General features: G+C 47.9%; 1 protein-coding gene and 1 long non-coding RNA gene across 4 annotated transcripts; both read right to left on the bottom strand.

Annotated features, from left to right (window-relative positions):
- Positions 1-8,422: 8,422 nt before the first annotated feature.
- Positions 8,423-14,077, bottom strand: LOC146402718 (uncharacterized). Its single transcript, XR_014807593.1, has 2 exons — positions 13,737-14,077; positions 8,423-12,069 (listed from the first exon to the last, which is right to left on the bottom strand). It is a non-coding gene; the product is annotated as an uncharacterized LOC146402718 (long non-coding RNA).
- Positions 14,078-21,746: 7,669 nt separating this feature from the next.
- Positions 21,747-50,417, bottom strand: RAB12 (RAB12, member RAS oncogene family). Of its 3 annotated transcripts, XR_014807566.1 has the most exons (7): positions 49,900-50,417; positions 34,769-34,829; positions 34,031-34,196; positions 27,368-27,506; positions 24,995-25,084; positions 24,166-24,270; positions 21,747-22,943 (listed from the first exon to the last, which is right to left on the bottom strand). XR_014807566.1 is itself a non-coding variant. In XM_021096067.2 (6 exons), exons 1-6 carry the CDS (start codon positions 50,390-50,392, stop codon positions 22,830-22,832), a joined length of 1,002 nt encoding a protein of 333 aa, XP_020951726.2. In that variant the 5' UTR covers positions 50,393-50,417; the 3' UTR covers positions 21,747-22,829. The 3 variants fall into 3 exon arrangements, 2 of the variants coding, with proteins under 2 accessions (XP_020951726.2, XP_084820264.1); XM_021096067.2 differs by lacking the exon at positions 34,031-34,196; XM_084964138.1 differs by lacking the exons at positions 21,747-22,943; positions 24,166-24,270; positions 34,031-34,196 and adding an exon at positions 24,314-24,470.
- Positions 50,418-58,183: the final 7,766 nt, after the last annotated feature.

The raw sequence follows: 58,183 nt of genomic DNA on the forward strand, positions 1-58,183 counted from the left end.
CTGAGAACACAAAGATGACTAATCACTGCCTGCAAAGACATTTGTTAAGGCGTGAAGGTATAAGCGGTGAAGGTATTACACCGTGGCCGGGAGTGGGTGCAGTGGGCACGAGCAAAGAGTGAACAGCTTCCCCCTGATGATGGCGAGAGGGGAGGGGGGCTGGTGAGGAAGGGTCTAAAAAGGAGGTGGGAGTTCCCGTCATGGCGCAGTGGTTAACGAATCCGACTAGGAACCATGAGGTTTCGGGTTCGATCCCTGCCCTTGCTCAGTGGGTTGACGATCCAGCGTTGCTGTGAGCTGTGGTGTAGGTTGCAGACATGGCTTGGATCCTGTGTTGCTGGGGCTGTGGTGTAGGCCAGAAGCAACAGCTCAGATTAGACCCCTAGCCTGGGAACCTCCATATGCTGCGGGAGTGGCCCAAGAAATGGCAAAAAGACAAAAAAAAAAAAAAAAAAAAAAAACCTTAAAAAAATAAAATAAAATAGAAAGTAGGTGACCACTTTTGCTTTTTGCAAATTTGCATTCCCTCCATTTTTTTTTTTTTTTTTTTTTTGTCTTTTGGTCTTTTATTGTTGTTGTTGTTGTTGTTGCTATTTCTTGGGCCGCTCCCGCGGCATATGGAGGTTCCCAGGCCAGGGATTGAATCGGAGCTGTAGCCACTGGCCTACGCCAGAGCCACAGCAACTCGGGATCCGAGCCGCGTCTGCAACCTACACCACAGCTCACGGCAACGCTGGATCGTTAACCCACTGAGCAAGGACAGGGACCGAACTCGCAACCTCATGGTTCCTAGTCGGATTCGTTAACCACTGCGCCACGACATGCATTCCCTCCATTATTAAGGCTCCGTCCCTACTCCTCGTTCTAAAGGAAGACACCAACTCTTGCCCTCTGTCCAGTGTGAGTCCTCCTGTGTGGGGACGTGACGTTATCCCCACGCTCAATGTGTCAGGGAAATCATGGGGCTAAGAACAAGACTGATTTGCTTGGGCCTTTTCAGGGCTCAGCAGGCCCAGACATTAACCTCTTCCCAGAGGGAACCATGCCAGCCAACAGCTTGGGGTTACTGTGGAGCAGGTGAAATGGCCACTGGCCCTGGTCCCCCTGATTCCCGACTAAGTGTAAACAGTAGGTAGGCTTCTTATTGGGCTCTGGTCCAGGCCCCTGTCAGCAGGAGATTGTTTTGACTGGAATGAGGCCCCTTGGAGGGGAGACTATGAAAGGGGGTGTGGGGACAGCTCTCTCCACCTGCCCACAACCCATGAATAAGCTTCAGGTCCTGGAGGTAGTGGTGGTTCTTAGGTTCCCTGTGAATTAGTATCACCTGCAGCTCCGTTCCAGGGTCCTTTTCACAGGTCTGCAGTGGAACTGGACAATTTCCAGCAAGATCCCAGGTGACCACCCGTTGCCTCCGGGCATGACTGATCACCGTGCCTAAGGCAATCTTTGCAGAGGATCCCAGTTACGGTCTCAGATGCCGTGCAATCTTTTTCTTTTTGAGGGGGGCTGCACCTGCTGCATGTGGGCGTTCCCAGGCCAAGGACTGAATCGGAGACTCAGCTGCAACCTATACCACAGGAGGCAACATCGGATCCTTAACCCACTGTGCCAGGCTGAGGATCCAACGCATGTCGCCACAGAGACATTGCCAGATCTTAGCCCACTGTGCCACAGCGGGAACTCTTACTCTTGCAGCAAAAGTAAAGGTCATGGGTAGAGCAGTACTGTTCTGTCTTGCCAGGACATTTTGTTGTTGTTGTTGTCTTTTTAGGGCCATACCAGCAGTATATGGAGGTTCCCAGACTAGGGGGTCTAACTGGAGCTACAGCTGCTGGCCTACACCACAGCCACAGCAACGCTGGATCCGAGCCGCATCTGTAACCTACACCACATCTCGTGGCAACGCCAGATCCTTAACCCACTAAGCGAGGCCAGGGATTGAACCCGCAACCTCATGGTTCCTAGTCAGATTCGTTGCTTCCACTGCGCCACGACAGGAACTCCGCCAGGACATTTTATAAGAAAAAGAAAAGGTTATTGGAGGATGGCTGTGAGATCAGATAGGATAAGAAAAGGATGTCTGATTAAGGATCACTTTAGTCTCACTTTCCTGGGTGGGTGGGTAACAGGTGTCCCAGAACCAGGTCTTTATCCCATTGAAGTTTATCCAATCAAGAACGCTAATTTCTCCCCAGAAGTCACTGCGGATTACATCAGACACAATTAGGTTCCTTCCCAGACTGGTTTTGGGGCATATACTCCTTTACACCAGGCAGACCGACCCAATAAATTAATGCAGGAGAAGGAGTTTTGACCCAAGACCCAAAGCTACCCTACCCCTTCAGGTGGCGAGGAGGTGGTGCCCAGCCCTTGCACCAGGAAATCAGAGGCCTTCCACACAGCAGTGGGTTGTCTCCGTGTTTCTCTGCCAGAGTCCCTGTGGCTGTTCCTCTTTCTAGCACCTTCTCTGCCTGTGGGTTTGGCCCCTTGGAGGGATGGCCTGAACCACTGAGCGCACCTGCCCCTGCAGCTCTGCTCCCTGCAGGTACCCGAGGCCCCTTCTCAGCACCTGGGGCCCACACTCCCTGGAGACAAAGTCTGGTGGTCTGGTGGACCCAGCCTGGGCCAGGTGCCTGCCCTGGTCCTGTGGGGGGCCGCTGCCAGCTCCTGGGGTGAAGGAGAGTCTGGACAGGAAGGCAGAGACAGTGTCATTCAGCTCTAACCGGCGTGGATGGCAGCCTACCTACTTCCGTGGGACTCCGCGGATAAAGCACGAAGGCAAGGCGCTCAGGAGAGATGCCTTTCTTCTCTTCCTCGTTTCCTCTGCGTGTTCCTCAGGCGCAGGGAACCAGAGGGAGGATCCTGGTTAACCTGGGCGGAGGTGGGCAGGTAGGCTGGCCCTGCCCCGCCCCTTAAAGCTGCACAGCAAGGGGCTCAGGACTTAAAGCCCCTGAAGTCTCAAGCAGGGGGCTCAGGGCTCAGGGGGTCCTTGGCCCTGGCTCCCTGGGGGCAGGTCAGAGGCTCAGGACACCAGGAAAGAGTCGCAGGTTTCTCCTCTTCACACTCCAGAGAAGTGTGACGATGTGTCAAAGATTTTTTTTTTTTGCAGAAAGGTGACAGAAAAATTATGAATGTGTAAGATTGTACCTTGATCTCAAGGGTCTACACCATATGGTTAACTGTAATCCAAATGCTTGACTGAAGGTGTGGACTTCATAGCAGGGGTGTGTGCTATTTGGGGTCAGTTTATTTAAAAAAAAAATTGTAAGCCCAACAAACAGAGACAATGGTTTATAAAAATCAGCATGAGGGCTTTGCAAAGACCTGGCATTTCCTTCCGTCCGTTTGAGCAGGTTCTCTGCAGGGGAGATTCCTTTCCTTCTCTCCCCCCTGCTCCCCACCCGCTTCTTCCTTCTTTGATTTCTTTTGGAATTTAAATTTTACCAATATTTCCAGGACTGTCTGTCAACGGAGGTTGTGTTACCACTTAGGGCCACTTCAGATGAGAATTTCAGGGGCAATGAAAAGTGGGTTTGGCATCCAGAATTGAAATGATTTTTGTAAATTTCCCCATTGCATCCTTTTTATAAAGGGAAAGTGGCAATTTTGCAAATGAAGGACTAAAAAATTCATCATGATATCTTTTCTTAACCAAAGGAATTTCAGTCAAGTACTGATTTAAGGAAACCCATCACATTTTATATCAACTGGAGAAACTGATAACACCCATAATTTTCATTTATAAGTGCCAAAATTCAGTCCTGTCTTTATCACTAACACCTGGATTAAAACGGCAACCACCCAAAGATGAGACAATTAATTAGCCAATGAAAACTTACAGCCCTACAAATTTCTTTGGCTCAGAGTTCCCCTGTGGTGCAGTGGGTTAAGGACCCAGTGTTGCCACAGCTGTGGTGTAGGTTGCAGCTGTGGCTCAGATTCAGTGGGGAGGAAATGTCCTTATGCCTCAGGTGTGCATGGGGGGAATTTGCATTGAACACATCAACGTCTCCCCTCATCCTCACCTTGCCCGCCCCTGCAGGGTTAAGGAGTCATTATTGTTTTAAACATATTTACCTTCCTACCTGGCTTTGGAAAGATAAATGTTCCTGAAACGTTCTAGTCTTATATAGTGGTTGTTTTTTCATTACGTGATTCATGTACCCTTTTGAGAATAAAACATGCAGACCTTCTCCTCCATAAAATGCAGTTATGCATAAATGCCCTTAAAGTTCTATCCGAGCTTGTGAAGCCCAGAAGCCCATGAGGTCAAGGACCCGAGTCAAGGACTCCGTCATTAGGCACTGACCTCAGCAGAGGAACTGCTCTCTGGAGAGCTGCCCTTTCTATTTCCTGCCTTTCATTCCCCCTTAACTCCATTGGAGAAAAGTCCCAACTTTCTACTCTGAAGAGTTACAGCTCAACTTGCAGGGACGAGGGTCAGTCCCGGGCACCAGCCTAAGCCGGAAGCTCTGAGAGCCCGTCTTCCCTAAGCTCCTCTGGCACAGTTGGCCTTGCCCACAGTGACAACTCATGCACCTGCCTGGTGGCCCAGTCCCCACACTCTGCCCACCGGCAGCTGGCTCAATTTCTCTGGCCCATCTCCACACTTGCAAGAGGAAATGTTATTCTCCAGTTTCCACATGGCCAGGAGAAAGATATCATCAGTCAGAAATCATGAGCCAGTGGGGAGGAGACCACTGGCTGCCATGGGGACCTGGCTGAGTTCCCGCCTCTGAGCCCAGCAAGGAGTAGAGGGGGCTGGGCAGGCTCACAGGGGTGGTGCAGATTAGGTTCTGATCCACAGGAAGCACAGTTTTAAAAATCCATGCTGCTTGTGTCAGCAGACAAATGTGCGTCATCTCATCTAATTGCAAAAGTGCAGGAGTTCCCTGGTGGCTCAGGAAGTTAAGGATCTGGTGGTGTCACTGCTGTGACTCTGGTTATAGCTGTGGCGAGAGTTTGATCCCTGGCCTGAGAATTCCTGCCTGCCTTGGGCAAGGCGAAAGAAAGAAAAATGCCCAAGTATATAATCTCCTGTCCCAGGGTCTCAGCTCACAAGGCCCTTCCTCCAAGGCATCCCTCAACTCCGCTGCATTTTGTCCTATTGCCACCTTGGCTTTCCCTTGTGCCTCTTTGCATGGCCTTAGCTTGCCTACTGCCCTGGGAAGCTCACTAGTGTGGACCCTGGGTGCCTTCTTTACAGAGCAAGAGCTGGTGCTCAAAAAACAGCGGTTAATGGAGTTCCCATCGTGGTTCATTGGTTAACGAATCCGACTAGGGATCATGAGGTTGTGGGTTCGATCCCTGGCCTCGCTCAGTGGGTTAAGGATCTGGCGTTGCCATGAGCTGTGGTGTAGGTTGCAGACGCAGCTTGGATCCCGCGTTGCTGTGGCTCTGGTGTAGGTCGGTGGCTACAGCTCTGATTAGACCCTCAGCCTGGGAACCTCCATATGCTGCAGGAGCGGCCCCAGAAAAGGCAAACAAACAAAATAAAACAAAAAAAAAACAGCGGTTAAAATCATTGATTCTATCATGGTTCTCCTGGGTTTAAGACACATATTCACCCTCTTGAGAGAAGGAAAAGGGGCTGTCCTGCAGGGGGCGCCATGCCCTGGAGCTGCCCTTGACCTTGCCGCGGGTCTTCTCAGGGCCAGGAGCAACAGGTGAGGAGGGGGCAGCAGTTCTGGGTCCAGGCCCTGCTGTCACCCCACTGGCAGGTGACAGGCCAACAGCGAGGATGGAGGAGCCACATGGAAGGAGCTCGGCCCTCCCCACTTGGCTCCCTCTTCCCCGCAGCAGGGTGTGGTGCAGGGGAGGAGTCTGGTCCTGCACTGAAATCAGCGTGCAAACGATGCCCAGCTCTGGGCTGCAGTAAGAATGAAGGCGTCTCACCAGCGAAGGGTCTAGAGCAGCACCTCGAGGTTGTTGCTGTTCTTCTCACATCAAGGACGGAGGGCGGGAGGAAGGCGCAGACACTGGGACAATGCCCTGGGCCCCCTCCCAGTTCCACTTTGCATACAGCTGGAGCGCGGCCTGAGGTCGAGGAGACCCCCCAACCCTGGCGACAAAGGGCCCAGAAAGGAGCCACTGCTGGCAAAGCCACGGACTAAAGACTCTGCCAGCAGCCGGTGTCCGCCTGGCCCCATTGTCCCCGCCCCGCAGTCTCTCAATTAACATAACTAAAGTGGGAGCCCGAAGTCTTTGTCCTCAGCTCGCCCAGCCTCAAGTTCATGGGAACCAGGGAAGAGGAAGGTGGTCAGAGTCAGAGGCCAGGGCCTTGCACAGTCAGAGTAGGGAGAACATTAGCGCTATTCCTTAATCATCTTCAGAACAAAACCACTTTGCTGCCTCCTTCTTAAGGGCTGGAACAGGCATGTTTAACAGCTTAAACAGGCTCCCGCAGAGGCCCGGCAGCCGTGCCCAGGTCACGTGGGTGGTGCTGGGCCTTGGTGCCCTCTCTGCTCACAGGCATCACCAGATTCGCTTTCTGTCCTCAGCAGGGTCAACTGGGACCTCACTGGAGCCAGGGTGCCTGAGAGCCAGCTTCCCAGGTGACAGGTGGTGCTCTTTCCTTGGCAGAGTCACAGAGAGGACAGGCACCTGAAACTAAAAACACAACTCAGCAGGAGCACTGGGCTGCCCCCCCCCCCCCAAACTGACCTCCTGCCATCGCCGAGAACTGTGGGCCTTGGTCCTTCTTCCAATCAATACCACCAACAGCAAGTGTGATTCATCGACATTTATTCTATTTGTATTCATAGGCAAAAAAAAAAAAAAAAAAAAAAGAGCTCCACAGTGCAATTTGTGTTTTCACAAGTGAGTTACATTTGCTCCTGTGCAGCAATTAATGCTCAGTTCTCAAGTTGCAATGTGACAAGGAAGCTTGTATGAGTGTAAAGACCTCTGCTCTTCAAGAAACAGAAAGAGCGTTTCCTCAAGAAACTGGCAGGGATGTGGCTTACAGGTAAGCATCTGTGCATCCGTCTGTCCACGCCCTACAGATACACCCCAGCTCCGTCCAAATTCACAGCCTGCTTTTCTTCCTTCCCTTCCACCCTCCCCCTCAGTAACCCCTCCAAATTCTTTCTTTCCTCCTGACCAGACACATTTATTGTCAGCATACATTCACTGAATGCTTGCTCATTCAGAGACTCACAAAGACCAAAACATCGTCCCCTGCTCTTGAGGACTTACCAATCTAGTTGGGGGGTGGGGACAGACTCAAAAAGTAATCATAACTCAAGCAGACTTCATGGGTCCGTGGAGTCAAGAAAGTCGCCTTTTAGGAACCATGAGGTTTCGGGTTTGATCCCTGGCCTCGTTCGTTGGGTTAAGGATCCGGCGTTGCCGTGAGCTGTGGTGTAGATCGCAGATGTGGCTTGGATCTGGCGTTGCTGTGGCTCTGGCATAGACCTGTGGCTACAGCGCCGATTGGACCCCTAGCCTGGGAACCTCTATATGCCATGGGTGTGGTCCTAAAAAGAACAAAAGACAAAAAAAAAAAAAGAAAGAAAGTCACCTTAATATTCACAATCAGTCCCTGCTCTTGCTCTCCACCCACGGAGTCTCCCTCCCTGTGGCTGATAGCTAAAACAGGATGGGCAAATCCAAGAACACACAAATAAATGCATGAAAACATAAATATGATCCAATCATATGATCCTAAAAACAGGTTCAATTCATTTTATTTACTTTTATTTATTAAACTTGTTGTGATTTTGGAGTTCCCATTGTGGCTCAATGGTCAACGAACCCAACTAGTACCCATGAGAACATGGGTTCAATCCCTGGCCTTGCTCAGTGGGTTAAGAATCCAGCATTGCCATGAGCTGTGGTGTAGGTGGCAGACATGGCTTGGATCTTGCGTTGCTGTGGCTGTGGTGTAGGCCAGCGGCTGCAGCTCCGATTCAGCCCCTAGCCTGGGAACCTCTATGTGCCATGGGTGCAGCCCTAAAAAGGCAAAAAAAAAAAACCACTCCAAAAAAACTGTTGTGTCTGTTTTTTCCTTTTTGGCTATCCTCAAGCATATGGAGTTCCCAGGCCAGGAATCAGATCCGAGCTGGGGTTGGGACCTAAGCCACAGCTGCAGCAATACCAGACCCTTTTAACCCACTGTACAGGGCCGGGGATTGAATCTGTGTCCTGATGCTGCAGTGATGCTGCCAATCCCTTTGCACCACAATGGGAACTCCCTGTTGTGTTGTTTTATTTTTATTTTTTTGGCCATGCTTGTAACATGTGGAAATTCCTGGGCCAGGGATTGAACCTGTGCCACAGCAGTGACAAAGCCAGATCCTTAACTGCTGGGCCACCAGGGAACTCTGGTTCAATTCATTTTAGATCACAATTTTTTTTTTCTTCAAATGCGGAGAGGGACCTGACAAGAGAATCAGTTGGCAAAGCAAGGAAGCTACCATCATTTGGTAATGACCCTGATGAACCGATTTATTTGGTCTGGATTTTCACATGTGGATTTTCCTCGAGCTCACGGGTCTAACACCCAAGAGAACACGCAGGAAGCCTGGTCAGAGGCTCCCCTGAGTGGCTTCATTCCCATTGGGCATTTGGTGAAAAGCTTTTTTCTTTTTCAAGGTTTATCTTTCCAGAAGCTGGTCCTGACTGGGCCTGCAGGGGGCCAGGCACCTCCAATTCCAGAGCTGACAGGAACACAGGCAGTATTTTGTAAAAGTCCACTAACAGCACATCTGCTGAGTCCACTCCTAAGAAGTTCCGAAGCTGCAGAGCTGGTCGGAGATCAGGGGAGGCCAAAGGAGGGAAGAGCCACCCACAGCAGAGCCTGACAAATGCCTTAGAGAAGTTCTAAGCTCCGAAACCAGCCCAGGATGGGAAGTATTGCCTGAGATGGAGGAATGAGGGTGACCACCGGAGCTGGGACGCAAGGAGCGGGGAGGGACTCAGGCCTCTGTCTCCACTTGGCCCTGGGCACGTCCACCAATGATCCTGGGTGTCCCCCTCTGATGTAGGTGGGGACACCCTGACTGTGGGCGATGGGGAGTGTAACAGAGGGGCCAGGAGGTGCTGAGAGTGTTCCCAGGGGGCCTGACATGTCACTTCCAGCTCCTATGAAGCATAGTCCTCAGCTGGCACCCCGGGCATCTTTAAAGAGCCTCTAAATGGCCAATCATAGAGCCTGGAAAGCTGAGGACCTGTCATGTCTCCTTGAGGAGAGGCCACAGCAGGCCGGGACAGGAGGGCTGGCGAGGGTGGCTGGCCGTCTGCAGGTGCCCGGCTCCAAGAGATGCACCCTTCCTTCCTTTTGGCCCTAACTGGGGGAAACAGAGTTTATCTCAAGACTTGCATCTATGCTCCCACCCTCCTCACAACCTCATTTTACAGAGGAGAGGAAACCCAGGCTTCAGCTGGGATTTTCCAAATTCACAGCTCCCGAGTGGCAGACCTACAACTACAACCGAGATTTGCTGGAGTCCGGGGCCTTTTTTCTGATTACAGTCAGTTGACGGGCTGAGCTGGCTTCACATCCCCAGGCAGGCGAGCTGCATCACCCCATCACCCTGTCTCCAGCGGCTCTGCTTCCATCTGCAGCCTGGGAGGAAATTGAGTTTCAGTTTGAGGCCGGTTATTAATCTCAGCATCATTAGCAGCAAAGTCTCAGGAGGCAAAGAGTAAGCCCTTTTTGCTTCCTGATCTGTAAGTGCTCAGCCAACCATCGATCAATAGGGATTTTATCTTAAGGTCAGACCGGCAGCTTCTGCCGCTGGAGCCACACAGGACAGCCTGTCGCCATCAAGGCCTCCAGTCCCTGAGCCCCCACCCCCTCCACCACTGGAGTGTCTTCTGGCAACCAGTGCCCAGGAGCTTTTGTTACAAAGTGGTGTATACACGATCGTAGCTCCATCCGTGTTGCGTTCAAGCTGGTTGACAAGAGCATTGGAGGAGCAGCTGCTGTGCGGAAGGAACTACTATGGTCAGAGGATGCCAGGTGCTTAAACACAGTAAAAACTGCCACTGCAAATGTCTGGGTCTCCCTCCTCCAATTTCTTAGAGTCCTTCTCGCTCCCCTGCCTCTGGGGATCAGGACCAAGTGGGGACCATTACGGCAGCGTTAAGATATTTTTTTTTTTGGCTGCCCCTTGGCATATGGAGTTCCTGGGCCTGGGTTCAGATCTGAGCCACCAAGTTGCAACCTTGGCCACGGCTGTGGCAATACTGGATCCTTCAACCCATTGTGCCTGGCTGGGGGTCGAACCTGTGTCCTGGTGCTGCAGACACCGAAGATCCCGTTACGCCACAGTGGTAACTCCAAGACACTCATTCTTGATTTCTGAGTAAATCTACTCCGAGGACAGAGTGATGACTGATTCCCTTTCGGAGAAAATCATCATTGCTTTCTGTGGACCCTCACCCACCCATGTGCTTCACCCCTGCAAGGAGCTGCCGAGACCCCTGAGCACAGAGCTGGCAGGTCCCACTAGGACTTGGGGACCTAGTTTCCAGTCGCTGAGAGGAGGGTCCCCCGGCTGAGCCGGTGCCCCCGGTCTCAGCAGGCATACCCTGACCTAGCAGGGGCAAGCTGCTGGTTGTCATGGCAACAGGACCCCGCCCCTGCAGGGTGGGGTCCAAGACGAAGTAGGCCAGGCAGCTGCTAGGCTTGCATGGGGGGCGGGGGCGTGGTGGGCTTAGCGGTTCCCAAAGAGTTTTAAGTAGCTGTACAGTGTATAGTATTTTTTCCCCTCGCAAAGGGAAAAAAATCGTAAAATGATGATAATGAAGAATACTGCACAAATGGCAGAAAAAAGGAAAGGTAACAGGAGAACCTGAAAGGGACCTGGTGCGGCATATTACCAACGAAGGCCTCGGGTAGTGGGAAAACCTCCTGGTGCAATTTAAATTCCTGCCCAGGGAGAAAAGGCCAAGGCAAGAAAGAACCTGGCTCTTTTGAGCCGAAGGAGAAAGGAAATCAAAGAGTCTGAGGCAGCTCCTCTGCCTGCAGCCTGGGGCAGCGAGCGACCGGGAGGGGCCGGGGGTGACCTTGACGATGACAAAGACTGTGCTGCAAATGAAAGGGCTGCGGCTGGCGGCATCCGGAGGCTCACCAGCAGTTTTGCATCAGCTCTGGCGATGGCTGGAGATTTTGCACTGCCTTGAACGTAGAGCATTTCTTCCTTTGAAATCAGACCTTCCTTGCAATGTGACAATGGCTTTAATTTAAATGGCCGTCTAAAGTAGTTATCACAAATTTTGCCAGGCACAAAATGCAAAAAAACTGGCTGGCTGGTTTTGAGCAGGGTTTTTTTTTGCGTTGTTAGGTTAGGCCGAACCTGCAGGTGTTTCTGGCTTTTATCATATCTGCTCTCCAAGTGGCCGCTCTTATCCACCAGGTGAGAGAAAAGAGACTCCAGGGGCCCAGGTGGGTGGGTAATTGGCTGTTGAAGTAAGAAGACTCCTGGGGCGGCCTGATCTGTGGGGAGCTGCAGACACAGGGCCCGGAGTGCGAGGGGCACCCCTGTCAGTCGGCAGCCCTCCTGGCTCTCACACGGCCTCATCTGAAAGGCCTAACTCTTGAGTGACAATGACCGATATTTACTTTATACATTCATCTGAGTGAATCAACCGTACTGTTTCCCAAGCAATGAAACAATGCCAAGTTTGTGCTCAGTGCCGGGCTGGGCTCATTTTAAAGCAAGTCATTAGCCAGATAAGAACCTTTCTTGCTTTGTCAATAGATCACGTGTGCACTGCAGTTTGAAGGAATGCCTCATTCTAGAAGTTGCTCCCAAACACTGTGAATTTCTTTAGAAGATGCAACAAAAAAGCTGTCCAGTAAAACACAAAGTCACATATTTCTTGCATTGAGTTTAACGTATCCCCTTGTTTTCTGGAAGTGACCCGTATGATGGTGTTGGCACCTGCTGCTTTTTGAACAGTCCTGGCAAGCCGAGCTGCCACCAAGGAATAGCTCACCATTTCTGATTTTCTCCCCGAGGCTCATCTGCTCAAAGACATTGGTTTTTCTGGTACCAAGAGATAGCATTTAGACCTCTAGAAGAATGCTTCAGGAGAGTGTCCAGCATATGCAAAGAGCTTCTACACATCAATAAGTAAAAGACAGACAAATCAATAGAAAAATGGGCAAAAGATGGGGGGAAAACCATTGAAACCCCAATGAAATAATGTAATATACCCATCAGAATGAATAAAATGAAAAAAGGCCAATTTAAATTGTTAATGTATTACTGTAATTATCATTAATAATTATATTTAGTTATTTAAATATTTATTTGAAGCATTTTATTTATTTTGCTTTTTAGGGCCACACCTGTGGCATATGGAGGTTCCCAAGCTAGGGGTTGAATCATAGCTACAGCTGCTGGCCTACACCACAGCCACAGCAATGCGGGATCCGAGCTGTGTCTGTGACCTACACCACAGGTCACAGCAATGCCGGATCCCCAACCCACTGAGCGAGGCCAGGGATTGAGGCCAGGGATTGAACCCGCAACCTCACGGTTCCTAGTTGGATTTGTTTCCACTGAGCCATGACAGGAACTCCTATTTGAAGTATTTTATTCTTAAATAATAGATTATTATTTTAGTAACATTAAATGCCAGCAGCTGATAGAGCCGCTGGTACACACATATGCTGTAAACTAGTACCAGTCCAGTGGGAAAGTTCTTCGCTGCTATTGATGAGGGTGGATGTGTGCAGACCCTATGACCCAGCAGTCCTGCCCCCAGTGCACCCAACAGGAATGCACACCTGTGTTCACCAAAAGAGCAAGAATATCCCTATCAGCCCTAACCCGAGCAACCCCAAGCTATGCAGATGTCCATCTGACAGAATAATTGATGGTTTATTCACACAATGGATGACCATATACTGCGAGCAGGAACATGCCTGGACTTAAGTGCAACAACACAAAGTCCTATCACTGCTGAGTGGAGGAAGCAAGCACAAAAGAACAGCTTACAAATGACTCATTTATGTAAAGTTCAACACCCAGCAGATGGGGCTCTGGCCTTAGCAGTTAGGACAGTGGGTCAGAGGGGACTTCTGAGGTTTTGAGTCTACTCTTCCTTGTCCACTTTGAGAAAAACCTACCAGTTCCACAACTTATGATTCGTGTCCTTTTCAAAATGTATTTTATACTGCAATAAAAATGACTAAAATGGAACAGAACAGAACCAAACCAGAAAACTTCCAGGAAGGCCTGCATCCAGTCCAGTCCACAGACACCCCCCCACCCCGTCCCTGTGGAAGCCCCCCCCCACCCCCTAAGAGACCAGGAATGACCTTTTTCTCAGCACCTGCTCCTTCTCTCCTCTTTCTCCTGTTTACCCCTCCGGGGCCTCTACAAGCACTGTCTCTACCTGACCCCAATTGCCAAGGGGAGAAACCAGAGGAAAGTTCGTATCCGCTTCTTACACCCTAAACTGAATCACGGAGTTCCTGTCGTGGCGCAGTGGAAACGAATCCGACTAGGAACCATGAGGTTTCGGGTTCCATCTCTGGCCTCGCTCAGTGGGTTAAATATCCGGCACTGCCGTGAGCTGTGGTGTAGTTCGCAGATGCGGCTCGGATCTGGCGTTGCTGTGACTGTGGTGTAGGCTGGCAGCTGTAGCTGCTTCGAGCCCTAGCCTGGGAACTTCCATATGCCATGAGTGCGGCCTGAAAAAGACAAAAAAGACAAAAACAAACAAAAAACTGAATCATTACCTCCCACAATCCTATAGCCAGAAAAGTCCTGCCTCACCTCCAGCTGGCCCAAGTTAGATCATACTGGCCAGGTGTCCTTGCCAAGGTTACATACAAAATTCGTGTGGGCATCCATTTGAATTCGCCCTTTTTCTCCTCCTCAGAGAAGTTTTTGCATTTCTGGCTTCTTTGTTCCTCACGCGGTGCCTGACGTTGACGTGACCTCTTTTAAACTCCTTTCCCAGTCTCAAGGGGGCTGTGCTACTTGAATCCCTTGCTCACCTCCCTCGCAGGCAGCTGTGAATTCCTTACCCATCATCCTCTCTGTCACCAGCGGCCCCCACTCCTCTCCTTAACTGGTCCTGAGATATGTGCCCACAGCTGTGAGTCACCATCTCTGAGTGTGCTCTGTGGCTACAATTTAAAAAGCAAACGCCGAGTAGGTTTAGAGAACAAAATACAGCTTTTTCTCCCCTCAGTGACACCTAGATAAAAAGCAAATACACTTTACCAAAAGAATTCTCTTTAAAACTATTATTTATTCTGTGTACCTTTAACACTTGTTTATGCTTAAAAACATCTGCAGCCTTTGATTATGGACAATTCCCGAGTTCAAGCCAAATTCATTAGGTCTGTTCAAAGCATTGCTAAAAAGTAGGGCGTGTGTTTTAAAATTTACATTCCCCTCTTAAATTATACCATATATTCAAATGATCCTTTCAGATCATGTATGCCTTGTATATTTAGTGGAAAACCTGAAAATAATAAAGACTAATTTAGAAACAACTGTGCATTTTGCAATGATGGTATTTTCACCTGCAGTATTTTTATCAGTACTCTGCCTCCCTCTAATGGACGGTTTGAGTCGCTGCGGAAGCCCTTAAGCAATTATACTGGGACCACTAAGCTATTTCATTGTATTAATAGACTATGTGGCTTCCCAAGGGACTTGAGGTGGCTGAATATATACACTAAAGCAAAAAAAAAAATTAGAACTTCAGGCTACGGTGAACAACCACATCCCTCCACTAAAGATAATGATGAATTCCACAAGAGATTTCCTTTTCCTACGGCTACACCCTGCTAGCTGAAGCCACGACATCAAGGTAGAGTAAAGACAATTTCCGGAGGTCAAGCCGGCAGGTCTTGATCTGTCACTCATATGAGCCGTCCCCACTTGGGGAAAAACACGGAAGAAGAGGACGGAGACTTGGCTTGTGAACTATGCGCCCAGAAATTTTTTGATAAAATTGAGCAGCAGATATGTGAATTTTAACAGCTTGAAGTGGGAGTAACTGTCTGTTTGAAAGCACCAAGCAGACAGGAGTGGTGCCTCCAATTGTGGTTCAAAGTAAGATGCCTCATGGAAGTGCTAGACTGCTGGGTGGCAGGCACCCTTTGCACCCCACTGAATCTTCCAGGTTTTTCTGAAACAGGCTGAAGGAAGTTATTTTCGTATGAGTTGTGGGGGATCTGGAGAAGGGAAGTGACAAGAGCAGAAGCAGGGCAGCCACCTTTGCTGTGCATCTCCTTTCTCCTTCACGATCCCATCAGCCTACTTCTGGAGGCTGGGAGGGGTTAGGACTCAGCGAAAGGATTTCCCCTTTGTTTTTTCCTAGATTTGTAGCTTTAGTAGGTGTCACATTCAGGGCCGGGATCTATCCTGAGTTAGCTTTTGTACAGGGTAAGATGTATAGACTGAGGGTTTTGTTTTGTTTTCCATGTGATGTCTAATAATTTTTTGTTTTTGTTTGTTTCTAGGGCATATGGAAGTTCCCAGGCTAGCATGCCAATTGGAGCTGCAGCTGCTGGCTTACACCACAGCCATGGCAACACCTGATCAGAGCAGCATCTATGATCTACTCTGCAGCTTGTGGCAATGCTGGATCCTTAACCCACTGAGTGAGGCCAGGGATCAAACCCACATCCTCACGGATACTAGTTAGTTTTGTTACTGATGAGGCATATGGGGACTCCTTCTTTTTCCTTTTTTATGGCTACACCTGGGGCACCTGAAAGTTCCTGGGACAAAATTTCTTCTTTTGGGGTGCAAAATATTACAAAAATTCAATCTCCATTTATTGCTAGTTAATAAAAATACAATTTATCTTTGTATATTTTGTATCTCATGACCTAGCTTAGTTTAAACTAATAGTTTTGTTACAAATTCTTGGTGACTTTCTACATAATGATGCTATCTTCAAATAGAGATGGTTTTACTTTGTGTGTGTGTGTGTGTGTGTGTGTGTGTGTGTGTGTGTGTGTGTGTGTGTCTTTTTAGGGCCACACCCATGGCATATGGAAGTTCCCAGGCTAGGGGTTGAATCCGAGCTGTAGCTGCTGGCCTACGCCACCGCTCACGGCAATGCCAGATCTTTAAACCTGTGATGCCAGGGATAAAACCTGTGTCCTCATGGGTACTAGCTGAATTTGTTAACCACTGAGCCACAGTGGGAACTCCAGTTTTGTTTTACTTATTTCCTTTTATTTCTTTTTCTTGCCCCATTGTAGGCCAGGGCCTTTAGTATGTTAAGGAATATCTTTGCCTTGTTCCTAATTTTAGAGGAAAAGTGATCAGTTTTTCACCATTAAGTATGAAGTTAGCTGTTTCCTTCCTTTTTAAGGCTGAGTAATAGTCAATTAAAAGTATGTAACACAGAATGGAGTTTCTGCTGTGGTGCAGTGGGTTAAGATTCTGTCTGCAGTGGCTTGGGGTCACTTCAGAGGTGTGGGTTTTATCCCCGGCCTAATACAGTGGGTTAAGGATCTGGCACTGCTGCACCTGCGGTGTAGGTCACAGCTGCAGCTCAGCTTCAGTCCCTGGCCTGGTATGTCCCATTTGCCACAAGTGCTACACTAAAACAAGCCATAAAACAAGCAAAAATCTACAGAACACATTGTGCTTACTCATCTATCCATGGGGGCATGGGTTAGTGCCATCTTTTGGCTATTTTGGATAATGCTGCTATGAACATAGATGTACAAATACCTGAGTTCCTTTCATGTCCTTAGGGCATACACCCAGAAGCAAAATTGTTGGATTATATCTATTTAATATTTTGAGGAACTGCATACCACTTTCCACAGTTACCAACACACATTGCAAATTTTTTCTTTTTCTTTTGGTCTTTTTGTCTTTTTAGGGCCGCACCTGTGGGATATGGAGGTTTCCAGGCTAGGGGTCCAGTCGGAACTGTAGCAGCCGGCCTACACCAGAGCCACAGCAACCAGATCCGAGCCGTGTCTGTGATCTACGCCGCAGCTCACAGCAACACTGGATCCTTAACCCACTGGGCGAGGCCAGGGATCGAGCCTGCAACCTCATGGTTCCTAGTCGGACTCGTTTCCGCTGCACCACAACAGGAAATCCTCATGCTTCATCTTTATTGTTTTCTTCCTTCTGCTTGCATTGAACACATTCTCAACACACACATGCCCTGGTGCCATGACAGGCTGAGGCAGGAGACAGCCGTCCAGCAGTGAGGGGAGGGCATGTGGACATCCATAGTCTGCCCAGCCTGGCTGAGGACAGAGCCAAATGGAAGTAGACCCTGTCTTTGGCCTCATTCTCTTCTGAAACCATTTTCTTACCTATTTTCATGATTCCCTTCCAGGAAGCTGACACTCTTCTACTCAATTCAAAATCCAGCTATTTGTACTTGTGATGTGGTTACACTGTGATGGGAATTCAAACTGACCAGTTACTCATACTAAAACCCTTTGTTCCAAATGATGGAGTGAAAAGCTGCTTTCAGAGTTAAAGAGCATTTCAACAAGGTGGGCCAAGGGGCCCTGAAGTAACCACGGGCTGGAGGAGCTGACCCTATAGGCAGAGCTGATGACCTCACAGGCCAGACAGGTCTGAGACACACGCCGAGGCCAGTCTCCATCAGAGCTTCAGCGCCAGACAAGCCTGCTGCGCAGCACCTCTTACTTGCATTTTATTTATTTCTTTTTTCTTTTTAGGGCCGCACCTGTGACATATGGAGGTTCTCAGGCTAGGGGTCTAATTGGAGCTGTAACTGCTGGCCTACACACGCCATAGCCACACCAATGCCTGATCCGAGCTGTGTCTGCGACCAACATCATAGCTCATGGCAACGCCAGATTCTTAACCCACTGAGGCCAGGGATAGAACCCGCAAACTCTTGGTTCCTAGTCCGATTGGTTTCTTCTGTGCCACGACGGGAACTCCTTATTTTTCATTTTTTTTTTTTTTTTTTTTTTTTTTTTTTTTTTTTTTTGCTTTTTATGGCTGCACTAGTGGCATATTTAAGTTCCCAGGCTAGGGGTCGAATCAGAGCTGCAGCTGCCGGCCTACACCACAGCCACACAGGATCCGAGCTGTGTCTGTGACCTTCACTGCAGCTCACTGCAACGCTGGATCCTTAACCCACTGAGTGAGGCCAGGGATCAAACCCTCATCCTCATGGATGGCAGTCAGATTTGTTTCTGCTTCACCACAATGGGAACTCCTTGTTTTTAAGCAAGCACACTCTTCCATACAATGAAACGCACTCCCATTTTAATCATAACCATTTGTTGAGCTGTCTCTGGCAAAGTTTACCATTTTTTTAAAAGCAAGAAACCTAGTAAAACTTAGGATTCTACTGTTGGTCTTGCCCATCAAGCCTTAACCTGCAGCCCTGTCTCAGTCAACAGGTGATTATGTCTTTGCTGCTCTGGGCTCCTGCTGTCTCTGATGGCACCAAGGAATTTCCTCCAGTGTGTTGGGGGGGTCCTGTTTATAACAGTGGACAGATTGGGGCTGGTTTATGCTGTTCTCAGCTTGTCCAACAGGGTTAATGATTTCAGCCCACGAAACAGGGTGGACCTATCTGGAAATGGAATAAACCTATCAGGCTACAGAGGCAGTCCCAGAACTCTTTTTAGGAGTAAATAAATTCATGGGAGCCAGACATGCTGCAGGTTTTGGGTGAGCGCCAATGGTTCAACCAGATTCCCAGTAATTGCCTTGCTGCTATGAGAACAGGCGTAAGCCAACATTTCCAGGGAGTGCCAAGCCTTCAGGAAATATTAACCCACTAGGGGAGCAGTGCGTTCTTTCTTCTGGGTCTGCTTTTTCCAGAGGGTCCTTCTGGTTCCAAGTGAACAGTGTGAGATCACTCTGCCCTTCTGGTCCGCCTTGTCACCAGCGAGTGGCCCACTCATTCCTGAAGGCCACTCCCAACACGGGCTGGGCTTCTCCGTTTCCAGGCTCTGAATCCAATTTTCCGAGATGGAAGCTCTGCCCCGAGCCCCGTGAGGGTCTGTCTGCTGCACCGGATGATGTTTCCTTAAGGGCACGGGCTGGCCTTCTACCTCGGCCACATCCCCACAGCACCAAGCACAGGGCCTTGCTCACAGCAACCATACAAAAAACCTCACCTTCACTGGCGACAGCATCTCAGCATCAACAGAGCCTGTATATGATGTCCTGACCCACCCTGAGCTGCACTGTGTGGCCTCATTGCAACTTCTCTGCAATCAATCTGTAATACAGGTACTTTCTTCCTGGTAATGCAAGTCATTTGTAGAAGAAACAAACAAACAACTAACTTTAGGTAGTGTTACAGCTTGAGGCAAGCAAGACAAATCTCTTGTTTTGTTGTGTCATCAACTAATACTCACCCCTCAGTTTCAATATTCAAAACTTTAAACTGTTGGTTAAATAAAACCACTTACCAACTTGAGAGAGCATTTCCAGGTTCCAGAAGGCAGGGGAAAGGAAGGGATGGAGATTCAAACCCACAGACTAACTAACCCTGCTGTTCCCTGCTGCATCCACAGGCATTCAAGTCACTGTTTTTCTTTTGGCTGCACCTGCAGCACGTGGAACTTCCAGGGCCAGGGACTGAACCCACACCACAGCAGTGACAACACTGAATCCTTCACTACTAGGCCACCACTATGATCCTCTAAGTTCACTATCTAGTTCACAAACTAGAAATGTGATCTTGTGGTTATAACAAAATCTACAGATCTCGTGGTCTTAAGTGATGGTTTCTTGTACTTTCTCAGATTCTGTTCCTCTCTGTCTACAAGGATAAGTGAAAACTCATTTTACACCTGCCTCTACTCAGTTTCTGTGACAATCAAGAGAGACATAAATCTAGAACAGTGGACTATAAAAACATATTATTTACCAACGCTGTTCAAGGGAGAGTTCCCTTTCAGAATTAGCTGAGGTCAGCTCATCACACAATGCCCACTGAACCACTATGCATGAGAACCATGGGCAAAACCAGTATTGAATAACCAGCCCCCAAAAACTGTGCAGGATAACAGTATAGAAAACTAAATGCCTTAGTTCTTCTATTATGAAATTCTACTTATTGAAGGAAAAAACCTACAGGTTTACCAGAAAATGAGAAAAAAATTTAAATTTGAGAGCTAGAAACCACACTGAGACTTCTTGCAAAGTCAACTTTCAGGAATTCCCATTGTGGCCCAGTGGGTTAAGGACCCAACATAGTCTCTGTGAGGATGTGGGTTCCATCCCTGGCTTTGCCCAGTGGGTTAAGGATGCAGTGTTGCCGTGAGGTGTGGTGTAGGCTGCAGATGTGGCTCAAATCTGGCATTGCTCTGGCTGTGGTGTAGGCTGGCAGCTGCAGCTCAGATTCAACCCCTAGCCTGGGAACTTCTATATGCCTCGGATGTGGCTGCAAAACAAAACAAGACAAAAAACAAACAAAAAACCAGCCAAACTTCAACTCCAGAACCACTCAACAAGAGGGAACTTTTGTTCATATTGCAGGTGATGGGCACAAACGCAGGAAGAAAGACTGGGCTGTAAATAGGATAGGTCACAGATGCCCATGGCAAACAAATGATTTTTCCTTAAACTCATCTCTGAGGTTCTGATTCCTGAGGCCACTCCAGACACTGGTCCCCTAGAGGCCAGGGAGGTGAGGAGGTGGTTTTGAACACAGGGACTGGGTACACGGAACTAGCCGCACCACGATCACCACGCAAAACCAGAAGAGGGAAGGTCAGGGTGACACAGTGACAACCTGGAGGAGGCATGCAGCTGGCGAGGCCCCCTGGGCTTGTGCAGGGCACTGACTGGTGGTGCTAGGTGGCCCTCTGGTGGGTGCAGCCAGGCTGAGGGTCCACAGGAAGCAGAAGCTGGAGCCACTGGTCAGGCGTCACCGCAGGGGGCTGGGAGGCAGGGACCAGGAAGCATGTCCTTCCTCCTCTCCTTCCAGTGCCTTGAGCGCCTCCCAGTGGCAGGTCAAATGGGACAAGCAGGGGCTTTGGCAGGTGTCCCCAGAGCCTGGGCCCCAGCATCAAAGGCAGAGCACAGAGGTAGGCGGAGGTGAGATGACAGCTCGATAATCAATCTCAGTCCATGACAACTAGCTGGGTGGTAAATGGTACACACATCAAAACAGCGTGGTCGAGGACACTGTGTATAAATATGTACATTTAACCATTTCAAGTGTACAGTTCGGTGGCCATAAACACATTCACATCGCCACCATGCTTCTTCAAGACGTTTTCATCTTCCAAACCATCCAGGTTAAGTACCAGGTCCCCATCTCCCCCGCCCCCAGCCCCCTGCATCCACCAGGCCTCTCTGCAAACGACTGCTCTGGGCCCTTCAGGTGCGTGGAATCACAGTCTCTGTCCTTCTGTGACTGGCATGATTCACTCAGCACGATGTCCTCAAGGTTCGTCCACATCTCGGCCTGTGTCAGAAAGGCCTTCTTTTCTGAGGATGAATAGTATCCCAGTGCAAGGGTGGACCACGTTCTGTTACCCAGTCATCTGCTGATGCACATGGGGTTGCTTTCACTTTGGGGCTATTGTAAATAAAGTTATGAACGTTAGCGTAGAGCAGGTGTTTATGCCTCGGCTTTCGATTTTTGGGTACAGACCCAGGAGGGGAACTGCTCGGCCATAATGTGGTTCTACGCTTAAACCTTTTGAGAAACTATCAAAACGTTTTCCGTGGTGGAGGAAGTTGTATTTTTCATATCCAAAACACTGGTTCAGATGTGGCGTTCTGGAAGCATACTGTTAGACAATTTCTAACTGCACAAGTAATTGTGGCAACTCAGCGGTCTTTCATAAATACAAAATTTTATTTGCACGTCATTAGTGTAGAAAGATCACAATGCTTCTCACATCACAACACGCGAGACACGCCAAGTTATTCGGATACAGAAGGACTTGTTTACCTTGACTAAACAAACAGTGCAGTTTAATAAAAGATATACCAAAGAGAGAGTTCACAAATTCAGGATCAGACGAAGGAGAAAAAAAAAAAAAAAAAAAAAAAAGAAGAACACAGTCTAGGTTTAATAGGAATAAGCTTCGCCATCAAAGGGAGAAGTTTTATCATTACAAAGTTATATAGGGTGTTTAGGCAAATACAGGTATGTTCTTTGATATAGTAAAATGTATCTCTTTAAAATTCCTTTAAACAGGATTTGTGTGGGACAGCAGCGTTCTTTTTAAATCTTCTATAGTTTCAAAAAACATTTCCTTACTGAATCTTCGTGGTTCTTAAAAGCATAGAGTGCGTCCATTAGGAAAACCAGAGAGTTTCCGCAGCCTCAGGACCAGGTGCCACCCTCTAACTAGTCCTATTCTACCATACGTGACATGAATAAATAACCTTCAAGACGGCTCTGAATGGAGCTCTGCTTTATGGGAAACACTCCAGTACTTCAAAGATGCTACAGCTGGGAGAAATGTAAATTAAGAAAAAGCATTCAAGATAGCTTTCCCCCCCACACAAAAGTCTTTAGTTTTACAAATTTTCTTTAAACAGTAAGCAAAGCACCACGTTCTTTCTTCTTATCAGAATATGTTCTGTCCTCATAATACAAGTAACAAGGACAATTATATTATTTATTTCAAGAAACATTATAGCTCTCTCATTTCTCCTGCTCTTCATATTAGAAGTACTACCTTTCCCAGTGCACATACACGAGGCACTGGGATAATGAGTGAAATAAAATAATTTGGAGGGAAATAGGTCATTTATAACCCAAACTTACCCAGGACTGCATATGTACAAGTTAGTGTATAGCTCTGACTTGGATTACAAAGTGCGAGAGGAAATTGTCAAAATGATTGTAGTGCAGGATGGGACCTTTCCCCTTTCCGGGGGTTGTTCCCACTTTGTCTCCAAAGAAGCAAATCAACAGCATCGGACGTGCGGTCTGGGGGGAGGCAGTTCTGGCGGAACCTCAGGTTCCGGCTGTAGCGAGAGGATGCTGTTGGAAAGCTCGTTCCTCAAAAGATCCAGAGGCATCTTGAGGGGAAAGAAAAGAGGCAAACATGTTTTCACCCAACAGGGTAAATATACAATGAGAGAAGACCAAAGCGGTTTTTTGTTGCTTCTTTTTTAGGGCCGCACTTGTGGCATATGGAAGTTCCTGGGCTAGGGGCTGAATCAAGAGCTGCAGCTGCCAGTCTACACACACCACAGCCACAGCAATGTCAGATCTGAGCCACATCTTCAACCTACACCGAAGCTTGTAGATCTTTTAACTCAATGAGCGAGGTCAGGGCTCTAACCCACATCCTCACGGATACCCTGTTGGGTTCTTAACCTACTGGGCCACAGTGGGACCTCCAAAATGTTCTTTATAGAAAACTCACCCATCACCAGAGTTCAACTAAACATTAAAATATTAAGCTGACTTTGCTGTCCAGCAGAAACTGACGCAATGTTGTAAGTCAATTATACTTCAATTAAAAAAGAAAAATTAAGCCAAAACATAAGAACCAGTTCAGGAAGTTTCAACCACCGCACAAACACCGTCTAGCTGATCACACAGTCTCTGGCAGAAGAGCTCAAAGAGACCTCATAAACATTTATTTTCACAGCCCAGGATAACAGAAACTAAATGTATCGAAAAATGAAAGGAGTTCCCATCATGGCTCAGTGGAAATGAATCTCACCAGCATCCATGAGGATGCAGGTTTGATTCTTGGCCTCACTCTGTGGGTTAAGGATGTAGCGTTGCCGTGAGCTGTGGTGTATGTCGCACACTCGGCTCGGATCTGGCGTTGCTGTGGCTGTGGTGTATGTAGGCTAGCAGCTGTAGCTCTGACTTGACCTCTAGCCTGTGAACCTCCATATGTTGCAGGTGTGGCCCTAGAAAGACAAAAAGAAAAAAAGGTCCGACATTCTCAGGGGTTATACCATTACTAAGGAAAGAAGTACTGCCTCTTGGCAAGTGTACTGACAAGCCCTGTATTAGAAGCGTGTGAATTATGTTTGAACCGAGCAGATCATGTGTAATAACAACAAACACACTTTAGGACGCTGGGAGAAAGCTACCACCCCATCGGACTGCGTCCTCAGCTATGTTCGTGACCCCCTCCCCACCCCCAGTCCTTCGGCCTGACAACCACCACACTTTGCTTTCTAAACAAAAGGTTCCAAAAAATAACCAAAACATGACAAAGGAAACAGACTGCAGGCTTTAGATAAAATACTTTGTGATGCAGGAGTCCTTCTTTCTCACCTTTTTCAGGATGTCATCAACGAGTTTCAGAAATATCTCGTCCACATTGAAGTTGTCCTTGGCACTTGCTTCACAGAACCGCATCCCAGTTATCTGCTGTGCAAACTAAGAAAAAACCGTATTTTTCTCTGTGGGGGTGAAACCCAGCCTAAGAGACAAGCAGGAGGCCTGTGATGGGGATAATGGCAAAGGGGCTGCTCTGGGCGAAGGGGAGGGACTAAAGGTTGGAAAGTCCCGTTTACCCTCAAATATAAAGTTCACACGTACAGCAGTTTCCTGTACGATCAGAAACAGCAGGACAAAACCTGTAAGGGGACAGATACCCGGATCTTCACGTCAAACTGCCTGCCCAAGTTGCTCAACTGCAGTGTATCTGACATTTAAAACATAAATATCATTCACCCTCCAAGGTAAGAGAAATCATGAAAACAATTACTTGGCTTAAAAGAATGTTTCTCTGAATAAAATGTCAGGTTAGATAACAAGGCAGTACATACCAATGCGGTTCTCCCCTCTCCCCACTTCAAAATGAATTCAAAGGAGCAGGAAGTTACCAAAAGCAAATTAAGAAGGATGTGATGGAGTGACTACTTTTTGTTTTATTTTTGGCCATAACCACAGCATGCGGAAATTCCCAGGCCAGAGACTGAACCTGCGCCACAGCAGTGACAATGCTGGATCCTTAACCTGCTGAGCCACCAGGGAACTCCAACCATTTAAAAAAAAAATTATGAATTATAAAGTAATTTAGGAAAGGGAAAAGCATACCTAGTGCTCACTGGACAGGGCGTGGGTGCCGGGACCCGGTCCCCCTTTGCTCCCCTCTCACCTTTTCACCCTGCTGTCTGCTGATCTCTCTGTCAGTTTCACAGTCCAACTTGTTTCCAACCAAGAGGAGCTCTGCGTCTTCTGAAGCGTACTGCGGGGTTGCAAGAGAAGCTGTATTTCAACGGTGGGCATGTCGCACATGAGACGGGACATGTGACCCAGGGACCTGCTGCTCACCCCTCGTCTACTCGCTCCACGACCCTCTGAGCACCTACTCTGCCCGGCAGCCTGCCAGGCTCACGGCCAGGGGGGCACTGGCAAGGCCACCACGATGTTCTCAGCCATCCACCTCTTTGGCTCGAGAATCTATCCTAAGGAAATGCCTCCAAATGCAGGCAGAGCTCTAGACGCAGTCAGAAAACCCTTAACATCCCACGAAGTCGGTGAAGAGTGAAATAAGGTCCATAAAAGAATGAAGTCGTAAGATGCAAACTACTACATACAGAATGGACATACGATGAGGTCCTGCTGTACCGCACAGGGAACTTAGTCTCTTGGGATAGGCCATGATGGAAGAGAATATGAGAAAAAGAATGTAAATACACGTACGACTGGGTCCCTATGCTGTGCGGCAGAAACACTGTAAATGGACTACACTTTATTTAAAAAAAATTTTTTTTAAAAGAATGAAGCCATAAAAAACAAAAAATGCTCTGGGAGAACATGAAGTTGACACAGGAAGTTCCCCGTGACAGGGTATTTAGTGAAATAATAGGCAGGATGTTAAACTACATGGAGGATGGACCCAATCTGGTTTTTCTGGATGATGGAAGTACAAGTTTTTTAAATTTACTTTTGTGCTTTTCTTGCTTTTCTAAATTTTCTATAATGACGAAGTATCATAGTTTTATAATCAGGAAAAGTTAAGCTCCATTTCTAAGTTTGTTTTTTAAGCACATCACCCTTCCTGAAGGAATATCCAGTATCTGTTCATTTATCATCATTTTTTTTTTTTTTGCCACACCTACAGCATGTGGAAGTTCCTGGACGAGTGACTAAACCCCAGCCACAGCAGTGACCCAAACTGCTGCAGTGACAATTTCGGACCCTTAACCTGATGCACAAGGGAATTCCTAAGTTAAAAAAAAAAAAAAATCTATCAGCAAGGAGAATTTCTCTTTAAAGAGTCTTTCTCTCAGGTAACTTGCTGAACCCGGGGTACCCTCCCTCAAACAGTACAAGAGACGGACTTCAGCACAGGGACCAGAGAGGGTGACCTTGGCCAGGTTACTTAAGGGTCTCAGTCCTCTTATCAGGGATGTGGGGCTGACAGTCACAGCGCCCCCAACGGGAGAGAGGGGAGAACAGGGAGCTCTGGAGGAATGAGGGCACCAGCTCAGTGGGAGAAGCCAAGTACCGAAGGCCGGACAGTGATGCCCGCCGAGTGCCCTTCGCATCGAGCCGCTGCCTCCGCTTTGAAGCCCTTCTCTTCGGTTCTGCACTGTCAGCCGGAGTGAGGCCGCCCTCTCTGAGGCCCTCACACACACCCATGGCTTTAGCCCGGGAGGACCCAATGACGCGCCGTGCCTGAGCCCAGACCCGCCCCTGGCCCCATCGTCTCTGTAACCCTGGCAACCCGGGCCCCTGACATGCTTTTAGGGAGGCACACGTGGAAAATGCGCCTGGTAAGCCCTGAAAAGGCACATCCTCGGGCATTATCCAGCAGATGGTGCACAACCATCCGTAAATAAAGTCCAACTTGCAACGTGTGAGCTGGGCCTGTTCTGCAGAGGAACTAAACATCAAGCCTGAGTAAGAGGAAGAAAACTCAAAACGTGGCCCGTTCACCACATCTCACCCTCAAAGGATGCATCGTCTCCAAGGGCACTCTGGGTGCCCTTAGAGGGGAACCTCCAGATCACATCAGTCCTGCAGGCTGGGGTTACCTCGATGGAGTCAATCCTGACCCAAAGGAGAACACTTCCTTGACTGGAAATGAGAAAGTGAAGGCCACCTAGAGCTGCGAGGGCAGAGGTCAGGGGACGCCCCAGGCCCCTGGCACAGGGGACAAGGTCATCCTGGGAAGCTGGCGCTACGTGGACACTCACGAAGCGAGCGTCTGAGTGAACTTCCCACAGCATAAAAGTCCTGAATCCAATTCCTCAGAAGCAGCCTGACAGTGCGGAATGAGGGTGTTTGGGCTCTGAAGTCAGACAGCCCAGGAACCAGGGTAAAATCCTGGCTACGTTACTACTAGCTGATCCTGGAGACATGATAAATCTTCCCTCCGCCTCTGTGGCGCAGGCCCGTGTGCCTACCCTGAACGCCGTCATCTGGGTTAATGATGTTCAGGATGGAAAGACACGCTCTGTAAACGCTGCCTCCTTCCTTTTGCAACAATCAACACAAGCATCTCTGAAAACGCGGCACCTACCTTATCAATCATCTTCATCCATTTGGGCAAATCATCAAACGTCTCCTTCTTGGTGATGTCATACACTAGTATGATCCCCTTGGCACTTCTGTAATAAGCTGAGGTAATGCTGTTGAATCTCTCCTGACCTGCTGTGTCCCTAAGAGACAGTGCAAAAGTTAGTCTCTGAACAACGAAGGCATGGAGAGCCCTGGCCGACAGGGGGCTGCCTCATTCCGGTCACCAGTGAGGTGCTCGCACGTCTGGCCCTGTCCGTTATTAGCGGGGGTGACTTTTCCTCTTCTTTTTTTTTTTGGTCTTTTTCTAGGGCCGCACCCACGGCATATGGAGGTTCCCAGGCTAGGGGTCCAATCGGAACTACAGCTGCCAGCCTACGCCACAGCCACAGCAACACCACATCCGAGCTGCGTCTGTGGCCTACACCATAGCTCACGGCAACACCAGGTCCTTAATCCACTAAGGCAGGCCAGGGATCCAACCTGCAACCTCATGGTTCCTAGTCGGATTCGTTAACCACTGCGTCACGATGGGAACTCCAAATTTTTTTTTTTTTGTCTTTTCCAACCAAGAGCTTTTGCTTGGCTGTGCCTATGGAGTGTGCAAGTTCCTGGGCCAGGGACCAAACCGGCACCACAGCAGTGACGATGGTGGACCCTTAACCCGCTGAGCCACAAGAGGATTCCTCAAGCCAAGCTTCTGAGGAGACATCAACGCCGTGCCAAACGGTGGGGAGTGTGACACTCTGTACACCAGGTGGTTATCAACACTGACGAAGCGCACAGGCACTAACTCGAACAGTGTAAGCCCACCACCCCCTTGTGACCGACCCTGATGGTGAATGAATGACCTTGCTGCTAAGATGACTGACTGTCCTCACTAATGAAAAATGCTGCAGAACCCCAGTCTTGTTCTCTTCTTTTCTTGGCCATGGCGTATACTGGCTTGATGTGGGATCTCAGTTTCTAGACCAGGGGCTGAACCCCGGCTGCAGCGGTGAAAGCGCCCAGTCCTAACCCCAGACTGCAGGGAACTCCCGGTCTTGCTCTTTTCTTAATCCCTCCAAACAGAGAGAGTGGTCAAAGGAAAAGCGAGAAGAGGTACCAAAAACGGCTTTGCCAACAGCGGAGCCCATTACTCCCTGACGGCTGTTCTGAAATCTGAAGCTTTATTTCTTTCAACATGAGGAGGGACACAAGCATATTAATCGTGTACAGAAGCTGGCCGAGACCCATCTTCTCCGATTAAGAAGCCAAGAAACTGCTAGAGAACCATCATCCACTTACAGATGAGGTCCAGCAGAGCCACCTCTTTAATCAGGAAAACAATTCCTTTAAAGACCATCTACGGGAGTTCCCATCATGGCTTAGTGGGTTAAGAACTCAACTAGCATCCATGAGGATGCGGGTTTTTGATCCCTGGCCTCACTCAGTGGGTTAAAGGATCCCCAGCTGCTGTGGCTGTGGCTAGGCTGGCAGCTGTAGCTCCGATTCAACCCCTAGCCTGGGAACCTCCATATGCTGCAGGGGCAGACGCACAGACACACACACACACACACCCCCACCCACCCACTTCCCATCCATAATTAGCTTTTCCCAAAGAACCCTAATGCAGGACACACTCCCAGGGGCCACGACACTGGTGTCTCCTGTGGAGGAAGCAAGGGGGGATGGGTGCACCAAAACCAAGGCTCTCCCCTGCCAGGCGCTCTTAGCCTCTCCCAGGACAGTGGCTCCCTTTAAGGGGAGACAGAGCGGAACAGTTCCCAGTACACCAGATGAGAAACCTGTGGGCTATGTTCCTAAAACACATATGGCAACAGGGCTGTACTTTACGGCTCTGTTCAGACTAGACTTGCTGCCCAGTTAGCTCCCTCAGGGATGTGTCATTCTGCCATACAAACAACAAGCCTGCTGGCAAATTCATTTTCACATAAGGCAAGGCCACTTGCTTTGTCCCAGAAGACATAAGGGTCCCCTGCCCCCTTGGCTGGAAGGCCCAGGGGACCAGGCTGGTCTGCTCTGTCCACCAGGGTCTGGAGGGCACTCAGCCCACAGGTGAACAAATGGTTGCCTGTGGAAAAGGCAGAAAGTGGATGCTACTTCAAGGCAAAATAAACTATTTTTTTGACCCAGAACTACCCCCAAATTGGAAAACTGAAAATGATAGGGACTGGATTCAGAAAATCGGATTTCTCAGACCAATTCAGAGTCACTAACAGGCACCCTCAAAGTAGGTAAGAACTGGTTCGGATGCCACTTCATTTACAAAAGCAATCAGTGAACAAAATTATTTTGGGATCCTAGGCACTGAGGGGCGTGATTCATACTTTTCAAACCAATGAAGAGTGAAATCTTTCAGGGTGTGGTTTCTCTCACAACAAGTAGAGGCTTATTTAAATTACGATTTGATGCTTTTTTTGATCTTTTTAGGGCCACACCCGTGGCATATGGAGGTTCCCAGGCTGGGTGATGAATCGGAGCTACAGCTGCTGGCCTACACCACAGCCATAGCAACTCGGGATTGGAGCCGTGTCTGCAACACACACCACAGCTCATGGCAACACCGGGTCCAGATCTAGTCAGATTCGTTTCTGCCGAGCCATGATGGGAACTCCTGACACATAAAGTTTAACATTCTGCGCTGTCTGAATACTATTAAGAAACATCTCTCACTCATTTCTTTAAAAAACAATAACACACATTTTTTTACTCTGAAATCTGTGGTCAGCACAATACAGCTGCACCACAAATTTAAACATTAGTCAGACATAAAGTCTTTCCTGAGCATTTTGGGCATATTACGTTCTTCCATGCATCTTTAATTTTAAGCTGGCTTTTAGTGCAAATCGATTTCACATTCGTTTCTATGCACATTTGCTGAGTTAGAATCCAGATATTGGGAGTGCTCAAGAACAGAGAAATTTGAAATAAGAAGTTTTTTAAAAAGGATTTTTATTGTTTTGTGGTAAGAACACTTATCTACCCTCTTAAGAGCTTTCTGAGTGTATAAAACGGCACTTTTCCCTACAGGCCTGATGCTGTTAAGCAGATCCCTAGAAGTCTGAATAAAAACCCAACAACTGGGAGTTTCCTTGTAGCACAGTGAGTTGAGGATTGGTGGTGTCACTGCTGAGGCTCAGGTTGCTCTGTGGTGCAGCTTCGAACTTCCACATGCCCTGGACACGGCCAAAACCACAAACCCCCCTGCAAAATCTGAGGAAACCTAACACAAATAGATGCCCCAATGCGGCTAGTTTCTAAGACCCCAGGGAAGAAAGAGTAAGGCCATTCCTTACACTCCATCCTGCTGTGCCTGGCTCTGACTTGCCTGAGGTAGAAAAGCACCTTCCCTGGAGGGACCATTTCATATTTCCAAAATATCTGGTTGCCAAATTTTTATTGTCTATTCCTCTCCAAAGCTCCTTTGCTTGATTCATGTCCCTACTCAACTGCCTACTATCACAGATGGCCGAAGCATAGGAGGATGAAATCCAACTCAGTTCACAAGTGCTTATTAAATACTTGCTGAGCCAGAACCTCACTGAGCCAGAACCACCATTCACAAAGCCACATGATGAGAAGATACCAGTGCCCCCCCATCAGGCTTTAATCTACCTGTGAAGAGGCAGAATCCTAATATTTCCCATTTTTATCTCCAAGAACCCGAATTTTCACTATAATGACAAAGAGCTGATTTCCAGAGATTTGCAGTTTATTAATGCCAAATTCTCATTTATTTCAGGTGGAATATGATCTTATTATTTCTCTCCCTGCTTTTGGGGCAAATTGAAAAACTTCCTGCCATTCTGTTTCCCCAGTGTGGGAATAGAGTCAGGCTTAAAATTCAAAAATCCTCATTTTTCATATTTAATACAATCTGTTTATATGACACAATTCTTTTGTTTTGTTTTTTGACACAATTCTTTTTTTTTTTTTGTCTTTTTGTTGTTGTTGTTGTTGTTGTTATTGTTGCTATTTCTTGGGCCGCTCCCGCGGCATATGGAGGTTCCCAGGCTAGGGGTCCAATCGGAGCTGTAGCCACCGGCCTACACCAGAGCCACAGCAACGCGGGATCCGAGCCGCGTCTGCAGTCTGCAACCTACACCACAGCTCATGGCAACGCCCGATCGTTAACCCACTGAGCAAGGGGCAGGGACCGAACCCGCAACCTCATGGTTCCTAGTTGGATTCGTTAACCACTGCGCCACGACGGGAACTCCTTTTGACACAATTCTTAATTTGCAGGGCAAAAACCAATTTCACTGCATGAAATGTTCCACCTCTTCAAACAGAGCATGAAAGCTTGATGTCAAGGTGGGAACGCTGGTGAAAACCAGATTCCCCAGTAGGGGCGCAGGACGGAAGAAAGAGGCCTTCATAGGAAGCATCTTAATTCTGTGTTTGTCTAAAGGCAGGAGGCCAGTTTCTCACAGTCAAGTCCATCTCAACACAACGGCTCTAAGTCTCGTGTATAATTTCCAGGACGGCATGAGGATGTAAGTTCATGAACCTATATATTCTGGTCAACATCCTATTTAGCTATACTTATATTAAGTTCTCTATACATCCACGTAGAAACATTGCAAGCAGAGATGGGAAAATGGCACTTCCCCATTTCCACACTCCATAAATAGAGTTTTTCTAAATATAGATAATCAAGGAACTTATTAAAAAGTGCTGATGAGGAGTTCCCATTGCAGCTCAGTGGTTAACGAACCTGACTGGCATCCATGAGGATGCAGGTTTGGTCCCCGGCCTCGTTCAGTGGGTTAAAGATCTGGCGTTTAGGTCACAGATGCGGATCGGATCCCACGTTGCTGTGGCCCTGGCTTAGGCTGGCGGCTATAGCTCCGACTGGACCTCTAGCCTGGGAACCTCCATATGCTGTGGGTGTGGGCCTAAAAAGCCAAAAAACAGTAATAATATTTTATTAGATTGGCTAACCCAGAAATTATCAAGAAAAACATGCATGTCTTGTAACAAGATCTCCTTGTGAAACCCGGCCAGCAGGGCTCTGCGGACTCAGTCTAGAGATCTGAGTGTGGGGTACCAAGTCCCTCTGAAGAGCTCCTCCCAACACACTGGCTTTGTGCCCTCAACTGTGACAGAGGAAAGTGATGCCAACATGCCCACGACAGAGTGGGTGACAACAGCCCAGGACAGCACCCAAGGCTGACTTCCACCCATGGGATAACGGTAATGGAGAAAGGTTTTCCCTTCCTTTTTTTCCCCCCTTTTCTTTTTTGGCTGCCCCCTGGCATATGGAGTTTGAGGGCCAGGCATCAGAACTGAGTCGCAGTAGCCACCTATGCCACAGCTGTAGCAACGTGAGATCCTTAACCCACTGGGCCAGGTAGGGGATCGAACTTGCATCCTGGCCCTGCACAGATGCTGCTGATCCAGCTGCGCCACAGCGGGAGCTCCAGTTTTCCCTTCTTTTAAACAATTTACTCCAAAAGATAAGAATCCTATTTTGAGTGAGCAGCAAGTGGCCAGTGGGAGTAGACACGTTACTCATGGGTAAAACCCCCTGGGCGCTCCCCGCAGAAACCAGCAATCAGGTCAACCTCTTGATAAACTCAAGGAGTCTGACTTCTCCTCCCTTAGTTACTGTCTTCACCAATATTGTGCAGTTTTAAAAACACTGAGGACAAAGTGTGAGGACTGGTGGGGGGCAGTGGTGCTTTTACATCTAAGAGAAATGTGGTTTCGGAGCTTTCTGTGTGTCTCCTGGGACCGCTCTGTCACACCTGTCCCTGTGGAGTGGGACCCACCAAGTAGGCCTCTTAGATCAGACTCAAAGGAAAGACAGATGTCAGAGGATCCAACCTCACCGGCAGAGACGGCCTTTGGTGGGCAGAGTTCCAGGGCACAGGACACCTGGAGGTATGGGCCTCTGTGAATCAGGCCACTGCGTCCAGAGATGGGGCTGAAGGATGGATACTTTTCAGTCAGGCCACAGTGTCACCATCTGCACACTCGGTCATCCAGGAAGTAAGCCTCACATTTTCACATCACCTGCATCCCCTTTACAAGGCAACCTCCCCCCAGGTGCCAGATACAGAGGTGGACACCCCCAGGGAATCCTTTCAAAGATGTTTTTTTTTTTTTTTTGTCTTTTTAGGGCCAAACTCGTGGCATATGGAGGTTTCCAGGCTATGGGTGGAGCTGTAGCCACCAGCCTATACCACAGCCACAGCAATGCCAGATCCAAGCCATGTCTGCAACCTACACCACAGCTCATGGCAACGCTGGAGCCTTAACCCACTGAACAAAGCCAGGGATCAAACCCACATCCTCATGGATACTAGTCAGATTCGTTTCCACTGAGCCACGATGGGAACTCCCTCAAAGATGGTCTTGACCTTAAAGAGCTTAGAGTTAGAAATTGCAGCTCACGTGAACGACACTTTGCTGTCACTTCCAGGGCACAAAAACTGGGCAGCCACGCACACAGCGCAGCGTGCCACTCTTCCAATCATGGGTTAAAAGAATTAGAAATGTCCATTTTTTGTTATAGAGTATTTAGGCAAGACCGTAAACATTTCATAATCAAGCCTGAGACAAAAGTATGAAAAACATAAATACTAGACAAAAAGCAACCAACAGCCCCTACATCCTTCAGGTGGGCTAAACAGTCAGCGATGACCAATGAAGGTGTTACCTGACACGGCCGGTGGCAGAGGCACCAACAGGGACACGGATGAGGCATGAAGGCATGGCACTGACACCAAGCGTTAGGTGACCGATGACGCCACAGACGGGCAGCAATGAAGGCAGATGAAAGCACACACACACACGGTGGACACACACTGAGAGCTGAGGCCGACCTGCCGAGAGGAGTTAGTAGCTGAGTGCACTGCACTATGGGTGTTAGGGACAGAGGCCATCCTCAGGACCCCACCCCTCCTCCAGAGGGCCCCGGACCCCCTGCGGGCTGCCAGAGCCCAGCCGGTTTAGTCTCTCACACGTTCCTGATGGGCAGGGACAGTCCTGTCCCTAAGGCCACAGCTGCAGCCACATGGACACTGTCCACGGGGGCTTCCCTGTCTGCTCGCAGAGTAACGTTAAAAACATGAAGAGCATTTGTGCAAATCAATTGCTTTCGTGATGACAGTTTTGTCCAATGATCGAAACTAAAGACTAAGGTCTCCAAACCAGCTCCCAGGAAAGTGTCATGAAATTAACCCCTCTCCACAGCTCCCGGGCCCAAACAGGGTGTGACGCAAGCAGACTCTTTTCTAAATTCTCTTGTGAAGGAAGCTCTGTTCATTTTATCTGAACAGGATGGGAGGAGAGGAAACGCAGGAGAGACGCACCAGCTCAGACAGTTAATTCATTAGACAAGCATGTGGATGGTTAAACAGACATGACAGCAACTGGGCACAGAGCCCCCACTTACCAGATCTGTAACCTAATTTTCTTTCCTCTAAGCTCTACAGTTTTGATTTTAAAGTCAACACCTGTAAATAAAACAGATGAAAAAGAAGCAAAATCAGTCACAATGCAATCTGTCCTAAAATAATCCTCTGTGTACATTTTTATACCATGATCAGGAAAACAAACAAAAAAAACCCCCTGCTATCACTAAATGCAAAAGGAGAAAGCAGAAGTTCGCCGATATCGGGGACATCGCAGTAGCTCTGCGCTTCCACGGAGTCACCTACACCAGGGTTTACCCTGAACTCTCCAGGCAGAGTGTGCTGTTCCTGTAAGACTTTATTATACCACAGGTGTAGCATAAACAACCATTTTAAGGAGTTCCCGCTGTGGTGCAACCGATCATGTGAGCGTTGGGACCCAAGTTTGATCCCTGACCCCAACAGTGGGTTAGGGATCCGGTGTTGCCACAGCTGTGGCTTAAGATGCAACTATAGCTCGGTCAGACCCCTGGCCCGGGAACTCATATGCCTTGGGGGTGGCCAAAAAAAAAATATTAAAAAACAAACAAACAAACAAAAAAACCACACACAAAAAACATACCCATTTAAAAATTACTACTTGGAGTTCCTGTCGTGGCACAGTGGTTAACGAATCTGACTAGGAACCATGAGGTTGCGGGTTCGATCCCTGGCCTTGCTCAGTGGATTAAGGATCCAGCATTGCCGTGAGCTGTGGTGTAGGTCGCAGATGCAGCTCGGATCCCGCGTTGCTGTGGCTGTGGTGTTGGCCAGCGGCTACAGCTCTGATTAGACCCCTAGCCTGGGATCCTCCATATGCTGCGGGTGCGGCCCTAGAAAAGACAAAAAATAAAAATAAAAAAAATAATTTACTACTAATAATGACTAAACAAATGAAAGGCTTTAAAAGCATATCGTTATCTTGGGGAAAATTCTTACATAGAACACAGGAAACTCAATCTTGATTTCAAATAGCCTTAGTCTCAATCTAGAAATTACTGTATTAATTATTTTAGCATTCACAAAAAGTGACTTTATCATGTTGTCAATAGCGTGGAAGAGGAAATATTTTAAAATAATTTACTCATATAAATTAATTTCAATTTTTAATTAAAAGCAAGCAAACCATCATGTATCACATCCAATTCAGCCCTTAAAGCTTAAGATGACTTTTTTTTTCCCCCTGGCTAAGGCATATGGAAGTTTCTGGGCCAGAGACTGAATCCAAGCCACAGCTGTGACCTACACCACATCCTTAACCTGCTGTGCCAGTGGAAACTCCCTGAGATGATTTTTTATACCCAATTTCTCTTCAGATGTTATCTTACATACTTCTCAGTTACAGAAAACTTGAGGTTTCAAAATAGTATTTTTGACACAATTTTCACAACTAAGAAAAATAAACCAAAGGGATGCCAGCTATGTTTGGGAATTGGAGACACAGTCTCTGCAAGCACTGCTTCCCGACTGCTTCTTGGACCCGGGCTCCCCGTGCTGCCCCACCTCCAGCAGGCAGGGAGAGGCCACGGTGGCCAGTGATGCACAAGGACCGGCTCCCAGGCCCCCCTCTGCCGGCCGATGTAACTCATCCAAGTCAGATGATGCTCTTGAGGTGAAGCGTAGGACATGTGACTTTTATAATTAGCAACCCACTGCAGACACCAATGCAACCAAAGGCCATGTTTACAACCCTGGTGGGAGCGGGGGCAGCCACCCCAGGTTGGACAAGAAAAAGAAGTGGCAGGAATGTGTCACAGCTGGAGAAGAGGCTACTGCACTTCAGTTCTTAATCTCCCACCCAGCCGTGATTTCAAAGGTCAGGGCCAACGCTGGTTAAGGCAATTTCACTTTCAGTTCTGCAACAGCTGTGCTTTTCCCACTCGATGACGCTCTCCAGCAGCCCTGAAACAGGAAGCATGTCTGTACACGACCAACATCCCCAAACAGAAGCCTTCATGACTCAACCACAAGGAAGAGCCTGCCTAACGCGGTATTTATTCCACAAGGCCCGGAAACCAGCCTGGACGCATGGGCTCTGCTCCAATTTTAAAAAGGCACAGCTCAAGGACAAAACCCCTCCTTCCAGAAATCAGCAAACAGTCAGGGCCCATTTACAAATCAAATTCATACTGTGTCACGACTACTATTGTGTTTTATACTTTGTTTCCAGTTCCTCTGAATTTGGGTTTTTTTTTTGAGAATTTGGTTTTATTTAAGGGAGCTGCAACTTTTATAAAACCTATCACAGTGGCTGCTACATTTTATTGAAAAGAATTGTCAGATGGCCTAGCAGTTAAGGTCTAGCAGTTAAGGACTCAGTGTTGTCACTGCTGTGGCAGAGGTTTGATCCCTGGCCCAAGAACTTCTACATGCTGTAGACGTGGCCAAAAAAAAAAAAAAAAAAAAGAATTGGTGGATGACACTTATTTTGTGAACTCTGCTTCAGGTCAACTAAAAAATCCCTTGAGGGGTTTCTGTTGTGGCGCAGTGGTAACGAATCCAACTAGTATCCATGAAGATGCAGGTTTCATCCCTGGCTCGCTCAGTGGGTCGGGGATCCGACACTGCCATGAGCTGTGCTGCAGGTCACAGACGCAGCTCGGATCCCGCATTGCTGTGGCTGTGGCATATGCCAGCAGCTATAGCTCCGATTCAGCCCCTAGCCTGGGAACTTCCATATGCTGCGAGTGCATCCCTATAAAGGAAAAAGAAGAAGAAGAAGAAAAAAAAAAAGAATCCCTTGAAACTGCCAGAATAATTTTTGTTTTGATTAGGTGATTTGGCGATTTTCGCTGCTAAGTGCTGTTCTGAGCCTGAAATTGTCAGGCACTCTTTCCCAACCAATTTGAACTTCCCAACTTTAGCAGTCCTGCACTAGGGTTATTTTGCAAACCACGAAGTCTAATTTATAAACATAAAAGGAAAGGGCATTAATAGTCAACATCAGAGGTAAGTGGTAGTGCTACCACAATGTGATTGTACAGATACTACTAATTCCAACAGAACCAAGCAAAGCAAAGATGAACCAACAGTGAACAGGATTAAGAATCTGTTTAGCTAAAATGAAGACTATCCAGTTTTAGGGAGATTAATGTCATCACTAACACAGAGAAATATCCAGTGGCTAAATCTGAAATTCCACAAAAGAAAGCAGCTCCTTAAAATAGTCTTCTCTCATAAATGAAATCTTTACCTTACCTAATAGCCACTAAGTAGCTGGTAATGGTTGTAAACGTATCCTAATTATGGCTTAGAAACAAATTCTTGTATCAAAGTATACAACTAAACATTTTAAAAAACTTTTAAACATCAAGGCAAAAATATCTCAATGTTTTTTATTTTTAATATTTTCTTGTTAAAGAAATTATAATGGTCCTTAACAAAAGGTAAGCCTCAAATAGGAGATTGGTTTTGGGAGAAGCCAGCACAGACTCCTGTCTGGGCAGGGCCGCCCAGGACCAGTGCTTATAAACAGGTAAGGGACAAAAAAGGTGGCAACTTTGGTTGAGAACCTCGTTTCCTATCCTGTCCTGACCAGTGGGGGAAGCAACCAGCCTACCACTCCAGCAGGGGGTGGGGACTGTCCCTGGCCCTGAAGAGCTGAGTCATTCAGACCTAAATCTATGCTCCAGGCACCTGGCAAAGACGTGCCTTTCTCGGCTGCCCTCTCCTCTTAGAGAACCTGCGGGTCTGCCTAGAACCTTTCCAGTCCTAGGTGGCTTCTACCTGAACCTTCCAGTGGCCCCACCGCCTGACCCTCTCCTCATCCCAGTTCTGCTCCCCTCCCGCCCTGCCCATCGCTCTGTTAGCTTCCTGCATGACGGGAGCAGGTGCCCTCTGAGGACAGTCACCCCCCAGCTCCCTGGAGCCTAGAAACTCGCTGGTCCACGACAATGACTTGGTAAGCCTGCTCCCCTCTTCCATTGAATGCTGGATGTGAAAGAGAGATGCTGACTCTTTGGAAACAAGAGGAAATTCAGGACTGGGGATTAAACAAACACACACACTTAAAATGTAGGAAGGAAGGGCGGATGTTCTGCTCTGGGTGTGCCTGGAGGGCCCAGCAGTGGAATTCGGGGTGCCCAGCGCACAAGCATCACCCTGGAAACAGAGCACCTCCTTTCTCCTGCAATTCCTGTCATTGATGGTACATCCCTAAAGGATGGGCATCGTAATGTGCCCAGACCTCCCCCTCCCCCGCCCTCCTGGAGCGTTATCACAGTAACCATTTACTCAGTCACATGATGGGAAGTGGACCGCTAAGTGTATGTCTTGCTGGGTGACAAAACTTCCTTTACGCTCACCAACCTATGAAGTCTTACCAAAAAGATTTCAGTACTTTTCCTAAAAATGTCCGTAACATATTCAATATTTCAATCAGGAAGGATACAGCTCACAGGGCTGCAATCCTGCCATCAATGGCTAGAGATACGACTGGTCCAGTCGAATCGTCTTCTTTTTGTCTTTTGAGGGCCACGTCTGCGACCATACACCACAGCTCATGGCCACACGGGATCCTTAACCCATTGAGCAAGGCCAGAGATTGAACCCACAACCTCATGGTTCCTAGTCGGATTCATTTCCGCTGCACCACAACAGGAACTCCCAAGTCTTCTTGATTTTAACTTCCTTTAATAACAATGACAGTGGGCACCTATCCGACCCCCTGTGCCTGATGTGCAAAATGTGGGCTCCTCCAGCCGCCCAACGAGCCAGCACTGCTTTCCTCATCTCATAGGACACTTCGAGTGGAGAGGCCAAAGTCATTTACTTGAAGGTTCTATCACATGCTGGTTGAGGGGAAAAACCTAGATTCAAATTTGTAACAGCCCACACCAAAGATTGTTACGATAAAGGTCAGATGCATGGAAAAAAAGAAAAGTGCAAAAATTTCTGCAAATGGCCCAGAATCACCATAACCAAGTTGTTAAAGAACAAAGCTTCACCAGTACTATCAGCTTTGGATTTATCTTTCATAACTCTTAGCAAGAGCATAAAGTATTGTTGTACTTAGTGCTGATAAGACTGCTGAGCTCCCTTGAGGCAAAACATTTCCCCCCAAAAATAGGACTATTACTTTTTTTGCCTGGGCATAAAGTTACAAAAATGAAAATGCAAAAGTAAACAGAAGCTTCTTTCTTAACATTCCCTTTCAGCAAAAAGCTAAATAAAAGCAAAAATAACAGAGTGGCCAGTGCTGTGATGACAGCTGAGTGTCCCTCCCCTTCTCCCCGTCCCCCAGCAGCAGAGACCTGGGGTTGGCACCAGACTGTGGCTGTGGTTTACTTAACTCTTTCAGAAGGATGAAGGGTTTCCCAGACTTTGAAATGTCCCAATCCAAGCAGTGGTCACAATGTCACTGCCAATTCATACTAACTACCTTAGGTTCACACACAGGCTTTTCTTCCAAGGACGTTTCATTTATCTTTTATGGTGTCGCCCAATTCTGGACATAATGTTTCTACAGATGGAGAGACCTCCCAGCATTTTCACTGAGTTGATAGTAAGAAAAAACAAAACAAACAAAAAAACCCTAAGAAATATGTCAAGGTCACAGAGATCAAAAGAAATTAACCCCAGAAAACTACCCCTTGACTATGAGGCTGGCCTTCCACCTGACCACCGCCTACGGGGAGGGCACAGGACGAACTCCCGCAGGACAGCACCCTCTGAGTACAGACAACGCAAACTGGCTGCCGGCAGACCGTCTCATATACTGTCCACAGGAGGCACCTGAACCTGAAACCCTATTTAATACCCTTCGGCTTTTCCGACTTAAGCCGAGTTAGGAGAGGTCAACAAAACAGAAACAAAGTATGGTAACTATGATATTCTGTCTCAGGAGTAGGTTCTACTAAAATAGTCAAAATGAGTGAACGTCATTAAAAAACACTCTCAGGCCTGAGGACATTAAACATCCAATAGGACCTGCCCCTCTCTCTGTCCAGACTTGTCCAGCCTGTGCCCTGAGTCCACCAATGTCTCTGATTCTGACTGTGCAGGTCGTGGCCCTGAACTTGGCTGGAACAGGCCCTGCCACACACAAATTTCTTTAGGCACAGACAGGGGAGTCTGGGGTCCTGGGCTTCAGGGAGGAGGGGCACGGAGTGTGCCCATGGAGCCTGGCAGGAGAGGTGGGCCAGTCATGGTGCACACAGGAAAGGGCTACAGGAAAGGATGTGTTCCCTTCCCATCGGGCGGAGAGCTAACTGTCATATGTTTGCAGCACTTCAGGTGCTGCTCGAAGGGCTCTGTGTACCTGGTTGCAGGGATATGCTTGACAGTGTCACAGAGATACTGTCACCATCCCCATTCAACAGATGAAAAACTGAGGCCAGTGTGCCGGGACCTTGCCTGAGTCCATAAGTTGGTAAGTGGGAGGGCACAGATTTGCACCTGGGTAGCCTGGCTCCTCCCAGCTCACCTGCAGGCTCACCTGAAGGTAAGAAAAGGAAGGAACCACTGGGAGGCAGCAGTAAACTTGTATTTAACCTCAAAAAAGAGTTTTGTGTTGCTAAGAAAATACTGTAAGAGAATGAGTGAGGGGCTGGCCGGCCGGGACAAGATCGCCCCCACAGCAGCAGGCCTGGCCCTGTCCTCTGCCTCCACACAGACTCCTGTCTGAGACGCACCGACTCATTTCCACCTCTTGGTCACAAGGGGAAGAAAAAACTGATGGGGGAGGAAGAGCTGGGAATTAAAAACAAAACAAAACAAAAAAACAAAAAAAAACCCCAGATGATCAAATGATGGATCAGTAGTATTTCCTTCAATTGCAAAAAATACTAACTTCATGGCTGCTCAGATGGACCTGTAAAACGCAGGCGAGGTCCAAGGACTTTTACCCAGGTCATGTGTTTACCTTCTGACACTCCCCGCCCACCTGTACGTGTTGCTAAAGGGCAAGAACTATTTTTTTTTTTGGAGTGTTTCAGAGTTTTTGCATCTGTAACATAAGAGGGTAAGAGGAGTTCCCTCCTGGCGCGGCAGGTTAAGGATCTGGTGTTGTCACTGCTGTGGTGAGGGTTTGATCCATGGCCCTGGGAACTTTCACATGCTGTAAGTGCCCCCGCCCCCCAAAAAAAGGGAGTATAAGGGAGCATAGTTAAGCCTTTTCTGGCCCAAGTATGAAAGGTACTTCACGCTCATTCATTCCTACAGCAGGAGACAGAAAAGAGTCTAAGTTCTATCTCATTTTTCTTTTTACGAAAGAGGAAACAATTAAGTAAGTCACTGGCCTAAACACACAGTGACAACATGTGAGTACAGCTGGGACTTGAACCCTGGACCAACCATCCATCCAGTCGCCACACCCATACTCTTCCCACCGATCACATCCCCAGGTAGCACCTAGAATGACAGGAGAGGCCAAGGAGAAAGGCCAAACCAATCAAAAATGAAGGTTTGGCTATAGGTGTGTGTGTGTGTAGCAGGCCTTGGAGGGTGGTCCTTCCCCCTGCACCTGCCTTCAGGGGCCCCGAAGCGTCAAGGACAGCTAGGAGAGTTATTCAAGGGCAACTCCCACCCCAAGCTTGCCCAGGTGCATCTGCAAGTTGTTGTCTGGTTTGTAAACTGAGAAGGCATTACATCAGCACCAGACACCAAACCATAGGAAGCTCAGATTTGGGGGAAAAGCTTTCTGATGGCATGCAGTGTTCCGTTAAGCCTGTGTTGTGTTTTCTGGTTTTAAAGTTGAAGGATTAAAAAAATAAAACATAATCACATCCAATTTGGATACTATTTAGGCCCGTGGTTCTGGTTTTCTAAATACTTTCCAAATGTTAAAGGACAAAAAGAGTCCATTTCTTCCTCTGCTGAAGGAGCGCAGCTTTTTACCTTCTTGCTAACATTTCATCCGGCATCTCCGAGACTCACCTCTCCTCCTGAAAGGGACAGGCCAGGTAAGCAGGTAGCCCTAGGCCCCGTGAAGCAGCCAGCAGTATGACTTACGGAAGTGGAAGGAGCCGCTCAGGAAATATTTGCTGACTACTGTACAAAGCTATGTGTTCCTTACAAACGCAAACACACACTTCATTAGAATCATGTTGCTGACACACAAAGCTGGAGAATATTTTGGACCTGTCAGTTCTCCAAGGACCCTTGTCTGCCTTCTAAAGTGAGTTCCCAAGCTGCAGAAGAGGCAATCTCGAAGAATCTGGATCCTTACCACCACATACAAGCCGACCTTTCTTCTTTAGCGAGTGCCTGACAGTGAAAGAAAGGCTGAATGCACATAAGCCAGGTCTTTAAATAGACTTTTATTCAACCTCAATAACCTGGTCTCAACTTGCCACTCTTTCTCTGAAAGACAGCTACTTTATTCCACACGTACGTCTGCACAAGCCTACCAGCCTGCATTAAGTTCATGAAATAAGCCAAACCATCAACAGCATATGGTGGCACAGAAACTCTGTCCGAGTCACCGTGTCACGTCACCCTGGCAGGGGAAGGGCTGACACTGGAGTGGGTAGGAATTCAGGACGACTCTCCCTAACTTCCCTGTAAGTGAAACACTCAGCTCAGCCGTGGCCGGAAAGACTGCATGTGATCACAGGAGAGCAACATAAAACACACAGCTTAGAACTTTATTTACTAAAAAAAATTTTTTTTTAAATTGCTGCACCGGAGCCATATGGAAGTTCCTGGGCCAGGGGTTGAATCCCATCTACAGCTTCAGCAATGCTGGATCCTTTAACCCACTGTGCCAGGCTGGGGATCAAACCCTCATCTCTGCAGGGACCCAAGCCTCTGCAGTTGGATTATTTTATTTTATTTAATTTTTAAGAGCCACCCCTTTGGCATATGGAGGTTCCCATGCTAAGGGCTGAATCAGAACTGCAGCTGCTGGTCTATACCACAGTCATAGCAACTCGGGATCTGAGCCATGTCTGTGACCTACACCACAGCTCACGGCAATGCCAGATCCTTAACCCACTCAGTAAGGGGGCCAGGAATCAAACCCACAACCTCATGGATACTAGTTGAGTTCACTACCGCTGTGCCAAGATGGGAATTTCTGCAGTTGGATTCTTTTTTTTTTTTTTTTTTTTTGTCTTTTTGCCTTTTCTTGGGCCGCTTCCCATAACATACGGAGGTTCCCAGGCTAATCGGAGCTGCAGCCACTGGCCTATGCCACAGCCACAGAAGTGTGGAATCTGAGCTGAGTCTGCAATCTAAATCACAGCCCACGGCAATGTCAGATCCTTAACCCACAACCTCATGTTTCCTAGTTGGATTCGTTAACCACTGTGCCTTGATGGGAACTCCCCTGCAGTTGTATTCTTAACCTACTGTACCACAGTGGGAACTCCTAGAATTTTAATCCAGTATCAAATGTTCATTCAAGCTTCCGAGCAAAAATCTCTTACCTAAATTTCCAAAGTAAAGAACAAGCATTCAGTTTCCCTCGACAGCAGTTCTACTGCTTGTAGGCAGAGGGGACCAGACGCTGGTGGCCTGCATCTCATCCATCCTGTCCCCTGACACTCAAGGCCAATCCTTAGATGGTGACTCCTGCCCAGCATTTACATTCCCTGTTCCTTGGACCCCTCGGTTCTGCCTTCCACTCACTTTACTGCTGGCCCTGCTGAAACAGAAGCACCTGCACCATGAGGCCTCTCCGTCCTGGGAAAGGAGGGCGCCCTCTACCCACATGGGACTCAAAGCTACACAATCTCTCTGAGAAGAGACCACACTAAGTAAGTGCATGAGAAGAGGGCTCTGTCCAGCGCTACCACCTTCTAAGACCACCTACACTTCAGGGGCCAGGCTGTGAAATTAAAGAATTGCTATAAAATGAGAAAAATGCAGAGAAGTGAGGTTCTCGAACTGAATTTAAAGAACTTTTAAATTCTGATACTGTCTTTCCTATTTTTTTGGGGGGGGGGGGTCTATGTTTGTTAAGTCATTGTCTTCTTTTTTTCTTTTTTTTTGAAAGTTAGTGGGAGTATCCGTCCTGGCTCAGTGGCAACGAATCCATGAGGTTGTGGGTTCGATCCCTGGCCTCAGCTCAGTGGGTTGGGGATCTGGCGTTGCCGTGAGCTATGGTGTAGGTCACAGACATGGCTTGGATCTGGTGTTGCTGTGGCTGTGGTGGAAGCCAGTGGCTGCAGCTCTGATTGGACCCCTAGCCTGGGAACCTCCATATGCCATGGGTGTGGCCCTGAAAAGAGCAAAAAAAAAAAAAAAGAAAAAGTTGGTGATAGTGAATTTCTCAAAAATGTCCTTCTGTGGCAAAATAAATGAATTGGCAATTCTATGTCGGCCCCCAACACTTTGGAAGAAACTTTGCTGCCCAGGAAAATCAGAATTCTGGTCTAAACTGTTGTACTCCTTCTTTTCCTCTATTTAAATACACCAAACTTGGGGGCGCTTTCCTAAAGATGTGAGAGGCTTGGAATATTTGAATGACTGATTATTCAGGTAAGAAATGCAATTCATAGAGCATTACTTTAACATCCAGAGAAAAATAATGAATGATAGGGGCATTGTTAAAAGTCAATTTCAAGGATACCAGAGATCGATGACATCACTCCCTTCACAGGGCTGTGGGGAGGACCAAATTAGACAAGTAGGAAAGGGTTTCATGGTTTCTGATTCCAAAGCATCAGAATTTTCAGAGTAAAGTAAATTTAAATCTCAAAGTAAGCTAAGGAACAGACAGAAAGAAGTCACTTGCAGCCCTGGCCCTGACCACCTGCTAACCACTGTGCCATCATGGGTGAGCTGTCTACCCTCTGGGACTTTGCTTCCTCATCTGTAAATGGGGAAACTTTCAGGACTGTTGTGAGGTAAAGAGTGTACTTTTGCTGGTACAGGGCACTGCTCAAAAACTGCAGCTCCCACTAATAGAACGTAATCTTCTACACGCAAAGACAATACATTGCTTATCCACAGTCACATGCTACCTTGTGACAGAACTTAAAATTAAGAGCCCAGTCTCCTTAATCTTACTTCAGTGTTTTTCTAGAATGCAATGCTGCTTTGATGATGGTGGTAGGAAATGCTGCCTAGTAAAAACATTTCAATCAAGGCAAAATTAACATGGAGTTCCCTTTGTGGCTCAGTGGTTAATGAACCCGACCAGGATCCATGAGGATTCAGGTTCAACCCCTGGCCTCGCTCAGTGGGTTAAGGATCCAGCGTTGCCACGAGCTGTGGTGCAGGTCGAAGATGCAGATCCTGCGTTGTGTGGCTGTGGCGTAGGCCAGTAGCTATAGTTCCAATTGGACCCCTAGCCTGGGAACCTCCACATGCCAAGAGTATGGCCCCAAAAAGCAAAACAAAAAAACAAACAACAAAATTAACATGGAGTTCCCTTCGCTCGCATTGGAAACAAATCCAACTAGGAACCATGAGGTTGGGGGTCTGATCCCTGGCCTCGCTCAGTGGGTTGAGGATCTGTCATTGCCACGGCTGTGGTGTAGGCCATAGCTGTAGCTCTGATTGGACCCCTAGCCTGGGAACCTCCATATGCTGAGGGTGTGGCCCTAAAAAGCAGAACAGAAACAAAAAATCAAAATTAACAGCTAGGTTTTTTTTGTTTTTGTTTTTCCTTTTTTGGCCCTCCTACAGCATGTGGAGTTCCTAGGCCAGGGATCAAACCTGCATGCCGGTGCTCCCGAGATGCCAAGGATTCCACTATGACACAGGCAGGAACTCCAACAGCTAGCTTTCAACAGTTACATAAAAAACAAAGGGTAACAAACACACTATCAATTTTTTTTTTGTATTAGCATTGTGAATCTCTACAATCGACTAGCTTTTTTCCCCATTATTTCAAACTTCAAAAAGTTGCTCCTGTGCCCTTTAAAGGACCTGTCACACTATGCTGGCTACATCATACTAAATAACTCAATTCTATGAATATAAAACCCCATTTGAAAGTAATACTCCACCTAGGCAATTTCTATTAATAGATCAATTATTAAAAACTATTTTTTTTTTTTTTTTGGTCTTTTCTAGGGCCAATCCTGTAGCATATGGAGGTTCCCAGGCTAGAGGTCTAATCGGAGCTATAGCTGCCAGCCTACACCAGAGTCACAGCAACGCCAGATCCGGGTTGCGTCTGCAACCTACACCACAGCTCACGGCAATGCCAGATCCTTAACCCACTGAGTGAGGCCAGGGATCGAACCCACAACCTCATGTTTCCTGGTCGGGATTCGTTAACCACTGAGCCATGATGGGAACTCCCCTAAAAACTCTTTTTAGCTTTCCATAGCCTGGTGAGTTGCATCTCTTTCAAACTAAATTAACTTCTGATTTGGTTAATGATACAAAAAAAACCATTTTGCTCACTTAAAATTTTACAAAATAGGTTTATTATCCCAAGTCGCTTGGCAGTCCCACTACTGTCTTTTATAGAAAGTCCAGTGAGTCTGATGTGCTTTAAAAAGGCACTTGCCAGAGATACCTGCAGCCTGAGGCCCTCGAGGCCGTCACTCCAGTGACGCTCCCGGATCGGCGCCTGCGCCAGGCCAAGGAGCGCAAGGTCTTTCCAGACCCTGCCGTCCAAGGAGCACACGGGCCAGCCAGGACAGGGCACGTGGCCCTGAGGAGGAGAGTGTGGAGTTGACTGTGCTCCAAGGAGACAACTCTGAGGAGACACTCAACAACTGGTGTTGGAAGGACCCTATGAGCTATCTGCTCAGGCAGGAGAAGTTCAGGTGAGGCAACCACACCCCCACAGCACACCCAGCGCCGCATTTAAATACGTCTTTCTAAAGGAACTCCAGGAATGAACTTATGTCTACAGCATTCCGCCAACTCGCTACTGGAGGGTCTGTACACACTGCTATGCTGCCCTCGTCCACCTGAAGCATCCTGCTCCCCTGGCTCCTGTCCTGGTCACTACTCAGTCCCCTGTGGGCAGCCCAGCACCAGCACACAGCAGGTGCTCAGTAAGTGAAGGAAAAAGCAACTCGGGGCCGAGACTGAGGGAGGAATAGTTAACTTTCTCAAAGTGTCCGCATACTGTAGGTGAGACCAGAAGCTACCCTCTTTCTCTGAACCTCCCACAATTAAACACTGATCAAGTCAAGAACTATAAACTATGAAACAAAAATGAGCAGGACAAAATACAAATGCAGGAGGAAGCCCACGGTGGCAGCGGGTGGGAGACGAGGGCATGTGTGTGTGCGTGTGCACTTTTAGGTCTGTTTTGTCAAGGGGTCAGAGAAACCAACTGCCTCATCACCTCACCTCTCAGTTTCTTCCTGATTCCCAAAGACCTGATGCAACCCTGCCCAGTTAGCCGCAATGTCTCCTGCCAGTGCTGTGCCCAATGCTTCAAGGTCCTGGAGCAGTCATTCCTAATGTCCCCTAAGGAGTCTTTCCCTGATTGTGGGGATGCCAGGCCACTGTGGCCCTGGCTTGAACCTCCCCTCATCTCTCCTCTGACCCATCCTAAAGCCGCCTGTGTCATCCACCCAAGCCCTGTTCCCCATTATGCCTACGCTAGTTTCTCTTCATCACACAGCACAACTATATTAGTCTTCATTTTTCTATGTTTTTAAGTGCAGAGCCATGAAAGATGGACAATTTTGAATTGCTTTCAGCTGTTTTATTCATGCCAGGTACTAAAATAACATTATAAACCCTCATTTGATTGTTTAATAACTTCCTGTGCTTTATATGATCCAAGATTGGATATTTGAGACAGGACTAAGCTATGTTGAGCTTTAATATCATGATCCCTTAAGATCTTTAAGGCCAAGATCTTAAAAACAAACAGGGTACAGAGAGCATATGTACATCCAACATGAGCTATTACTAAAAAGGCATTAAAGGGAATACATTCTCATAAACAAAACAAAAAGACAAAACACATCGAGGGAGGTGAATTTTCCAATAAGACATTTTAAATGTGGTACTATTCTGTTACTTGACAACCTCAAATTGTATCACCTTGGAGCCACCATTGGTTACAATAGGTTCAACATGAGGAATGAGGGTTTTTTTGGTGTCTTTCTAGGGCTGCACCTACCACACATGGAATTTCCCAGGCCAGGGGTCCAATCAGAGCTGCAGCCACTGGCCTACACCACAGCCACAGCAACACTAGATTCAGGCCGTGTCTGCAACCTACACTGCAGCTCATCGCAACACCAGATCCTTAACCCACTGAGCAAGGCCAGGGATCAAACCTCAAGGATAGTATCCTCATGGATACCAGTGGGGTTTATTACCCCTGAGCCACGACGGGAATTCCCTGGAAAGAGATTTTTAAATTCTGAATTTCATATTTACATACTATTTAGTCACTGTTTCTTAGACCTCCCCTGGGACGGGATGTCCTGCCCATGACTAAACACACCTGCCTGTTACTGGAGATGACTGCACTTCATTTTGAAGAACTATCTTATCTTTGGGATCCCCCTGCCTCTGATCCCTTCTAAGGGGTTTTCCATAGAAACCACTGTTACCCACTGACTTGACTGGCCTCAAGCCAAGGCGTGTGCGCCTGACTTCATCAGAAAACTTCCCTGCAGTTTCAATTTTACATCCTGAGGACGTTATACTTCCTGACCGGCCCGTCCTGTAGTTACCCCTGTACTTCACCCACCTGGTGGTGCCCGAGGCCGCCTCCTTACTATGGGAGCCCCTGGGCTATTTGAGGTCACGGACAAACACAGGTGAAGTCCCTTTGCCCCGCATTTACAGATAAAAGAAGAAACTTGATGTGGTGTTAGTCTGAATATTCCCCAGAGATCCTCCACGGGGAATTTAAAACTTCATTATTTCAGCGCAACCTAAAAGTGAGTTCAAAATTAGAAAATAAACGGAAAACACTCCCCCTTGTAAAGGCAAAGCGAAGACATCCAAACTGCCCACAGATGACCCACTCTGGCCATCTAGCCGGCGCACAGCCTGAGTTCACCACACTGCCCGCCCCCCACTTGGCACCACCTCTTTCCCGTGAGGAGGTGGGGCCGGGTTTCTGCGGAGAGATGCTCACACTGTCTCCGGGCTGGACCTGCCCCGCGCATCGCCCAGCCTTGTGACGGCGTAGCGCGGATGCCCAGGATAAGTCCGCGAGGGGGCCCAGGGGTTTCCGCCAGGCCTCGGGCAGGGGCAGAGGGGCTCCCCCCGACAGTCTCCGCACGCACGGCCCGGCCGGCGGCAGCCTTACCCACGGTGGACTTGCAGGCCTCGCAGAAGGTGTCGTCCGTGAAGCGCTCCATCAGGCTGGTCTTGCCCACGCCGCGGGAGCCGATGATGATGACCTGCAGCTTGAAGTCGGCCGGCCGAGGGGGCTGCTTCCGCCGGCGGGCCTGGCCGCCCGACAGCGCGGGGGAGCCCGTGCCCAGGCCGCCGCCGCCCGCGGGCCGCCTCTGCAGCGCGGCGCCCGGATCCATGCACGCATGCGGCCCCCGCGCGGCCCGCCGCCAGCCGCGCGCCCCGGGCCCCCGCGCCCCTTCGGCCTCCGCCGCGCGCCCCGGATCGGCCCCGGGCTGGGCGAGCGCGCGCTCGAGCGGCCCCGGCGGCCCGCAGTCTCCGCGCTGCAGCTGTGCCGCCGGCCGGCCCCCGGCGCCCGCGTCCGCTCCGCTGCCGCTGCCGCCGCCGCCGCTGCCGCCGGGGGAGGAGGAAGGGAAGCAGCTACTCCGCAACAGCGGCAGCAGCATCCCGGGCGAGGCGGCGCGACGGCGCAGGCGCGACGGGCGGGGGGGCGGGGCGGGACGCGGGGAGGTCGCGCGCGCCCCCTGCCGACCGGAGGACCGCCCGCCCCTCGCGTCGCCTGCCCGCCCCTCCCCACTCACTGCGTTCTGGCACCCTCTGCTCTGACTCCACTGCCTTCTCTTCACTCTCCTTTCTTTCTGAGGCCTGTATCTTCCCCTTCTCCTCCATCCCCATTCCCGCTTTCTTTTTTTCCCTTCCTGACCCTGCTGTCATTGAGTACAGTCCCCAAATACCAGGCAAGTGTCTGAGCCGTCTCCCCCCAAACCTTCTAAAATACTGTCCCAAATCACTGTGGCAAACTGGCACTGTCGCCAAATGCTGAAATTCCCGGCCGGCCTCAGCCTAGACACCTGCCCCCAGGGGCCCCATGCAGACTCGCCCAGACCCCACCTACCCCGCTTGGGAGGGAGCCTGATCACGTCCTGCCTTTTCCATAAGAAACACACAAAACAGTTATTCTTAGCTCTGATTGCGTCCTAATTCAAAGTGCAGACGTTTTTATTCCTTTTAACTTTTAAAATAAATAAATAGCCTGCACCTTTCGGGGAGCAAGTGAGTTCAGATTCAAACAGTAGGAAGAAACTCCAAGATTGATGCTCTGAAAGTTTAGGAAATATGGACTTGGGTAGTATGTTTTGTCGTTTCTATTGGAAAGGTTTTAAGGATACAGAGAAATCAGTGCTCTGATTCCTTGCCAGGGATTTGTTTAGCAAATTCCTCAGCGTGAACTTGAGCACCTCAGAACACAGGGTTCTAAATATGATAGGAGCTGGCACCTACGCCCAGAATGATCACACAACCCACCAAATTTCAGCTTTATTTAGAACTGGGTTCAGTACTGCCTAGTCGGGGTGGATATTACTCTACAAACCTGATTTATAAAACTCTCTAGCATTGCCCACAAAGTAAACTGGAAGTTTACATTTGTAAGAGAATTCTTAGCTCTCCAAAAGCAATCACAGTAGCAGCAGTCTTTTCAGTGGCTCTTAGGCTGTTTAAAAGATCAGACCTGTATTAATTTAAGTACGGCTCCATCACTTACAATCCGGGAGCATCTCTGGGAGATGTAGATTTCTCTTCTCTTCTGTAGGAATGAGAGTGATCCTCTTTGCCATTTAGCATGGTTAGGAAAATATCTACTAACAACCTACACAGAGTCTGTTGTAAATGGGAACTCACTATGTTAATGTAAGGAATTAAAGAACCTGATTAGCCCAAGATTTTTGGGGAATACTGCGATTTCACAAAGCAAGCCATGTCTGCAAAGGAGATCTCAAGATTTTTAGTTTGGTCCATTCCAACTTATAGCACTTCCTGTCCTAATGGGCAAATGAGTGTGGCATGGTTCGCACTGCTGAAGACCCTCTGACTATCTCCCTTCTCTGTGGCTCTGTAATTTCTTCCACTGGGATAATAAATGGGCTAAGTGGCAGGGGTTTGGGTAGCACCTCCAATTAGGAGTTCCCGTTGTGGCTCAGTGGTTAACGAATCCAACTAGGAACCATGAGGTTGTGGGTTCGATCCCTGGTCTTGCTCAGTGGGTTAAGGATCCAGCGTTGCCGTGAGCTGTGGTGTAGGTTGAGACAGGGCTCGGATCCCGTGTTGCTGTGGCTCTGGCGTAGGCCAGCGGCTACAGCTCTGATTGGACCCCTAGCCTGGGAACCTCCATATGCTGCAGGAGTGGCCCAAGAAAATGGCAAAAAGACAAACAAACAAACAAACAAACAAAAAACAATCACAAAACTCCAATTAAAATCTGCTAACTGTTGCTGCATAGTGTTCCAGCACTTGGAACCAGTTACAGTGTACACTTCAGCAGACACTGGTGGGAGGATGAATGATGTTTCACAGATGTTCTTATTGATAAAGCTAGCTGGCTCTGTAGCTCTGTCCTAAATCCAGACTGTGAAATAGAGGGGATGCCTTTGCTGTCCTGCTTTTCCTCCTGGAAAATCAGTTCCCCCTTTCATCACGATTACCTTAGCACCTGATCACCACCTAAGATCAGAGACGTTGTAACTGTTACAAATGAGCAGAACTGGAAGAACATGGAGAGTTAGAAACAGAGTCTAGGACAGAATCTGGGTCACCAACACCTGAAAGATAGGCAAAGGGAGAGAGGCCAAAGAACCCAACAAAGGTGGCAGGAGGGAGGAATCTGGCGTCAGTGGGTCCTGGAAGCACTGGGAGGGCTGTGGTTTACAAAGATGGGACTGATCACAGGAGTCAATACTACAGACTCGTCAGATCCAATTAGTGCAAGCACTCCTTGCTCTTCATGGCACTGGGTGACCATAAGAATGGGGGTGCGTTTGTATCCTTTTTAAATATTTCACATATAAATGATATCATATGATGTTTGTTTTCACTTAGTACGATAATCTCTAGGTCCATCCATGTTGCTGCAAATGGCATCATTTCATTCTTTTTTTACGGCCAAGTGTTAGTACGTTGTATATATGTGCCACATCTTCTTTATCCATTCCTCTCTCAATGCACATATGCACACTGAGGTCTATGGAATGATTGGCCAAGGGGGACCTGCTGTCTGGCACAGAGAACTCTACCCAATATTCTGTGGTAATCTGTGTGGAAAGAGAATCTGAAGGAGAATGGACGTGTGTACTTGTATAACTGGATCACTCTGCTGTACAGCAGAAATGATCATAACATTGTATACCAACTATACTTCAATAACTTTTTTTTTTTGTCTTTTTGCCTTTTCTAGGGCTGCTCCAGAGGCATATGGAGGTTCCTAGGCTAGGGGTAAAATCGGAGCTGTAGCCACCGGCCTACTCCAGAGCCACAGCAACTCGGGATCCGAGTCACGTCTGCGACCTACACCACAGCTCACGGCAACACTAGATCCTTAACCCACTGAGCAAGGCCAGGGATTGAACCTGCAACCTCATGGTTCCTAGTCAGATTCTTTAACCACTGCACCACGGTGGGAACTCCTTCAATAACATTTTTAAAAAAATGAAAAAAAAAAAAAAAGAATGGTGGTACAAGTTCAGAGAGATCATGATCTTTGAAGTCAGTGGGGATGTGATGGCCCCTGATTATAAAGCACACCTGGTACTTACTTAGCACCCAGAGGAGCTACCTGTGAAGGTTGTGCTTTTTGCAATTACTCATTGTTAATACACCACGGTAACAGAAATTTGAATCGTCAGTGTGAGAACTGGAGGTTTTTCCACCTAAATCATGGTAACTGAACTTCCTGCTTATCAGAACCAAGCAGAGAGGGCTGCTTGTATTGAAAGGCATTCATCACAGTGACAGTGGGAACCAGATTGCATTGGTTCTCTGCTCACAGACTCTGATTTTTGTCCAGGGATTCCCACTGCCCTGGAACTCATATGCTTCATGGAGGGCCTGTCCCAGCGTCAGGATCGGGGGTGAATGTTCACTTGTCTCCGTCACTCAGATTCTCTTCTTGTCAGTAGGTGGCTTAGGAAATGGCATATGACCAAAATGACCTGCAGGGAAATTTTTGGGAAGAAAGAGCTTCTGGTAAAAAGTTCTTACTCTTCAAAAAAGACCCAAGGAAGAGACAGTCTCTTCTCTTGAAAAGTGGATGTGTACAGGTGTGATGTTTATAGTTGCTTTTAGTTGCTGTCGCTGTCTTGCGAGCTGGCTGACATGATGCAGATATAAACCTGGCACTTTGATGTGGTTGTGGTCACCGAATTAACCATCCATGGAGACCCCCTCTCTAGGGACATCTTACCATACAAGAGAATAAATTCCCGTGTTTAAGCATTTCGAGTTAGGCCCTTCATATTTGGAGCTGAAAGAATCCTAAAAATAAATAGGAATGCATCCTTACAAGTGTGACATTATAGAGGTAAGCTTGAAGCAGCCCTAAACTTCTTTAAAGAATGTAATTCGCAAACTTCGTTACTTTAGTTATCAACAACAAATGACTCGTGATGTGCCTGTGAGCTGATCACAAGACACGAGTGTTTCTTGGCACTGCAGTTGAGAACCGGACTATGTACTAGCTTTGAAGGTGAGGTAACAGATAGGAGCAGCTAAGAAAGACCAAATTCAATATATTTCCCAATACTGGAAGTCAGAGTTATCGTCCTATTGGATATGGAGACTGATGTAAATGAGCATAATCTATAAACGGAGTGGATCCAGATTCCCTGGAGCTTGAAGATTGTACAATCTTGGGGTCCCTCTTTAAGAAAAGAAATTTCAGCATTACAAATGCATAGCTGTCACGAACCATGCAGGGTCTGAGATGGTACCCAGACTGCAAGTGAACATGTTAGCCCTTCCCAGTTCTCGGATGCTGGCTGAAGTCACGTGGCTCCTGGGTCAGCGGCAAGCAGGTATCAATCTTCTTCCCGATAAGACGTCTTCCCCCCGCCCCCATTTTACTGAGATATAGTTGACACATATCCTTATTTTAGTCCAAGGTGTATAACATGAGCCTTCAATACTTGCTTAATTTCAAAATGATCACAACCACTGTAATTGACATCGATCACCTCACATAGTTTTGCTTTTATTCTTGTGATGACATCTTTTAAGAATTACACCCTTAGTGATTTTCTTTTCTTTTTTTTTTTTTTTTGTTTGTGTCTTTTTGCCTTTTCTAGGGCCGTTCCTGCGGCACATGGAGGTTCCCAGGCTAGGGGTTTAATCGGAGCTGTAGCCACTGGCCTACGCCAGAGCCATAGCAATGTGGGATCCAAGCAGCGTCTGCCACCTACACCACAGCTCATGGCAACGCCGGATCGTTAACCCACTGAGCAAGGCCAGGGATTGAACCCCCAACCTCATGGTTTCTAGTCGGATTCGTTAACCACTGAGCCACGACAGGAACTCCAGCAATTTTCAAATACAGAATACAGTTGAGTACAGTCACATTGCTGTACATCACATCCCCAGGACTTATACATTTTGGAACTGGAAGTGTGTACCTTTTGACTCCTTTCACCAGTTTTACTCATGCTCACCCCACCCCCTCCTCTGGCAACCACCAATCTGTTCTTTGTATCTATGAGTTCATTTGATTTATTTATTTGGCTGGGCCCTCGACATATGGAAGTTCCTGGGCCAGGGATCGATCCTGCACCATAGCAACGACCCAAGCCCCAGCAGTAGCAATGCCAAGTCCTTAACCGCCAGGCTGCCAGGAACTCTAGTTCCACCCCTGTTGGGTTACTTCAGGTCACCTCCATCCCTCTCAATGACATGCCATTTTATTATGTTTGTGTTTAATCAGTATGTTCATTTTTTTTCCACACAAAAATATTTTTAGGGACAATTTTAAATGTCATCTTTTATTCGACCCGAATATTTTTTCCTTTGTGAAATGGCTCAATTGAACAATATTTTTTCATTTTATTATTTAATAACATAAATTATTAGGTAACTTTAGAATAAGTTATAAAGTATTACAACACCTAAGCAAGTGAACTTAAGAATGCATATATGTGGGGGGCATCATATTCCTTCCTGTCAAAAGCATGGGGAGCCTAGACATCCTGGAAGTAATTTACACAATGCAGTCTACATCAAAATATTACACTCTGAATTATGAAAAAAAATGTATTCACACACATGATGCTTTAAAGAAAATCCTATGTGGGTACTTTCGAAGGAACCATCTTTTGGTCAAGTGTTTTAAATGTGAGTCTTTCTCGTCACAGGAAACAAACCTTGATGACATTCAAGGCTGTTTGACTAATGGAGTTCAGCTCCACCTAGGGTGTTTACGGAATCAGAATCCATCCCTTTGTTTAATCAGAAACTCCACAATAGTCTATTGTTTCTAATTAATGTAAAAGAATGACTCACCTACCTTTTGTCTTCTTGCCAGCAGCCATGCCTCCCTGTTACATGAATGAGCCACAGGTGGCCCAGGTATGTCAGCTTCGAATTATTTCTTCTCAGCAGCTGAGACATCCTAGCTTCCAAGTCTGCTGGAACCAAATTCAAAAATTTATCCATCCACTTATTTTATTTTATTTTATTTTATTTTAGTTTTTTATTTTTTTTGGTCTTTTTGCCATTTCTTGGGCCGCTCCCACGGCATATGGAGGTTCCCAGGCTAGGGGTCTAATTGGAGCTGTAGCTGCCAGCCTACGCCAGAGCCACAGCAACATGGGATCCGAGCCACGTCTGCGACCTACACCACAGCTCATGGCAACGCCAGATTGTTAACCCACTGAGCAAGGGCAGGGACCGAACCCGCAACCTCATGGTTCCTAGTCAGATTTGTTAACCGCTGTGCCACGACGGGAACTCCCATCCACTTATTTTAAACATAACTCCAATCAGCAGATTTTTAGCCGTTTAGAGCTGGTCTGCCTCACATCCCCTGAGACCCTGTGCCTAATATCTGTGGACTGTAGAGGAGACAGAGCTGCTGGAAGCCTTAAAGACCCCACATGGCTGTGCCCTTTGTAGGTCTCCAATCCAGACATTCTCTGCCCAGAGACATCACCTACCCCGCAGGCCCTTATCCCAGGCAGAGCTCCTTTATCCTCCTCTGCTTCCAAGCTGCACTCAAGCCTCTGGATGCTCTCCTACCCCAGGGACCAAGTCTGTGTGTGCTACTGCCACCTGGTGGTCATGTCCCTTTCCTTGATCAACTCTGAAATCCCTAGAACCCCCTTACACTCCTCTATCCAAAACTATTTTCTATGTTTCCTGGAGAAAGTCAGGATTCTAACCAGGACAGTGCATCTAACATCATCAGATTCAGAAAGTGAGAGCCACAGGGAATTGTTGCTCTTTAAAATTCATATATGGAGTTCCCGCTGTGTCACAATGGAATCAGCTGTGCCTCTGAAGCGCTGGGTCGAAGGTTCAATTCCTGGCCCAGCACAGTGGGTTAAGGATCCACAACTGCAGTTTGGATATGATCCCTGGCCTGGGAACTCCATATGCCACAGGGAGTATATAAAAAAAATAAAAAATAACATTCGTGTATGTAATGAGGACCATTTCTGGTCCTCCTATTCTGGAAAACCACAGGGCATTTTTTGCTATAGAAGAGTGTTTTTGTTGGGAATTATGTGATTGGAAGGAGCAGAAATTGGCTCAAATGATCACAGGTCATAAATTAGAATTGTTGGAGTTCCCACTGTGGCTCAGGGGTAACAAACCCAATTAGTATTCATGAGGACATGGGTATGATCCCTGACCTCACTCACTTATTGGGTTAAGGATCCAGCATTGCTGTGAACTGTGGTGCAGGCCAGCAACTGAAGCTTGGATTAGACCCCTAGCCTGGAAACTTCCATGTGCTGCAGGTGTGATCCTAGAAAAAAAAAAGTTAAAATTTGTTACCTTGTATCCCAAGGATGGGAGGTACAGGCAGGGTGAAGTGCTACAAGGAGGAGCTGGAAAGTCAGAAGCAGCTGTCCTGGGCTGAATTGTGTTGGTGGGCTGAAGTCCTAAGCTCCAGCATGTCAGCAGGCAGCTGCATTTGGAGACAGGGCCTTTATTTAAAGAGTCAGTTAGGGTAAAATGAGATCAGATGGGTGGACCCTAATCCAGTATGATTGGTGTCTTTATAAGAAGAGGGATGAGGACCCAGACACATGCATGGTGGGAAGGCCACATGAGGACAGTGAGGAGACGGCCGTCTGCAAGCCAAGGAGAGAGGCCTCAGGAGGAACCAACCCTGTGATGGCTTGATCTGGGCTTCTAGTCCCCAGAGCTGGTAGAAATAGGTGCCTGTTGTTTAAGGCCCCCGGCCTGTGGTTCTC

Source organism: Sus scrofa, chromosome 6 (genome assembly GCF_054392235.1).
Source record: "Sus scrofa isolate SSC_HxYL_T2T_F1_AM1 chromosome 6, Sscrofa_HxYL_maternal_Yorkshire_Landrace_v2.0, whole genome shotgun sequence".
Lineage (NCBI taxonomy): Eukaryota > Metazoa > Chordata > Mammalia > Artiodactyla > Suidae > Sus > Sus scrofa.

Bases quoted from the DNA above. Each gene is read 5' to 3' on its own strand.
- RAB12 (XM_021096067.2), bottom strand. From the start codon at position 50,392: ATGCTGCTGCCGCTGTTGCGGAGTAGCTGCTTCCCTTCCTCCTCCCCC. The intron at 34,830-49,899 runs GTAAGGCTGCCG...TTTTATTTACAG, and splicing joins GGCCTGCAAGTCCACCGTGG to GTGTTGACTTTAAAATCAAA. The intron at 25,085-27,367 runs GTAGGTGCCGCG...GCAACCCCGCAG, and splicing joins GGATGAAGATGATTGATAAG to TACGCTTCAGAAGACGCAGA.